The sequence below is a fragment of the Hylobates moloch genome, unplaced genomic scaffold (assembly GCF_009828535.3).
Source record: "Hylobates moloch isolate HMO894 unplaced genomic scaffold, HMol_V3 SCAFFOLD_8, whole genome shotgun sequence".
NCBI classification, from domain to species: Eukaryota; Metazoa; Chordata; class Mammalia; order Primates; family Hylobatidae; genus Hylobates; species Hylobates moloch.
This window is the reverse complement of record NW_026652283.1, coordinates 34,726,989-34,796,543: the sequence shown is the minus strand read 5'-3', so window position 1 is coordinate 34,796,543 and position 69,555 is coordinate 34,726,989. Positions and strand designations below refer to the sequence as shown.

Below are 69,555 nucleotides of genomic sequence, written 5' to 3'. Positions count from 1 at the left end.
AGTTCTGGGATTACAAGCATGAGCCACCGCGCCCAGCCTCATTGAGTGAATATTAAAATATTGTTGTGGAGGAGTTAATATTTACAAACAAAATGTTTGCTAATATTTACAAATAAAATATGTTAATATTTACAAACAAACATTCATCGTGTAAATGAAACACAACACCTTTGTTGCCAATTTGTCGAACATTTGAGTACTTACTGTGTGCTAGTCATTGGGGACATAGGGGTGAATAAGACATGATCCCTATTTTCAAAATTGTTTATCCCTTCTAGTGGAGAGGATAGCACAAAGAGAATGGGCAAAAATGGTTGGGCACAGAAGGGCTGAATGTAAAAGTAGCCAAACTCAGAATACCAAACTGATACAAAGGTTATGATGAGGTCTTTTTATATCCTCTCCCAGGAACATGGTTTGCAGTATCTATTAGGTGTGTTAGGACATATGCCAAGAAAACTACACAAATCAGAGTGTTCATTAGTGCAGGGTGCAGTGTGTCTGGATGGGATGTCAAGTGCATAAGGCTATGCAGCATCCCAAGTATTGTCAGTCATGGAAGCTAGATCAGTTTTGGTGGGTTAGGGAAGACAGAATTCAGCAGAGAAGAATGGAAAAGGAATTTCAAGTCTGGAAGCCTGTCTTTACAACAACAACCAAAAAAGTTAAAGAGCCCAGAGCTCTAATAGTCTGGCCTTGTCCTTTGCTCTCTCTTGTGTAATATATTCATTTCCTGTAAACTCTTCTGTTAATCACTCTTACTGAAAAGAAGGCTGTTGCTGTTATCAAGCCCTCTGATAATACTAACTGTATTTGTAATGTTGACATTAACTTCGGTCTGTTTTCCCTGCAGCCCCTCTGGCTGTACATTCTGGGGCAAGAAGCCATGGAGCCGTAAGAAGAAAATTCTTTGGCAGCTGGGCACGTTGATTGGTGCTCCAGTGGGGATTTCTCTCATTGCTGGCATTGCCATTCCTGCCATGGTCATTGGCATTCCTGTTTATGTTGGAAGAAAGGTAAGAAAGACATGCTGGTTTCTGTGCTTGTTTCAACTTTAGGTTCGTTGGTAAAGGTTTGAGGGAAATGGGAAGGAGCTATGTTTCAGAGCTACCTGAAAACCAGCTGGTTCTTAGATAAAAATAACCTTACTTTCTTAAATGGATTTTCATAAACCCCCATGAGATCTGAAAGTTATTATTAACATCCTGGGCCTGGCTTGTCTCAGTGACTTAAAGGTAGAATGCTGAGCCGGGCATGGTGGTTCACATTTGTAATACGTGGCCTAGCACTTTGGGAAGCCAAGGCAGGTAGATCGGTTGAGCCCAGGTGTTTGAGACCAGCCTGGGCAACATGGCAAAACCCATCTCTACCCAAAAAAATATAAAAATCATCCGGGTATGGTGGCATGTGCCTACAGTCCCAGCTACTAAGGAGGCTGAGGTGGGAGGATTGCTTGAGCCCAGGGACGTAGAGGTTGCAGTGAGCCAAGATCGCACCACTGCACTCCAGCCTGCATGACAGACTCCAAAAAAAAGAAGGTAAAATACTTACTTCATTCTGCTGAGTTATTTTGTCTCTTTTTGGATTAACTTTGTCTGTATTACTTTATATCTTCCAGGTCTGAGTTAGGTTAACATTTGATAAAGATGCCTATTTGGGATGGAGGATATGTTTTAATATAGATAACTTACAAGTGAATATTCACCTGTCCTTTTTTTCTCTGGCAAAAGATTGATGTCCTGACCTGCTGACCTGGATTTTCTTTTTTTATTCTTAGATTCACAGCAGGTATGAGGGAAGGAAAACCTCCAAACACAAGAGGAATTTGGCTATCACTGGAGGAGTGACTTTGTCGGTCATTGCATCCCCAGTTATTGCTGCAGTTAGTGTTGGTAAGCTAGTCAGGACCACACCTCTTCTCAGCTTTCTGACCATAGCAGTTTAGCCAGATGGCCACATGTTTCTCAAAGATTCCTACATTTTATGCCAGCCCGCCTTGATAGTAAATTCTGTTAGGCACCATGATTATGATTCTTTTTAAGTTTTTCAAGCACACCAAATTATCAGAGTGTGCGATCTTTTGTTCTTAAGTTAGTGCCTAGAACTCCATTTGGCACATAGAAAAGGTTGAATTAAAGAAACTTATTTTAAGCCCTAGTTTTCACCTTTCATCTTCCTTCTCTACTTGCCATGAAATCCACAAAACAAAATTACTTTTGTTTTGATTTGTTTAATGCTTCACATTACTTTGGGAGGCATAAGAGTTTGTTTTAGAATAATAATAGTGTAACTAACATTTAATGTGGCTCTTCTTGTGCCAGGAGTGGTTCTGAGACTTTTGCATATATTAATTTATTTAATCCTCACAATCCTCACAAAAGGAAGCACAATTTTAATAGAAAGGTGCAGTAATTGGCCGGGCGTGGTGGCTCATGCCCGTAATCCCAGCACTTTGGGAGGCTGAGGCGGGCAGATCAGGAGGTCAGGAGATCGAGAACATCCTGGCTAACATGGTGAAACTCCGTCTCTACTAAAAATACAAAAAATTAGCCGGGCATGGTGGCGGGCGCCTGTAGTCCCAGCTACTCAGGAGGCTGAGGCAGGAGAATGGCGTGAACCTGGGAGGCGGAGCTTGCAGTGAGCCGAGATCGTGCCACTGCACTCCAGCCTGGGCAACAGAGTGAGACTCTGTCTCAAAAAAAAGAGAAAGGTGCAGTAATTTTCCCCAGGTCACTTAGCTGGGGCATGAATCAAGTTAATCTGCCTTCAGATCCTGTGCTCTTAACAGCTAAGCCATTCTACCTCACACAGTAGTAAGATTTTGGAATTAACATCCTGAGGAGATCCTAAACTCCAAGCAGTAGTCACTTATTTAATATTTGATTCTTGATTGGCTCTTGATTAGGTTAGCATTTCAGCAGTGATTAAAAGAGGGGAAAATGAAAGCAACATATATTTACTCTGCAAAGCACAGTATATAACATTCTCATTTGATTATTGACAACCGTGGGAAGATAGGTCCAAGATTATACAGCTAGTAAACGGAGCCAAGAATCTAATCCAGACCTTTCTGATTTCTAGCCTGGTCATCATTCTGTTACACCAGGCCACCCTTTTGGGATAGCTACTTTCTGTCTTTCTTTCTTTATAAAGTGGTTTGTCCATGCCCAGACTGGGAAGAATTATTCAGGGCACTTGCAACCTAATAGCCAGCTGACGTGTTTCCTTCTCTTCCCCCAGGTATTGGTGTCCCCATTATGCTGGCATATGTCTATGGGGTTGTGCCCATTTCTCTTTGTCGTGGAGGCGGCTGTGGAGTTAGCACAGCCAACGGAAAAGGAGTGAAAATTGAATTTGACGAAGATGATGGTCCAATCACAGGTAAAAAGCAGGATGTTTATTTCCATTTGAATTTATGATATACAAGATAAAAATCAGTAAAATTCAGCACATTTTACAGGGAGATTGTCATTGGATTACTTTGGATAATGAGCTTTGTAGGGGGTAAAGTATTTTTAGCTTTTCATTTCTTTGTTCCAAAGTTATTAGGTTAATTCCCCTGGTACTTGCCTCTGTGTGACAGGTACAAACTAGTAGGATTCCAAGTAACTCCAAGTATGTTGGTAGTAGTAGTGATTATAATAACATCTTTATATCTGCACAGTACTTGATAATTTTCAGAGTATTTTACACAATTATCTCACTTGGTTTTTACAACAAACAGCTCTCTGACGAGGGAGGATGGAGCTGTTGTCCCCATTTAAATGGGAATTTCTTTTTTTTTTTTTTTTTTTTTGAGACAGAGTCTCTGTCACCTAGGCTGGAGTATGGTGTTGCGATCTCGGTTCACTGCAACCTCCGCCTCCCAGGTTCAAGCGATTCTCCTGCCCCAGCCTCCCGAGTAGCTGGGACTACAGCCATGTGCCACCACGCCTGGCTAATTTTTTTTTTTTAGTATAGACGGGGTTTGGGGTTTCATCGTGTTAGCCAGGAAGATCTCGATCTCCTGACCCCATGATCCGCCCACCTTGGCCTCCAAAAGTGCTGGGATTACAGGTGTGAGCCACCACACCCGGCCTAAATGGGAATTTCTTTAAGCTTTCATCTCACTATTACGAGCTTCACAGAGCTGAGACTAGGGCAAGTCTTCTGACTTTTACTTTAATGTGGGTTCTACTTTACCGTAGTAACTAACGTAGGGCACAGAGATCCCCAAAGGTTTTTCTAGCTTTCTTTTTTCTTTTCTTTTTTTTTTTTTTTGCGACAGAGTCTCGCTCTGTTGCCCAGGCTGGAGTGCAGTGGTGTGATCCTGGCTCACTGCAGGCTCCGCCTCCTGGGTTCATGCCATTCTCCTGCCTCAGCCTCCTGAGTAGCTGGGACTACGGGTGCCCGCCACCACGCCTGGCTAAATTTTTTGTATTTTTAGTAGAGATGGGGTTTCACCATGTTAGCCAGGATGGTCTCGATCTCCTGACCTCGTGATCCGCCCGCCTCGGACTCCCAAAGTGCCGGAATTACAGGCGTGAGCCACTGCGCCCGGCCGGTTTTTCTAGCTTTCTACTAGAAGCTTCCTATTAAAATCGGCACATGACCCAAACATATTTTTTAAATCTTCATGTTTGGTTACATGGAAGCAACAGTGTAGTGGAAAGAATAGTGGACTTGGAATCAGAGTTAGAGTTTCGTGTAACTACCATGGCCTTGGACAAGTCATTTAGTTTTAAATTTTAGTTTTCTCATCTAAAATTGAGGCTATTAATGCCTAGTTATTTGGAGGATTAAATATGAACATATGTTAAAACACTTGATGTGTGGCGACTGCACACAGTACCTGTTCGTTAAGTAAATATGTTAGTACTCTGAAAAGTCATTGCAGGAAAATGCCTACTGACCGTTTTGGTGTTCTGCTGTCTTGAATTGGATGTTTGGTTCTATCCCCAGTGGCAGATGCCTGGCGAGCCCTCAAGAATCCCAGCATTGGGGAAAGCAGCATTGAAGGCCTGACTAGTGTATTGAGCACTAGTGGAAGCCCTACAGATGGACTTAGTGTTATGCAAGGTCCTTACAGCGAAACAGCCAGCTTTGCAGCCCTCTCAGGGGGCACGCTGAGTGGCGGCATTCTCTCCAGTGGCAAGGGAAAATATAGCAGGTAAACAAATAGATAATTTCTGGCAGAAATGGTTAGAATTATAAGAAGTAACACATTGAGCCATTTCTCTGTGCCAGGCTTGTGCCATATATCATCTTATTTTGAGTTAATTGTCAATGGTTTTGTTTTGTTTTTACTTTTTTTTTTTTTTTTTTTTTTAAATGGAGTCTCACTCTGTCGTCCAGGCTGGAGTGCCTTGGCGCGATCTCGGCTCACTGCAAGCTCCGCCTCCTGGGTTCAAGCAATTCTCCTGCCTCAGCCTCCTGAGTAGCTGGGATTACAGGCACCTGCCACCACGCCCAGCTAATTTTTTGTATTTTTAGTAGAGATGGGGTTTCACCATGTTAGCCAGGATGGTCTCAATCTCCTGACCTCGTGATCCGCCCGCCTTGGCCTCCCAAACCACTGAGATTACAGGCGTGAGTCACCGCGCCAGGCCTTTTTTTTTACTTTTACAAATAGGAAACCCCTTGACTGCCTGAGGCTGCCTGCTTCAGGAAGGGAGAGTAGGCATTTTTATAGAATTCCTAAAGCTATGCTCTCCATTAGGCTTGTCACTGGCTTTCAGTAGCATTTATGCTGTATCGTGGCTTATTTATTTTATTTTATTTTTTTGAGATGGAGTCTTGCTCTGTCGCCCAGGCTGGAGTGCAATGGCACGATCTTGGCTCACTGCAGCCTCCACCTCCTGGGTTCAAGTGATTGTACTGCCCCAGCCTCCTGGGACTATAGGCATGCGCCACCATGCCTGGCTAATTTTTGTATTTTCAGTAGAGACAGGGTTTCACCATGTTGGCCAGGCTGGTCTCAAGCTCCTGACCTTGTGATCCACCCGCCTCAGCCTCCCAAAGTGCTGGGATTACAAGCGTGAGCCACCACGCCCAGCCCATGATGGTTTATTGATAGTGGGCTTTGGGGGTGTTTTTTTTGTTTTTTTTTTCTCACTCTGTCATCCAGGCTGGAGTGCAGTGGCAGAATCATGGCTCACTGCAGCCTCAACCTCCTGGATTCAAGCAATCCTACCACCTCAGCCTCCTGAGTAGCTAGGACTACAAGTGCACACACCACACCCAGCTAACGTTTTCAATTTTTTGTAGAGATGGGGTCTTGCTCTGTTGCCCAGGCTGGTCTTAAACTCCTGGCCTCAAGCCATCCTCCCAACTCAGCCTCCCAAAGTGCTAGGATTATAGGCATGAACCATTGCCCCCAGCTGGTTTATTGATACTGCAATCCTTATTACCTTTCTATTTCCATTTGCTAGATAAGGAAAATCAATTCCATGTACTTGTGTTGAAAATACATAAAGCTTTGTAATTAAAAAGATTGTGACTTGCTTGGTCATTTCACTAGTTAGGTAGACCAGAGTGTATATTTTCAGAGGAGCATAACATGTTGCCTGAGAAGCAGTTAGTTGAATGCAATGGAGAAGAAAGGCCTAGGGAGGGATAAAGGTAGAACAAAGCAGGACAGGAAGGTAGTTGCCTTCGGCTATCCGAAGGACCTTCAGCTGTGAAAAGGATTAGACTTCTATGCCTCATACCAAAAGGTAGATTAAGATGACTTGGCAGAAGCTAAAGGGAAACTAATTTTGGTTCAGTATAGAGAATATAGGGAAAAGCAACATGAAAGCCCAAAGAGGAAAAAGGCTACTTTATTAGATACTGAGCTGCCTATCCCTGGAAATGTTTACAGTGAGACCAGATGGCTATTTGGCTATAAGAAGGATTCAAGCAACAGATGGCAGGTGGACTGGATCTCACACCTGAGTGCCTGTCAATCACCTGGGAGCCTCTTAAAAATAGACTTCAGGGACCCAGCGCAGAACGAATAGCAGAATTTCCTGGAGTGGCACCTAGGGGGTGATCTGTGTTTTGAAAAAGCTCCCCAGGTAATTCTAGTACAGCCGTTGCATGAACCAGCATCTGAGAACCACCTAAGTAGGAGGCCTTTCTGAAAGACTCTTCCAACTCAGAGTGATTCTGTGGCAGACCTGAAACTAGAACCCAGGTCTCTGACACTATGCACTTTCCATTGCATGCCCTCATTTCCCTGGGCCTTGGCACATTTTTGAAGGGCACCTGAGGCTGGAGCAGCAAACAAAGGCTCAGGCAGTAGGATGGAAGCTGCTTGAATGTGCAGCTGCAGGCTGCGGCTGACCCGTCTGTGCATCTCATGACTCTGGTTGTCTCTTGTCAGGGGATCCCGCCCCCACATGCTGGCGTATTCACTGCTGTGCTTTCTTAAAACCAACACCCCTGTAAATAAGCAGACAGACATAATTGGAGACTGACTTGCTGAAACTGCAGCTTAGCCAGTCCAGCTGTTGTAGTTCTGTGAAAGCCTTTATTTTATAGGAAGAGAATGAGTCAGACCGGTTTGACTGTGAAACCCATTATGAGGAAATACTTAAGTGTGCAGCAAAGTGGTGTTGGAGCCAAGAAAGGAAATAGTTATGGGCTCTGAGACACTATTGGGAGTTTGCTGCTCCAAGAGGAGGGAAGAGGTTGGCTCCTATATGTCCTTCAGTCTCATTCCCTGGAGGTAATTTGATGTTAAATGTTTGATTTCCTATTATGTGCAAGGCAAGGAAGGTAAAGTGTGAACGAGTTGTGGTCTCTCCTTTTGTGGGGTTAACAGACAAGTGACAGATGCATCATAATAAGTAGGCAGGGCCTGCGCACGCCTGTAATCCCGGCACCTTTTTTAGGTGGGAGATCACCTGAGGTTAGGAGTTCAAGACAGCCTGGCCAACATGGTAAAACCCCATCTCTACTAAAAATACAAAAATTAGCTGGGTGTGGTGGTGGGAACCCATAATCCCAGCTACTTGGGAGGCTGAGGCAGGAGAATCGCTTGAACCTGGGAGGCAGAAGTTGCAGTGAGCCAAGATCGTGCCGCTGCACTCCAGCCTGGGTGACAGAGTGAGACACCCCTCTAAAAAAAAAAGTAATAAATAAGTAGGCAGGTGCTGTGGGAGTACTTAGCAAGAAGTGAATGGTTTGCTGGGATAATGAGGGAAGTGATAGTTCCTTTGTTGTTAAGGACTGAGTATAAGTTTGGTAGAGAAAGGAAATTTCTAGAGAGACAGAATAGCATGTGCAGAGTCATGGAAGTATAAAATGTATAGGTATTTAAAGAAAGAAAAAATTCAGAGTGACTATGATTTCGGATCTATAGGGAGTGATAGAACTGGACAGAGAGCTTCCTGGCAGATCAGGAAGACCTTAAATGCCTGTTGGCAGTAGGGAGCCAAGCGTTAGAGAATTGTTAGAGTGATTCGGTCTTTATTCACACTGGCACTGTTCTAGAGGTTGTTTGACTTGGACTTAAGAGCTACTGGAGAGGGAGCCCAATTGTAGTCATCCAGGCAGGAGATGATGAAAACCTGAAGTTAAGCAGTAGCTGTGGGGATAGAAAGGAGGGGACGATTTCAATAGATATTTAAGAGAAAAAATGTATGGGCATCTATTTGCGCTGTTTGACAATTGGAGAAGATTAGACAGACAAACACAATTTGCAAGAGAGTAATGGAAGAGATGTGTGCCAGGAAGCAGACTGTCTTGGAATACCCAGGTCTCATATTAACTTGAACGTCCCCTCTTTACACAGGTTAGAAGTTCAAGCCGATGTCCAAAAGGAAATTTTCCCCAAAGACACAGCCAGTCTTGGTGCAATTAGTGACAACGCAAGCACTCGTGCTATGGCCGGTTCCATAATCAGTTCCTACAACCCACAGGACAGGTATGTGAACAGTGAACAGTCAGATGTCCAGGAGAGGTTGCATTTTTTGGTTGGGTACTAGGTCTTCAGAAGTTCAATGCCTCATGTTAGGGCTGTATGTACCATTTCGTGGGATATATAGTGTAACCTGTGGATTCATTTGAGCAAGTTCTTGGTACTTGAGTGTTTGGCATCTCTTGATTCTTCTTGTTAGCACTTGATTTTTAGAGATTTATTTTCTTTCTTCCTTTTATATACTTTTTTCTTTTCTTTTTTTTTCTTTTTTTTTTTTTTTTTTGTCTTTCTTGGCTATTCCAACAGTGTATAATTACATGGAACTTAAAGAGCTACATTGATGTTCATTGATGTCTTCGAGTTTAGGGTTTCTGCTTGCCCTTTGCTTGATAGCGTTCCCATAGCTTCTTTCTCTTTTATTTTGAGAAACTAGTATATCTGGGATGGTGTGATTGTGGTACTCCCACTGGTAGGTATTCTGGCTTCTTCTGCTTGTGGCATGGTAGTAAAAAGCTGTTAGTGTTCTATTTTGAGTAAGCTAGCGTGAGGCTCTGACCCTTAGCTGAATTTTGGAAGCTCTTTCTATATGTTTAAAGAGATTAGCTGAGATATACGTGTGTGTGCATCTGAGCACACGTGTGCATGTATAGTTAAATCAGCAAAAAGGATCTAATTACTCTTCTCCATCTCATTTATTTTTATTTTTGTTTTTTTAGAGACAGGGTCTTGCTCTTGTCAACCAGGCTGGAGTACAGTGACACAATCATAACTCACTGCAGCCTTGAACTCCTGGGTTCAAGTGATCTTCCCATCTCAGCCTCCCGAGTAGCTGGGACTACAGGCACATGCCTCCATGCCCAGCTAATTTTTTTTATTTTAGAAACAGGGTCTGACTTTGTTGCCCCGGCTGGTCTCAAACTCCTGGACTCAGGCGATCCACACACCTCGACCTCCTAAAGCACTGGGGTTATAGGCATGAGCCACCGTGTCCAGCCTCCATCTCATTTGAGTGTTAGATTAAAAATGTTATTTTTGTTAAAAATGAGCTCTAGTTCACTGTTTACCTAACTTTTTGAAATTCCTAATCCTGAACCCACGGACTGCTCTTACCAACAGGTTTAGCATGACCCATGCATGACTCAGCAAAGTGGATTTTGTCTCCACAGAGAATGCAACAATATGGAAATCCAAGTGGACATTGAAGCCAAACCAAGCCACTATCAGCTGGTGAGTGGAAGCAGCACGGAGGATTCGCTCCATGTTCATGCTCAGATGGCAGGGAATGAAGAAGAAGGTAGTGGTGGCGGAGGCAGTGAAGAGGATCCCCCCTGCAGACACCAAAGCTGTGAACAGAAAGACTGCCTGGCCAGCAAACCTTGGGACATCAGCCTGGCCCAGCCTGAAAGCATCCGCAGTGACCTAGAGAGCTCTGATACACAGTCAGATGATGTGCCAGACATCACCTCAGATGAGTGTGGCTCCCCCCGCTCCCATACTGCAGCCTGCCCCTCGACCCCCAGAGCCCAAGGTGCACCGAGCCCAAGTGCCCATATGAACCTCTCTGCCCTAGCCGAGGGACAAACTGTCTTGAAGCCAGAAGGTGGAGAAGCCAGAGTATGAAGTGGAATGAATGCTCCTGTTCTGAGAAGCACACTTGTAACTGCATCTTTTGGAATTTTTTTTTTTTCCAAGGGGTAGAGATTTATGTATTTTATTTGAAAGATTCTCCGGTCACAGGTTTTCACCCAGGGAAATTCTGAGAAATTCACAATTTCTTACCAGATAAAACATAAAAAGTTTGCCGTTAGTTCCCCTCCCCTCCCCTCCCTCTTTTTAGTTTTAATTTATTGGTTAAACTGATGGCAGCAATCTGTGAGGTGTGTCAAAGAGTGTACATATGTATGTGTGTATATTGAATGCTAAACATATTATTGAAAGACATTTTAATAAAGATTTCTGTCATAATTCAACTTACCTCATTTTCCTTGGCTTGGATAGTCCCACAGAGCCAAGTGTTTGATTGAAACAAAGCACCATCTTTGACAGTCTCTAGAGCTGAATTTTTCTAATCCCAGGGAAGAAGGATTGTATTCAAATCTAACCGCAGTAGTCATCTATAAACCTATGACTCCTAGCATGATAGGAAGCAAAGCTAGGCTTGTTTTGGACTTTGTAGTCAGGCTGAAGAATTATTAGCTGAGTCAGCTGAATAGGGAAGCAGTAGATTAAAACTAACCTTGTTTGCCCTCTAGAAGCAACTGTGCAATTTACTCTTAAAACTTTACCCTTTTCTGCATTATAGTCACTAGTAGTCATATGCTTCAGAGGAGGGAAGGAGTGGCAGTCTTAGGTAGCTCTTAAGAGAATTTTCAGTGGCCAGGCACGGTGGCTCACACCTGTAATCCCAGCACTTTGGGAGGCCGAGGCAGGTGCATCATTTGAGGTCAGGTGTTTGAGACCCGCCTGGCCAACATGGTGAAACCACGCCTCTACTAAAAGTACAAAAATCAGCCAGGCGGTAGTTGCGCACGCCTGTAATCCCAGCTACTCAGGAGGCTGTGGCAGGAGAAGGGCTTGAGCCTGGGGAGGCAGAGGTTGCAGGGAGCCGAGATCACTGCAACTCCAGACTGGGTGGCAGAGACCCTATCTCAAAAAAAAAAAAGAGCGTTCTCAGTGAATGTTGCATGGTTACAAGTTGGAGAACAGAATATTCTGTTATTGGAGGAAGAAATACACTGATACGCATAATCACAAAGCAATGACATAGGTGTTTGCTGTGTTCTCAGGTATACCACTCCATGTTCTAAAAAACTTTCTCAGTTTTGCTAATCTGGTTTAAATAAAAGGGACTAAAATCTGAGATTTGTAATGAAAGGAGGGGGTATGCCCTCAAAATCTCTAAGCATATTTATCTGATCTTACAAATTTGTCAAAATTGAGCTAAGTTTGTACTACTTGGAGTTTTGCCTCTGTGTAAAGTAATGTCCTGGCCGGGCACAGTGGCTCACGCCTGTAATCCCAGCACTTTGGGAGGCCGAGGCAGGTGGATCACCTGAGGTCAGGAGTTTGAGACCAGCCTGGCCAACATGGTGAAACCCCCGTTTCTACTAAAAATACAAAAGTTAGCCAGGCCTGGTGGCATGTGTCTGTAATTCCAGCTACTCAGGAGGCTGAGGTAGGAGAATCGCTTGAACCTGGGAGGTGCTGGTTGCAGTGAGCTGAGATCGCCCACTGCATTGCAGCCTGGGAGGCAGAGGGAGACTCCATCTCAAAAATAAAAATAAAATAATGGGCCGGGCGCAGTGGCTTACGCCTGCAATCCTAGCACTTTGGGAGGCCAAGGCGGGTGAATCACAAGGTCAGGAGATCGAGACCATCCTGGCCAACATGGTGAAACCCCGTCTCTACTAAAAATATAAAAATTAGCTGGGCGTGGTGGCGCACACCTGTAGTCCAGCTACTCGGGAGGCTGAGGCAGGAGAATCACTTGAACTCGGGAGGCGGAGGTTGCAGTGAGCTGAGATCGCGCTATTGCTCTCCAGCCTGGGTGACAGAGTGAGACTGCATCTGAAAAAATAAAATAATGTCCTTAGAAGTGAAAGCTTATATACAGTATAGCAAGAAAATTAGAAGACTTGTGAAACCTGATGTCAGATTCCAAATCTTGCAGTGACTTACTTTGTCTGTATGAGTCAGTTTCATGCCCCTAACTTCCCCAACTTTCAGATCTTATTTATGTATTTAGAGACGGCTCTGTCCCCCAGACAGGAGTGCAGTGGCATGATTTTGGCACACTGCAGCCTCAGCCTCCCGGGTTCAAGTGATTCTCAAGTCTCAGACTCCCAAGTAGCTGGGATTACAGGTGCGTGCCACCACACCCGGCTAATTTTTGTATTTTTAGTAGAGATGGGGTTTTGCCATTTTGGCCAGGCTGGTCTAGAACTCCTGACCTCAAGTGATTCCCCAACCTCGGCCTCCTAAAGTGCTGGGATTACAGGCATAAGCCACCTCACCCGGCCCTCAGATTGCATTTAAAGAGCTTCCAGTGTGAGACCTCTCTCACCTTAGCCCTGGGCCCAGAGGAAAAATTGAAATCCTCCTTTCCCTGAAGACCAGATGGCTTTCTGTTTCCTTTCACAGATGCACTTTTGTCTTCCTGGCCAGTGTTTTACTACAATGAGGATGGCAAGTCTGGACAACAGCCAGCTTGGAAGATTCTTATCTCTTGGGCACTGCAGCCAGACTTCACACATTTCCCTGCACCTAGGACAGGAAATGCTGTTAGTGGACTTTGGATTTCTGGAAGAATGTTCCCTGAAGGGGGCGTGTACTTGTGTGAAAAAGAGGCAGACAGCCTGGAGATCTCTGAAACGCAAATTATCAACTCAAAACTTGGAATTCCCTTGAAGCCTGAAGAGAACAAGTCACTTCTTAAAGAAGTCTGTTGGAGGGGCAGTAGTTTATGGCTAAACCTATACTTCTTATCTGGGTTCCACTTACTACGGCTGTGAGATTTGGGCAGTTTACTCTCTGAGTCTGTTTTCACTTAGCCAAAATGGAGATGATGACCCTGGTTAAGGGGTTGTGAGGACTGAGATGGTATACTGAAAATATTTTTGGTAAAGGCCCATGTTTTTTCCTCCTGCAGGAATAAGAAGAAATGAGTTAAAGGAGATTTTAGATATCATGTGAGAAAGGAAGCCTAGACCTCTAGGCCAGAGGCTATGAAAAATTTAAATTTATTCTAATCCTTAGCCACACTTTGGCAGATGAAAAGGCCCATCATCACCACCTAGAGGCGAACACAAGTAATGCATTAGAAAAGTTACAATAGCTTGGCCAGGCGCGGTGGCTCACGCCTGTAGTCCCAGCACTTTGGGAGGCCGAGGCGGGCGGATCACGAGGTCAGGAGATCGAGACCATCCTGGCTAACACGGGTGAAACCCCGTTTCTACTAAAAATACAAAAAATTAGACGGGCGTAGTGGCGGGCGCCTGTAGTCCCAGCTACTCGAGAGGCTGAGGCAGGAGAATGGCGTGAACCCGGGAGGCGGAGCTTTCAGTGAGCCGAGATTGCACCACTGCACTCCAGCCTGGGCGACAGAGCGAGACTCCATCTCAAAAAAAAAAAGTTATAATAGCTTAGAAAATGGGGAAAGTTTAATTTCCTCTTCATACAGCCTTCATTCATTCTGAAATACCTACCGCATTTCAGGTATAAGATGTAGCAATGACTAAAATACAAAGTTCCTGTCCCCATGGAACTTAGACTCTAGTGGGGGAAGGCAATCAGGTATATAACCTGGATTGAGTGTAAGTACTCTGTGAAGAAAAACATGGAAGACAGAGTGGTAGATAGTGCTACTTGACATGACCAGGTTGGGCCTCCTTGATAAGGTTCCATTTTATTAGAGACTTTAATGGAGCAAGGAAGAGAACGATATGAATATCTAGGGGAAGCACACACCAGACGTGAGGAATAAAGTGCAAAGGCCCTTTGGTAGAGCATCCTTAGTCTGTTTCCAAAAAAGCACAGTATAGAGGCCTATATGGCTGGAAGAAAGTGGACCAAGGTGGGAAGAGTAGTGCATTAGGTCAAAGACATAGCTGGGGCAAGATTGTGTAGATTAGCCAAACAACTCTGAAGACAAGGACATTTTAGATTTCTTGGGGCCAGGAAGAGGTAATCTTCAACACCAGACAGATGCAGTGCTTGCAGCCAGCTTTCAAAGGGGCTGAAACTGGGAGGGGACATGTCTGATCACTAGTACTACTTGGACAGGCCAATGTGAAGAAGCTTGTGGATATGGTAAATTAATACTCATTTATTCTCACCTAATGTACCTTCTTATGCTGCAGAGGCTGGAAAACGAAAAACTTCATGTCTTAGATTTCCTTGAAACCAAGGTTCTGAACGTAACCTAAGGTTAAGTTTTGCCAATTAGATGCACAAACAAGATGTGGAGGGACGAGTGATTCAGGAGTTATCTTTAGCTACTTTGGCTATTTCTCCTGCAAGATGTAGAGACCTTATTTTTCTTTTTTTTTTTTTTTTTTTTTGAGATGGAGTCTGGCTGTCGCCCAGGCTGGAGTGCAGTGGCGCGTTCTCCTCTCACTGCAGGCTCCGCCCCCAGGGTTCACGCCATTCTCCTGCCTCAGCCTCCTGAGTAGCTGGGACTACAGGCGCCCGCCACCTCACCCAGCTAGTTTTTTGTATTTTTAGTAGAGACGGGGTCTCACTGTGTTAGCCAGGATGGTCTCGATCTCCTGACCTGGTGATCTGCCCACCTCGGCCTCCCAAAGTGCTGGGATTACAGGTGTGAGCCACTGTGCCCGTCTGATTTCTCTTTAACTGCATTCTAATAGCCATCAGTAGCTTTGTGGGTGTTGAAGGGTGTCTGGATCCATAGATAGCAGTTCGTGATATGTTTTCTTGTAGTCAACCTATAGTGGCCTCCTAATTCCTCATTTCCCCTATGGTGGCAGAGGTAGCAGCTCACATGGAAGGCTAATTCCGGGTCTAGGAATCTCCTGGAGGCCCAGCCTTTGGCCATGTTCCCCAGGCTTTCCAGTGCTTTTGTAAGCACCTAATTTACCTGTGTTGAATCCTTTTCTACTTAAAAGGGGTAGAGGAGCATTGTTCCCTGCAGTTTCTGAATCCTGGCTAATATAGTATTTGGTTACTGAATCCTGGCTAATATAGTATTTGGTTCCAAAAGTGGTTACTAGCAACAGGCCCTCAAAGATGGGCCTCTTAGATTAGTTATGACTAAGCTGTATTTGAATGAAATGTAGATCTAGTCACCATTGGAAAATGATAAACCGGCAGGCAAATTGCTTACACCTGTGGTCACCTGAAATGAAATGTCTTTTGGAGAAAAGACGTTGGCACCTCAAAGGGCTGCCATGATAGATCATCATGTAAGAAATGGGGACAAATGATGGTGACTACACTAGAGGGGTTAAAGGAAAAAGACAAAAAGCTCAAAAGTTTGACATTTTCAGCTCAAGGCATAGTATAGGAGAGACCCAAAATAATTTTATCTTCTGTAGCCGCAAGACTCATGTACATCAAAATCAAAGGGAGATTCTGGATCATTGAATTACATACAACATAAGTTGAATTCGTAGCTTTACCAGGCCTCTTATGTGAAAATGGGGCTCTGAAATGAGCAATGGGGACCCTTGAGTGGATTTGGGTAAATCCTAGTGCTGTCAACTCACAGACTCTACTTCTCTTCACCAGCAGAAGCAGCCGTTCTTCCCCTCATAGATATGGCTGGTTCTGCTGCTTGAAGACCGTGGGGTTGTTGTCTTAAAGGGGAATACTAATACTTCTCGTGTCCCACCCCCTACCCCTCCTTGCTACCAGCTCTAACTAGAGTCAGATCCCAGTATGCTTCTGGAAGGCAAACGCAAAGTCTGATCTGAGAGACTTACAGAAGAATTGTAAAACTTTGCTAATTTGTATCAGCAGAAACAAGGGGAAAATGTGTAGCGTGTATTCCAAAGATGTTGGACCAGGAAGATAGGAATATACATTTATTTTCATTTGAGTTGAATTTATCAGTATGGGGATACTAGAGGTTCTGGACTCAGCATATTGGCTTTAGCAGCTAAGAATTTTTTTTTTTTGGAGACAGAGTCTTGCTTGCTCTCTCGCCCACGCTGGAGTGCAGAGGTGCAATCTCGACTCACTGCAACCTCTGCTTCCCAGGTTCAAGCAATCCTCCCACCTCAGCCTCCCAAGTAGCTGGAATTACAGGCTCATGCCCGCACACCTGGCTACTTTTTGTATTTTTACTACAGGTGGGGTTTCACCAGGTTGGCCAGGCTGGTCTTGAACTCCCGACCTCAAGTGATCTGCCCACCTTGGCCTCCCAAAGTGTTGGGATTACAGGCATGAGCCACTGCAACCGGCCAAGAATGGCTCTTAACGGGTTGTTGGATGAAACCTGGACTTACAAGTGGCCTGTACAGAGATGGCAAAAATTCCTCAGTGTAGAATTAGAAGAAGAATCAAGGCCAGGCGTTGTGGCTCATGCTTGTAATCCCAGCACTCTGGGAGGCTGAGGTGGGAGGACTGCTTGAGGCCAAGAGTTTGAAACTAGCCTGGGCAATATAGCAAGACCCCCTCTCTACAAAAAGTTAAAAAATTAGCTGGGCATGGTGGTGTGTGCCTGTATAGTTTCAGCTACTCAGGAGGCTGAAGTGGGAGGATTCCTTGAACTCAGGGATTTGAGGCTGCAGTGGACTATGATCGTGCCACTGCACTCCAGCCTGGGCAACAGAGCTAGACTCCATCTCAAAAAAAAGAATCAGCTGGGCTTGGTGGCTCATACCTGTAATCCCAGAACACTGGGAGGCCGAGGCGGATGGGTCACTTGAGGCCAGGAGTTCCAGACCAGCCTGGCCAATATGGTGAAGCCCTGTCTCTACTAAAAGTACAAAAACTAGCTGGGCATGGTGGTACGCATCTGTAGTCCCAGCCACTCAGAAGGCTGAGGCATGAGAATCTCTTGAACCCAGGAGGCAGAGGTTGCAGTGAGCTGAGATCGTGCCACTGCACTCCAGCCTGGGTGATAGCAAGACTCTGTCTCAAATAATAACAAAAACATGATACTAAAAACATTGATTTGTAGATTTATCATATGTGTGACCTACTTACCTCCTAATTTTGCCCTTCAAAATTGCCAAGAGGTTATTCCTTTCAGCAAGGAATTGAAAAGTACATTAAACAAGGGAAACACCTTATCTTGAAAAGCTTGTAGTGTGCACCTTCCCTAGGCTGGAAATGAAGCTAAGAGATGTTACCATTATAAAGAAATCCCTGGCCGGGCGCGGTGGCTCACGCCTGTAATCCCAGCACTTTGGGAGGCCAAGGCGGGTGGATCACGAGGTCAGGAGATCGAGACCATCCTGGCTAACACGGTGAAACCCCGTCTCTACTAAAAATACAAAAAATTAGCCGGGCACGGTGGCGGGCACCTGTAGTCCCAGCTACTCGGAGAGGCTGAGGCAGGAGAATGGCGTGAACCCGGGAGGCGGAGCTGGCAGTGAGCCGAGATCACGCCACTGCGCTCCAGCCTGGGCGACAGAGCAAGACTCTGTCTCAAAAAAAAAAAAAAAAGAAATCCCTGATATCAGTAGGGATGATGGGATCCTGCAGTGCCAGCGGCCAAGCGGTAGTACCAAGGCAACAGAGCTGGAGTGATGAAATATATGGGTTACCTACCAAGGTTCTATTTGGCTTATAGAACACAAAACAAAGCTTCAGGTCTGGCAAATAGAGGCCTGTTTTGAGTCACCAAAATGGAGATTTACAGACAATTCTCAGAGCTGAAGCCCTTGAAAAAGGGGGTGCAGGGTACTCTGGAGGAAGCACCCAGCAATACCACCATAACTATATCATAAATCTTCTAGTTTTCCCCAAAGGGATCTTAAGCCATTTAACTATGCACGTGTGCTCAGGGAAATGGGAATACCCAGGCCTTTAGGGATTACCTGGAAATTGGCCCTAAGCCAGCACAAATGCTGAGACCTAAAAAGCCTTTGTGGTCCACTAGTTAGAATAGAGGCTTCTGTGGTGTTATGGGTCGAATTGTGTCCCTTCCACCAAAAATCACATGTTGAAGTCCTGGCCCCTAGTACCTCAAAATGTGCCCTATTTGGAAAATGAGGTTGTTGCAGATATAATTAAGATGAGGTCATATTGGAGTAGGGTGGCCCCCAATCCGATTGTTGTACATATAAAAAGGGGAAATCTGAACACAAAGACATGCACACGGCCAGGCGCGGTGGCTCACGCCTGTAATCCCAGCACTTTGGGAGGCCGAGGCGGGCGGATCACGAGGTCAGGAGATCGAGACCATCCTGGCTAACACAGTGAAACCCCGTCTCTACTAAAAATACAAAAAAATTAGCCGGGCGAGGTGGCAGGCGCCTGTAGTCCCAGCTACGCGGGAGGCTGAGGCAGGAGAATGGCGTGAACCCCGGGGGGCGGAGCCTGCAGTGAGCCGAGATTGCGCCACTGCACTCCAGCCTGGGGGACAGAGCAAGACTCCGTCTCAAAAAAAAAAAAAAAAAAAAAAAGACATGCACATAGGCTAAGTACCACGTGAAGATGAAGGCAGAGACTGGGGTGATGCAGCAGAGGCCAAGGGGCACCAAGGATTGCCAACAAACCATCAGAAGCTGGGAGCGGCAAGGAACAGATCCTCCCCCACAGCCCGCGGAAGGAACCAATTCTGCCAAAATCTAGGACTTCTAGCTTCCTGAACTGTGAGACAATGAATTTCTGTTACTTAAGTCACCCAGTTTATGGTACTTTGTTATGCAAACTAATATATGGGGGTTAGGTGATCAAAAGGAGTTCTGGCCGCATCGATCTCACATACTCATCCCCAATTCCTTTAGGCACAGTTGTAGTAGACGCACTTGGTGACTGGTAGAATCTGCACAGGGAGTGACTCATGGAGTGAAAGCTATTGTGGTAAGAAGAGCAAAGGGAACCCTTGGAATTGCCCTTCCCCACCAAAAACATAAACCAAAAGCGATAGGGCATCCCTAAGGGAATGATGGATATTAGTGTCCGCATCAAAGACAGAAATTTCAGGAATGATGGCTCCTATCATATCCACATTTAATTTACTTGTTTGGCCTATGCAGGACTTGATTTGCAGCTGTTATTTTAGATATAATCTCTTTACGAAGCAAATCAACACCTGCCCCTGGCCCCTACAGTCATGCAACTGAATATGAGTACTGACCTGGAATACGCTTTTTTCTCTAGCCCAAATAGCAGAAAACATCAAAAACAGATTACTTTCACCTGTCAGGGTCAATGGTACATTACACTGTCCTGCATCTGGGTTATATCACCCTTGCAGCTCTGTTGCAATCTAATCTGCAGGCACTTTAATCACCTCACATCTCCGAGAACACTGTTCTACATGTCTGGAACCGTGTAAGCAAGAAGTAGCAGGTATCCAAATGCCCTGGTAAAACATGTGTTCTAAGGATAGGAGATAATCCCTGTGGAAATTCAGAGAATGTCTACCTCCGTGATTTGGGTCACCCCACCAGATAAAGAGCTTAATCCAGTTCATATATTGGCTGAGGAAGAAGGATCATGGACTGGATGGTGGAGAAATAAATATATATAAATATAAACAACTAACTCATGAAAAGCTGAGAAATGGGCACTATATTAGCAATTCATATTTTCTTCCTTGCTCTATTGTGTTAATTTATAGATATTAACTCATTTTCCCTTCCCATATTTTCCCTAGTATAATGAAATGTATTATTGTTGGTAACTTGTTAATTTAGTGTTTAGATTATATGCTGTTAAGGTAGAATTGTAACTGAACTAGAATGATAATCACCCAGGGTGGATCAGCTGTGTGACTGATGGGATTTGGGGTCTCTTATTTTAAGGAGCAGATTTAGGTCCCTAAAAGTCTAGAAAGATAGACTGGTGTAGACATGGTGAACTGACTTTCAGCATCCATTCCAAAAACTTCTGCATATTGCAGAGGCTGCAAAGATAAAAACCATTTCCCAGACTCCCATGCAGCTAACATTCCGCATACAAGTTGGAGTCTACCCCATCAACGGATGTAAAAAGAAAGAAAATGTATCTATAAACAATGGAATACTATTCAGCCTTGAAAAATAAAGAAATTCGGTTATCTGCAACAACATGGATGGAGCTGGAGAACATTATGCTAAGAGTGAAATAAGCCAGGCACAGACAAATACCACATGTTACCACTTGCATGTAGAATCTAAAACAATTGGGCCGGGCGTGGTGGCTCATACCTGTAATCCCAGCACTTTGGGAGGCTGAGGCGGGCGGATCACCTGAGGTCAGGAGTTTGAGACCAGCCTCAACATGGAGAAACCCCATCTCTACTAAAAATACAAAATTAGTCAGGCGTGGTGGTGCATGCCTGTAATCCCAGCTACTTGAGAGGCTGAGGCAGGAGAATTGCTTGAACCTGGGAGGTGGAGGTTGCGGTGAGCCGAGATCACGCCATTGCACTCCAGCCTGGGCAACAAGAGTGAAACTCTGTCTCAAAAAAAAAAAAAAAAGAAGTAGAATGGTGGTTACCAGAGGCTGAGGGCTGAGGGGAATAGGGAAAATAATGGTCAAAGGGTACAAGGCCTCAGGAGGAATATGTTTGTTTGTTTGTTTTGAGATCTAGTGCACGGCATGGTGAATATAGTTAATAATAGTTGATAGAGTTTGGATATTTGTCCCCGTATAAATCTCAGGTTGAATTGTAATCCCCAGTGCTGGAGATGGGGCCTGGTGGGAAGTGATTGGATCATGGAGTGGATCTTTGCTGTCCTCACAATAGTGAGTCTGGAGATCTGGTTGATTGAAAGTGTGTGGCACCTCCCCCACCTCTCTATTTCTCTGGCTTTCACCAGTATTAAGTGCTCTGCCTTCCACCATGAATAAAAGCTTCCTGAGGACTCCCCAGAAGCCGAGCAGATGTCAGGTACCATGCTTGCACAGCCTAGAGAACCATGAGCCAATCAAACCTGTTTTCTTTATAAATTATCCAGTCTCAGGTATTCCTTTATAGCAATTCGAGAATGGCCTAATACAATAGTATATGATTGTACATTTCAAAATCACTGAGAGTAAATTTCAAATGTTCTTGTGGTACCCTAACTAGTATTAACTTGATTGACTCTCAGTCAGCTGAGAAAGCCAGATGGACTCCATTTGGCTCCTTCATTTGCAAGACATCAAGGGCTCCTTACCCACCCCCTTCCTCAAGGACTTAACTTCTGCAAGCTGACTCTCAGCATATCAAAGAGTGCAATTAACTGATAAGGTACTGTGGTGAGCAATGTCCGCAATTCCCAGGAATTTGCCCAGGGAATTTCCCCACTTTTTTGTTTTGTTTTGTTTTTGTTTTTGTTTTGAGACAGAGTCTCGCTCTGTCACCCAGGATGGAGTGCAGTGGCGCAATCTTGGCTCACTGCAAGCTCTGCCTCCTGGGTTCACACCATTCTCCTGCCTCAGCCTCCCAAGTAGCTGGGACTACAGGCGCCCGCCACCACCCCCGGCTAATTTTTTGTATTTTTAGTAGAGACGGGGTTTCACTGTGTTAGCCAGGATGGTCTCGATCTCCTGACCCTGTGATCCGCCTGCCTCAGCCTCCCAAAGTGTTGGGATTACAGGCGTGAGTCACCGTGCCCGGCCACCTTTCCCCACTTTTTAACTGGGTTATTTGTCTTTGTTGTTGTGTTGTAAGATTTTATATATTCTGGATGTAAGTCCCTGAACAGATACATAATTTGCAAATATTTTCTCCCATCTGTGGGCAGTCTTTTCACCTGGTGTGTTCTTCAGTGCAACAATTCTCGTAGTCACTTCCTGACTCATCACCTTCCCAACTGTGCCAGAGTTAGTAGCTATTCTGGGGCCCAATTTGCAGAGTCTGATCCTGGTTGTTATTCCTGAAAACGTCCTAGAGCCCACTCCTCCAGTCCTTCCAACTATTTTTTTTTTTTTGAGATGGAGTCTTGCTGGACTGCCGTGGTGCATTCTCAGCTCACTACAACCTCCACCACCCAGGTTCAAGCGATTCTCCTGCCTCAGCCTCCCAAGTAGCTCAGACTACAGGCGCCCACCACCACACCCAGCTAATTTTTGTATTTTTAGTAGAGACAGGGTTTCACCATGTTGGCCAGGCTGGTCTCAAACTCATGACCTCAAGTGATCTGCCCGCCTCAGCCTCCCAAAGTGCTGGGATTACAGCTGTGAGCCACAACGCCCAGCCCAACTATTCTTTTTACTTGCCGCGCCCCCAACCTTTTTTTTTTTTTTTTTTTTAGACAGAGTCTTGCTCTGTCACCCAGGCTGGAGTGCAATGGCGCGATCTCGGCTCAGTGCAACCTCCACCTCCCAGGCTCAAGTGATTCTCCTGCCTCAGCCTCCTGAGCAGCTGGGATTACAGGCACCCACCATCATGCCCAGATAATTTTTGTATTTTTGTAGGGATGGGTTTTCACCATGTTGGCCAGGCTGGTCTTGAACTCCTGACCTCAGGTGATCTGCCCGCCTCAGCCTCCCAAAGTGTTGGGGATTACAGGCATGAGCCACCGCGCCTGGCCCCATTTTTTAAAGCATCTAGTTCCCTGTATTAAATCCCTTTCTGCTCGATTAGAGCGACTTCTGTTTCCTGTGACTGATCCCCGATGATAAACAGCACCATGTGATACAATGTCCTCAAAGAGAGGCTATGGCATGTCATTTTGCTAGAGTTGACGTGCAGCCAAACTATAATAATAATATACTCCTAGGAAGCCAGAATTGAAAGCACCTTTGAGATCGACCAGTCCAACGCCTTCATTCGACAAAGAAGGAAACGAAGGCCCAAGGAGGAAGACATAAAAACCGTGAGGCCGAGTGCCTGCAGCTCCCTCAGCCGCCTCCTGAGGCCAGTGGACCTGAGCTGACCTTGCTTCATGAAATCACTGTGATCTGGGTCACGTAAGTCCAATGAGGCCAGCCCTGCCAACCTCACTGTAGCTGACTGGACACAGGATTTGGGCCCGAGCCATTTGCTGCCGTGGACAAGCTGGATGTGATGGAGGCCAGTGCCAGTGTGAGACTGTCTGGTATGGGAGACATGGATGCTGGGTACATGCCCAGAGGGCACGGAGCCAGAGCACAAGCCTATCCCAGTTCCTGTTCTCCAGGGACCTGCTGGACGCTGCTGAGAGGGCTTCCCCAATAACCTCACTTCCTCTGTGTCCTTATTGTAGCCCCCATTACTGAAAGTCCTCCGAGCCTGGCTCTTCCTTGCATACCTAAAGGAGCTTGAGAACATACCCAAACATGGCCCTTGATTTTTCTGGGAATCACATAGCTAGATCCAAAAAAGAAGTAGCCGGCACAGTGGCTCATGCCTGTAATCCCAGTGTTTTGGGAGGCTGAGGCAGGCCTCGGAGATCAGGAGTTCAAGACCAGCCTGGCCAACATGGTGAAACCCTGCCTCTACTAAAAATACAAAAATTAGCCAGGTTTGGTGGTGCATGCCTGTAATCCCGGCTACTCGGGAGGCTGAGGCAGAAGAATCGCTTGAACCCGGAGGTTGCAGTGAGCTGAGATTGAGGCACAGTACTCCAACCTGGGCAACAGAGTGAGACCCTGTCTCAAACAAACAAACAAAAAGAATGAGTTTCCTTCTCAAAAGGGATGGTCTTCAGAATGAGAAGATATAAAATGCCTGTTCCAACACAGATGGCTGATAAACATCAGTCTTCTCCTCCCCTTCCTTGCTGTGTGGTTTCAGTCCTCTGAGACCACATGTGACATCACTCTGAGATGTTACAAGGCTAAAGAACACAACCAAAGCAAACCTGAATTGCCTGGAATTCCAAATGAGTAGAGGCTGCTTTCTCCTGGGGTTCCTAAGCTGAGAAGATGTAAGCATGGATCTTCCAGAGAACCTAATATTGCACCTCACAGAGGAATGTGGAGCTGAGAAATTGAAAAAGAAAGAGAAAGAAACACCATTTGATTACACTAGATGACATCATTTTAATGCCAGGATCTAACCGTGCCTAAAGCCCCTGAACTCTTCAGTAACATAATCCAACAAATGTCTTTCCCCTTATCCAAAGCCCATTTCAGTTAGGATTGTGTCATCTGTAACTAAAGAAGTTCTGACTAATACGGGAAGTGGGATACTCCTAGTGCTGGCCCCTCACACTTGGAGTCAGCTGAGTTGAGGTGGGTTATAGAATGGTGAGGATTTCCCAGTCCCAGGCTGGGAGGCGGGTGTACCCTGGGATGCAGCTGCACAGCCAGAGTGTCCTGAAACTCAGATCACGCACCCAGCAGAGGTGGGAACTTTAGAGGGCTTCATAGAAATATGTCAATGTGCTGGCTATTTTCCCAAATCTTCAATTCAGAGTCCAGAAATAGACAAATTTTGCAGAGAAAATAATAATAAAAGCTAACATTTGGCCGGGCGCGGTGGCTCACACCTGTAATCCCAGCACTTTGGGAGGTGAGGCGGGCGGATCACGAGGTCAGGAGATCAAGACCATCCTGGCCAACATGGTGAAACCCCGTCTCTACTAAAAATACAAAAAATTAGCTGGGCGTGGTGGCATGTGCCTGTAGTCCCAGCTACTCAGGAGGCTGAGGCAGGAGAATCGCTTGAACTAGGGAGTCAGAGGTTGCAGTGAGCCAAGATCTCGCCACTGCACTCCAGCAGCCTGGCGACAGAGCAAGACTCCATCTAAAAAAAAAAAAGCTAACATTTATGAGACACTCACTATGTGCCAGACACTATATTAAGAGCTTTACACATATTCGTTTATTATTTTTCTTTTCTTTTTAAATAAAATGAGATGGGAGTCTCGGTATGTTGGCCAGGCTGGTCTCAAACTCCTGAGCTCAAGTGATCCCCCGACCTTGGCCTCCCAAAGTGCTGTGATTACAGGCGTGAGCCACCATACCCGGCCCATTTAATCTTTAAAATAACATAAATAAGTGGGTACTATTTTATTTCCCATTTTACCTTTGAGGAACTGAAGCACAGAATAATTGCCCAAAGTCTTACAGCTAGATGGCAGTTGAGCTATGAACTTGAATCCAGGCAGCCTGACCCCTGAGCTTATGCTCCCACAGCTCTGCTCAGAGAGGCTGCCCATAGCCAACAATCCAAGCTGATTCAGTGTCAGATGATCGTGTGCTCTGTAGGATTAAAAATGCTCATCTTGGCCAGGCACGGTGGTTCATGCCTGTAATCTCAGTACTTTGGGAGGCCAAGGTGGGCAGATCACAAGGTCAGGATTTTGAGACCAACCTGGCCAACATGGTGAAACCCAATCTCTACTAGAAATACAAAAATTAGCCGGGCATGATGGCAGTTGCCTGCAATCCCAGCTACTGGAGAGGCTGAGGCAGGGGAATTGCTTGAGCCTGAGAGGTGGAGGTTGTAGTGAGCCCAAGATCGTGCCACTGCACTCCAGCCTGGGCGACAGAGGGAGACTCTGTCTCAAAAAAAAAAATTGCTCGTCTCTTTACGTCAAAGTTAAAGTGAATGGGAGCAAAGGCAGGGAGGCAGGAAACACACCCCTCCCAAGCCCTTCTGACCTGTCCCACTAAGAGGACAATGACCCTTATGAGCAGGCCAGCTGCGCCCCCACCCCCATGCCTGGTGTTCACATTGCTCCAAGGCAGAGATGAAGACAGAGGCCTTAGGGATCTGAGTACTGGGAGGTTTCCGTTGCTAAGAGAGACGTCCTCCCTCTCCCTAGCAAATCAAGATCAAAGTCTAGATTCAGGGACCATAATTTACAATTCTTCTGACTCAGTTATTAGCCCACGGTCTTACCCAAATGCAAATTAAGTCAGAAACCTTACATGTCTTTTTATTTTATTATTATTTTTATTTAAAAAATTTTTTTAGAGACAGGGTCTCACTCTACCACCCAGGCTGGGTGCAGTGGTACAATCACAGCTCACTGCGGCCTTGACCTCTAGGTTTAAGCAATCTTCCTGCCTTGACCTCCTGAGTATCTAGGACTACAGGTGTGTGCCACCATGCCAGATTTTTTTACTTTTTGTAGACACAGGGTCTCACTACATTGCCCAGGCTGGTCTTGAACTCCTGGCCTCAAGCGATCTTCCTGCCTCAGCCTCCTAAAGTGTTGGGATTACAGGTGTGATCCACTGCGCCCGCCTAAACTTACACATCTTTTAATAGAGTGATCTTGCCAGAGAAACCCCAATCCTGGCAAGTGGAAGCCTGTGACTGCTGATCAACCGCTAAGGCAATGTCTTGGCCCCAAAGAGTACCCACAGGAAATCCTCAAAACCCCTCTAAGGTGTGGCCACAGAATTACAACGGGTAGGGGAGTCCCTCCACCAAGGTAGAGCAGCCAGACTGGCCCTGCTCTGTTGAGGCAGGAAATACTTGCTGTTCTTCATGTAATGCACACCGTGGACCACTGAGTGTTCTCCTCCCGTTTTCCAAATGGGGTTGCTTATTTGTAATTATCTTGTTATCCCTCCACCAATGCACCAAGGTATTTTAAGCTGATTAGTATTTATCTAGAGCAGTGTCTCCCAAACTTCTTGATCTCAGGACTCTATTATGCTGTTAAAAATTATTGAAAGCCAGGCACAGTGGCTCACGCCCGTAATCCCAACACTTTGGGAGGCCGAGGTGGACAGAAAACTTGAGGTCAGGAGTTCAAGACCAGCCTGGCTAACATGGTGAAACCCCATTTCTACTAAAAATATAAAAAATTAGCCGGGCGTGATGGGCGGGCACCTGTAAGCCCAGCTACTCAGGAGGCTGAGGCAGGAGAATTGCTTTAACCCGGGAGGCGGAGGTTGCAGTGAGCTGAGATCATGCCATTGCACTCCAGCCTGGGCAACAAGAGAGAAACTCCGTCTCAAAACAAAATTATTGAAGACTTAAAAGAGTTTTTGTTTATGTGGGTTTTATTATTGATATTTGCCATATTATAAATTAAAATTGGCCGGACATGGTGGCTCACACCTGTAATCCTAGCACTTTGGGAGGCTGAGGTGGGCAGATCACTTGAGCCCAGGAGTTTGAGACCAGCTTGGGCAACATAACGAAACCCTGTCCCTACAAGAAATATAGAAATTAGCAGGCCGTGGTTGTGCACACCTGTAGTCCCAGCTACTCAGGAGGCTGAGGTGGGAGGATCTCTTGAGTCCAGGAGGTCAAGGCTGCAGTGAACCATGATTACACCACTGCATTCCAGCATGGGCAACAGAGTGAAACCCTGTCTTAAAAAGAAAAAAGTTAAAATTAAGAATTTTTAAAATATTTATTTAAAAATAAAAAGACCCATTAATGTTAACATAAATAAAACATTGTTAATTTTTTTTAAAACTACATTTCCAAACAAAATAATTAGTGAGAAAAATGGCATTGTTTTACATTTTTACAAATCTTTTTAATTCTGGGTTAATGAAATGCAGCTAAATTTCCATATCTACTTCTTCATTTGATCTGTTGAAATATGGTGTTTTGGTTGAAGCGTATGAAGAAAATTCAGTCTCACACAGATAACTAGAAAAGGTGGGCATATAGGCACATGCCCTTTTATTGCACGCCACTTTATTTTTTTATTCACGGATATTGCATTTCTTACAAACTGAAGGTTTGTGGCGACTTCATCAAGCCAGTCTAGGGAGCCATGTTTCCCACAGCACATGCTCACTTCATGTCTCTGTGTCACAGTTTGGTAATTCTTACAATATTTCAAATTTTTTCATTATTATTGTATCTGTTATGGTGATCTGTGATCGGGGAGCTTTGATGTCACTATCATGCAGTTACGTGTTGCTTCACAACGGGCATATATTCTGAGAAATGCATCATTAGGCAACTTTGTTGTTGTGCCGACATCATAGAGTATACAAACCTAGGTGGTAGAGCCAATTACACACCTTGGCTATATGGTATGGCCCATTGTGCCTAGGTTACAAACCTGTACATCATGTTACTGTACTGAATACGGTGGACAGTTGTAATACAATGGTAATAATTTGCATGTCTAAACGTAGAAAATGTACAGTAAAAACACAGTATTAGGATCTCACAGGACCACAATGTGGTCCATTGTTCACTGAAACGTCATTACGCAGCACGTAACTGTAACCGTTTTGGGGCACCATGAACCACGCACATGTAAGATGGAGAACTTAATTGATACATATCGTGTGTGTTCTGACTGCTGCACTGACCAGCGTTCCCCCAGCTCTCTTCCTCTCCTTGAGCACCCCTATTCCCTGAGTCAAGACAATATTGAAATTGGGCCAATTAATAACTTTGCACTGGCCTCTAAGTGTTCAAGTGAAAGGAAGAATCACACTTCTCTCACTTTAAATAAAAAACTAGCAATGAGTGGCCAGGCGCGGTGGTTCACGCTTGTAATCCCAGCACTTTGGGGGGCCGAAGCGGGTGGATCACGAGGTCAGGAGATCAAGACCATCCTGGATAACACGGTGAAACCCCATCTCTACTAAAAATACAAAAAATTAGCCAGGCGTGGTGGCGGGCACCTGTAGTCCCAGCTACTGGGGAGGCTGAGGCAGGAGAATGGTGTGAACCTGGGAGGCGGAGCTTGCAGTGAGCCGAGATTGTGACACTGCACTCCAGCCTGGGTGACAGAGCGAGACTCCATCTCTTTAAAAAAAAAAAAAAAAAAAAAGACCAAATAAGGTCTTAGTATTATTATGAAAATAACTGACTTCACAGACCCTCTGAAGGTCCTGGAACCTTCAGGAATTTGCAGATCACATGTGGCGAACTGCTGATGTAATGCTTTATTCATCAGTTAATATTTATCAAGTGTCTACCACATTCCTGACACTGTTCCAGGCTCTGAATATTGGGTGATGCACTGTACACAAGATCCGTAAGGCCTCTGCTCTCAGAGAACCAAAATTCTTGTAGATAGAAGCAGAAAATCAATAAATAAATGAATAAGATTATTTCACCTACAGAAATGTGCCTCGAAGAAAATAAAACAGGATAATTTAATAGAGAATGGCTTGTGGGCAATTCGATGTTCAATACGACATCCACTCTCCCTTGTGCCTATTTAAATTTAAATTAAATCAAATAATTCAGTTTCTGAGTCACACTAGGCACATTTCAAGTGCCCAATAACCACAAGTGGCTAGTGGCTACCATATTGTACAGTGCAGATAAAGGACACTTCTCTCATTATGGAAAGTTCTGTTGAACAGCACTGATTGAGTCTTGTGAGACAAAAAGCTCAGTGAGGACTGAGGGCAGAGTATTGAAGGCAGAGGGATACAAGGGCAAAGATCCTAAGATGGAAACCACTTGGGTGTGTTGAAAGAAGAAGAGAGACAGCAGTGTGGCCGAAGTGTGGCAATTAAAGAGGGGCCTGGAGGGCTACGATATTAGAGAGGTGGGTGGGAGCCAGGGCATGTTGGGAATTGTGGGCCTTGGTGAAGACTTACAGAGCCCAATAAAAGGAGGCATTGATATGACTTGATTAATGTTTTTGAAAAATCACTCTGGCTGCCACATGGAAAATGAATTGTAGAGGTGGAGGTAGAAGGACCAGTTAGGAGGCTGCTGGATGAAGGGAATGATGACGGAAATGGAGAGAAGCTGTTTGATTTCATAGGTATTTTGGAACTAGAACAGCAGGACTTGCAGGTGGATAGAATGTAAAGAATGAGAAAAAGGGAGGAATCACTAATGGCCTTTAGGCCTTTGGCTTGAGCAACTATATAGATGATAGTGCCAATTACTGAAAAGAGGAAGAATGAATTCAGGGGCATGGAACTGAGAGCTCTTCTTGGGGGTTTTACATTTAGATGGCCATTAGGCATTCAGGTAGAGATGACATGTAGGCAGTTGGGTATACACATTTGGAACATGGAAGTCAGAGCTGGAGATACATACAGTCCGCCCTCCATATCTGTGGATTCAACTAACTGTAGATAAAAAAAAAATCTATCTATCTATCTATCTATCTATCTATCTATCTATCTATCTATACATATATTTTTTAAGACAGAGTCTCAGGCCAGGTGCGGTGGCTCACACCTGTAATCCCAGCATTTTGGGAGGCCAAGGCGGGCAGATCACGAGATCAAGAGATCGAGACCATCTTGGCTAACACAGTGAAACCCCATCTCTACTAAAAATACAAAAAATTAGCCGGGCGTGGTGGCGGGCGCCTGTAGTCCCAGCTACTGGGGAGGCTGAGGCAGGAGAATGGCCTGAACCCGGGAGGCAGAGCTTGCAGTGAGCCGAGACCGTGCCACAGCACTCCAGCCTGGGCGACAGAGTGAGACTCCGACTCACAAAAAAAAAAAAGACAGAATCTCGCTCTGTGGCCCAGGCTGGAGTGCAGTGGCACCACCTCGGCTCAATGCAACCTCCACCTCCCAGATTTAAGTGATTCTCCTGCCTCAGCCTCCTGAGTAGCTGGGATTACAGGTGCATGCCACCAGGCCCAACTAATTTTTGTATTTTTAGTGTAGATGAGGTTTCACCATGTAGACCAGGCTGGTCTTGAACTTCTGACCTTAGGTGATCTGCCCACCTCAGCCTCTCAAAGCGCTGGGATTACAGGCATGAGCCACTGTACCCAGCCCAAAAATACTTTTTGAAATAATAACAATAGAGCAATAAAAAATAATACGAATTTTAATATACAGTATAACAATTAGCATTATGTTGTAATAAGTATTACAAGTAATCTAGAGATGATTTAAAGTATATGGAAGGATGTGCATAGGTTATATGCAAATACTATGGCATTTCCTACAAGGGACTTGAACATCCAAAAATTTTGGCATCTGAGGTTTTCCTGGAAAGAATCCCCTACAGATGCTGAGAGGCGACTGTATATAGGAATCACTGACACGTTGATAGTATAAAAGCCAAGAGTGTGGATGAGATCACTGAGAAAGCAGGCATAGATGAGAAAAGAAGAGGGCTTTGACCAAATTCTCAAGTGTGCCATCATGAAGGGTCAAAGAGTGGAGATCTCAAGAAGCCGAAGAATTGTTAAGATATTAGAGGAAGTGGTCTGGAAGGATAGAAGATGGGTGCTGGGGGAGTAGGGTGCTGAAATGTAAGGTCTTAGAAGCAGTATAGTTATTGATGATAATGAGGTCAAAGATTTGACCTTAGAATGGACCACTGAGGACTGGACTTAGAGGTCCAGGAGGGAGAAATCAACTTAGAGGGACCGAGAACGAATGGTTACAAAGGTAGGAGGAAAACATGACGGGTGTGGGGTCATAGAACCAAAAGAAGCATGTTTTGGTTGGGCGCAGTGGCTCACGCCTGTAATCCCAGCACTTTGGGAGGCTGAGGCGGGCGGATCACGAGGTCAGGAGATCGAGACCATCCTGGCTAACACGGTGAAACCCCGTCTCTACTAAAAATATAAAAAATTAGCCAGGCATGGTGGCGGGCACCTGTAGTCCCAGCTACTCGGGAGGCTGAGGCAGGAGAATGGCGTGAACTCGGGAGGTGGAGCTTGCAGTGAGCCGAGATCACACCACTGCACTCCAGCCCGGGCAACAGAGCGAGACTCAGTCTCAAAAAAAAAAAAAAAAAAAAGCAGCATGTTTTAAGCAGGAGAAAGTGGTCATTTTGGTTGACCATTGCTGACAGGTTAAGGTGACAACAGACTAGTGTGCCCACTGGATTTTGCAGCATGAAAGATGTTGGCATTCTTGATAAGAGCAGTTTCAGTGGAGTGGTGAGGTTGGGAGCCTAAAGAAAGTGGGTTGAAGAGCGATGAGATTTGAGGAAGTAGGAATGAAGGGGGGAAAACCAGTAGTAGCTGGAGGGCAAGTAGAGTCAAGGGAGGTTTTGTTGTTTTGTGTTGTGTTGTTAAGATGTAAATATATAACGTGTTTATGTGTTGATTGGAATGCTCTATTGGAGAGAGAGATTATCTGGTGTTGCGGGAGAAAAAGCGTGTAGTTGCAGAAGCAAAGCCCTTGACAAGGTGAGAGTTAGCCTTAGAAAGTAGAGAGGACTTCATTTATGGTAACAGGGAAGAAGGCAGAGAGTGTGGCTCATGCTTGTAATCCCAGCACTTTGGGAGGCTGAGGCAGGCTGTCTAGTTGTGGTGATACAATTGTAAACAATGCTGCTCTTGTTATACAAATTTTTGTATGAATATGTCTTCAGTTCTCTTGAGAATATACCTAGGAATGAAATTGCTGGGTCATATGATAACTCTATCTTTGTTCGTTTTTTCTTTTTTCTTTCTTTTTTTTTTGGAGACAGGTTGCCTAGGCTGGAGTGCAGTGGTGTGATCACGGCTTACTACAGCCTTGATCTCCTGGGCTCAAGTGATCCTTCCATCTCAGCCTCCCAAGTAGCTGGGACCACAGGTGCATATCACCATGCCTGACCAATTTTTAAATTTTTTTTAGAGATGGGATCTCACTGTGTTGCCCAGGCTTATGTTTAATTTTTTGAGGAAATGCCATATGGTTTTCCAAAGTGCTCGCACCATTTTACATTGTCATCAGTAGTACATGAGGATTCCAGTTTCTCCACATCTTCACCAGCACTTGTTATTGTCTGTCTTTCTGGTTATAGCCATGCTAGTGGATATGAAGTGGTATCTTATTGTAGTTTTTATTCATATTCCCCTATTGACTAATGATGTTGAGCATCTTTTCCTGTACTTCTTAGCCATCTATGTTTCTTGTTTGGATAAATGTTTATTAAAATCTTTTGCCTCTTTTTCAGTTGGGTTATTTGTCCTTTTGTTGTTGAATCGTAAGACTTTTTTATGTATTTGGATACTAGATGTCTATCAGATGTATGACTTGCAAATATTTTTGATGCGTTATCTTTTTACCTTCCTGATAGCGTCCTATGAAGCACAAAAGTTTTTAATTTCGAAGAAATCATAATTACCTATTTTTCTTTGGTTGCTTGTGCTTTTAGTGTCATAAGTAAGAAATCATTGTCTGATCCAAGGTCACAAAGACTTATGTCTATGTTTTCTTAAAAGAGTTTTATAGTTTTAGCTCTGACATTTAGGTCTTTGATTCAGTTTGAGTGTATTTTTGTACATGGTATTAGTTAGGGGTCCAGCTTCATCCTTTAGCATGGGATACCCAATTGTCCCAGCTCCATTTGTTGAAAGACTATTATTTCTCCCTTGAATCATCTTGGCATCCTTGTCAAAACTCAGTTAACCAAGGCCGGGCATGGTGGCTCACACCTGTAATCCCAGCAATTTGAAAGGCCAAGGAAAGAGGATCACTTGAAGCCAGGAGTTTGAGACCAGCTTGGGCAACATAATGAGACTTTGTCTCCATAAAAAAAAAAAAAAAATTGTTTAAATTAGCTGAGCTCAGTAGTATGCACCCAGAGTCTTAGGTACTTGGGAGGTTGAGGCAGGAGGATTGCTTGTGCCCAGGAATTCAAGGCTATAGTGACCTATCATCAAGCCACAGCACTCCAGCCTGGGCAACAGAGCAACCCTGCCTCCAAAAAACAGAAAAGAAAAAGATCAATTGACTATATGTGTATTTTTATTCCTCGTTTTTTTCTGGTTTCTTGATTTTTGGACTCTCAGTTCTATTCCATTGATCCATATGTCCATCCTTATGTCAGTACCACATTGTCTTGATTATTTTAACTTCATTGTAAGTTAGAATTGGGAAGTGTGAGTTCTTCAACTTTTATTTTCTTTCACAGGATTGTTTTGGTTATTCTGTATCTTCTGTATTTCCATATAAATTTAGGATCAGTTTACCAATTTCTGCAAAAAAGGCAGTTTTTATTTTTTTAACTAGTTTATTTTAGATTTAGGGGGTACATGTGCTTGTAGTTACATGGGTATATAGCATACTGATGGGGATCAGGCTTCTATTGTATCCAGTGTCCAAATAGTGAACATTGTACCTGATAGGTAATTTTTCAACTCTCACCCCCCTCTCAACCTCCCTCCAGAGCAGCCTGGATTTTGCTAGGGATTATATTGAATCTGTAGATCGATTTGGGAGAATTGCCGTCTTAATGATATTAAGTCTTCCAATTTATGAACTTAGGATGTCTTTCTATTTACTTCGGTCTTCTTTAATTTCTTTTCTTTTTTTTTTTTTTTAAGAGATAAGATCTCACTCTGTTAGCTCACTGTGAACTCCTGGGCTCAAGCAGTCCTTCCACTTCAGCCTCCCAAGTAGCTAGGACCACAGGTGCCACCACACCCAGCTAACTCGCGGGGGATGGAGGGTAGAGATGGGGGTCTCGCTATGTTGCCCTGGCTGGTCTCAAACTGAACTCAAATGATCCTCCCACCTTGGCCTCCCACAGTGCTGGGATTACACACATGAGGCAGTGTGCCTGGCCTTTCATTTCTTTCATGTTACTGGTTTTAAGAAGAAGAATATCATGATTTGATTTATACTTTAAGAAGATGACTCAGTAGTGGCCGGGCGCGGTGGCTCACGCTTGTAATCCCAGCACTTTGGGAGGCTGAGGCGGGCAGATCATGAGGTCAGCAGTTCGAGACCAGCCTGACCAACATGGTGAAACCCCATCTCTACTAAAATTACAAAAATCAGTTGGGCGTGGTGGCGTGCACCTGTAATCCCAGCTACTCAGGAGGCTGGGGCAGAAGAATCGCTTGAACCCGGGAGGCGGAGGTTGCAGTGAGTCGAGACCACGCCATTGCACTCCAGCCTGGGTGACAGAGTGAGGTTCTGTCTCAAAAAATAAAGGAAGATTACTCAGTAGTGTGGAAAAATAATTGGTGGGCAAAGAGATGCTACATGAACAAGGGCAGAGACAAAGAGGAAGTCACTCATTACATAAATATTTATGGACGGGACTTAGTGATTGACTTTATGTAGAAAGAAAGGGAAGAGTAAAGAACAACTCCCAGGTTTGGGCCGGGCGCGGTGGCTCACGCTTGTAATCCCAGCACTTTGGGAGGCCGAGGCGGGCGGATCACGAGGTCAGGAGATCGAGACCACGGTGAAACCCCATCTCTACTAAAAATACAAAAAAAAATTAGCCGGGCGTGGTGGCAGGCGCCTGTAGTCCCAGCTACTCGGAGAGGCTGAGGCAGAAGAACGGCGTGAACCCAGGAGGCGGAGCTTGCAGTGAGCTGAGATCGCGCCACTGCACTCCAGCCTGGGTGACAGAGTGAGACTCCGTCTCAAAAAAAAAAAAAAAAAAAAGAACAACTCCCAGGTTTGGGCTTGGGTACATCACGACGCCACCAACTGAGATAGGAAAATATAGTTTGGGGGTAAAGATGAAGTGATCAGTTTGTGCCTGCTGAGCTTCAGGTGGTGAAGGGACACCCAGGTGGAAAGGTAAGGTAGTTGGATATCTGAGTCCAATGCTAAGAGGAGAATCTAGGCTGGGAATAGTGATTTGACACTCATCATATAAAAGGAGAGCTGTCAGAGTGCACAAGCCAACTGATGGGAAAAGTAAAGGAAGCAGAAAGGACGCACAGAAAACTAGGAATTCCAAGGCTGAGCTGATGACAAAAAGTCCACAAAAGAAGACCGAGAAGGAACAACCAGAGAGGCAGGAGGAAGCTCCAGAAAGAGATGCAGCAGGGAGAGTGGCTAATAATAACAACTTAAGGACTGAAATGCTTCCATCGGAATTAGCCAAACTAGAAGTCACTGGTGACTCTGGCAACGACTCTTTTGCTGAAGCTGAAGCCACACTGCTGTGAACTGAAGAGGAAGCGGGAGTTGGGAAGGTGGAGACAGCAAATAAAGATAACTCATTCCAGAGGTTTGCAGGGGGAAAGGAAAAGAAGTGAAAAAGCAGTAACTAGGAATGTAAAGAGGGTCAAGAGGAGCTTGTGCTGTTTAGGACAAAATAGACTTGGGTGAGTTTCTAGGCTGAGGAACGAAAGCAGATGAAAGGGAGAGTCCCTGTAGGGCTGGGAGGAGTAAGGAGGGAGAGGATTGATTTTATTTTTCTTTTAACCCAGCTTGATTCTATAGTGATTTTTAAATTTTTTTTTATATGGGCCGTGTGCAGCGGCTCGCACCTATAATCCCAGCACTTGGGGAGGCCGAGGTGGGTGGATCACCTGAGGTCAGGAGTTCAAGACCAGCCTGGCCAACATGGCGAAACCCCATCTCTACTAAAAATACAAAAATTAGCCGGGCGTGGTAGCGCATGCCTGTAATCCCAGCTACTCGGGAGGCTGAGACAGGAGAATCGCTTGAACCCAGGAGGTGGATGTTGCAGTGAGCTGAGATGGTGCCAACTGCACTCCAGCCTGGGTGACAGGGTAAGATGCCATCTCAAAAAAATAAATAAATAAATAAATAAATAAAAATTTTTTTTCTATGGAGGTGAGAGGACTTAGAACAGTGCTTTTCTGATGTTAATGTGCGTATGAGTTATATATCTCAAATCTCCCCCCTCTCTCCATCTTGACAGCTACCATTCTGGTCCAAGTCCAAGTCCCCTTACAGGTCTCATCTCTCACTGGGACAACTGAGCTGGACTTTAGATGCTCAACCCTGTGGTTTAGGCTTGGTGGTGAAGAGGCCAGGACAGGGCTAACTGAATGGAAGAAAATAGAAGGGGCCGGCATGTGCAGTCTGAATACGGGCATGCTGCTGGGGAGGACTTGGTGATGCTTGAGGTTGGGATTTCAGAGAAGGCTGTTCTAGGCGTGGCTCTGGAGAGAATAGCTACAGTCATGTGAAGGCCACTGAGGATGGCAAGGAAGGGCCCTGGGACATTCACACGGATGAGCAGGACATTAGGACAGAAATCCAAGTCCCGGATGGATGAAGGGTGGTGACAGGGAAGATAGAAGACGCAGTGAAGATGAAGGTGATTGGGAGGCACAGCAGAGTAGAGCCAGGCAGCAGAAGTCTCAGAGGAGAAAGAAAAAGGTAACATATGCACACAGAAAACAAAACATAAAGCCAGGCACACGCCTATAATCCCAGCACTTTGGGAGGCTGAGGTGGGAGGATTGCTTGAGGCCAGGAGTTCGAGACCAGCCTGGGCAATATAGTAAGATCTTGTCTCTACGGAAAAAAAAAAAAAAAAAAATTAGCCTGGTGTGGTGGCGTGTGCCTGTGGTCCCAGCTACTTGGGAGTCTGAGGTGGGAGGACTGCTTGAGTCTGGGAGGTAGAGGTTGCAGTGAGTCGACATTGAGCCATTGAACTCCAGCCTGGGCGACAGAGTGAGACTCTGTCTCAAAAAAGAAGGGAGGGGGTGGGGGTCATGGTGGCTCACTCCTGTAATCCCAGCACTTTAGGGGGCCAAGGCGGGCAGATCACCCTGAGGTCAGGAGCTCAAGACCAGCCTGGCCAACGAGGTGAAACCCCGTCTCTACTAGAAAATACAAAAAGTAGCTGGGCATGGTGGCTTGTGCCTGTAGTCCCAGCTATTTGGGAGGCTGAGGCAGGAGAATCTCTTGAATCCAGGAGGCAGAGGTTGCAGTGAGCCGAGATGGCACCTGCACTCCAGCCTGGGTGATAGAGCAAGACTCCGTCTGGGAAGAAAGAAAGAAAGGAAAGAAAGAAAGAAAGGAAGGAAGGAAAGGAAGGAAGGAAGGAAGGAAGGAAGGAAGGAAGGAAGGAAGGAAGGAAAGAAAGAAAGAAAGAAAGGAAGGAAGGAAGGAAGGAAGGAAAAAGGAAAGGAAAGGGAAGTAAAAGCAAGGAAGGAAAGGAGGAAGGGAGGAACGGAGGGAGGGAGGGGGAAAAGAAAGAAAGAAAGGCACAAAAAACTTCTAAAATGTGAATGGAGGTACAGAGTCTTGCTCTGATACCTAGGCTGGAGTGCAATAGCACGATCTCGGCTCACTGCAACCTCTGCCTCCCAGGTTCAAGCGATTCTCCTGCCTCGGCCTCCCAAGTAGCTGGGACTACAGGCACGTGCAACCACGTTGGCTAATTTTAGTATTTTTAGTAGAGATGGAGTTTCACCTTGTTGGCCAGGCTGGTCTCAAACTCCTGACCTCAGGTGATCCACCTGCTTTGGCCTCCCAAAGTGCTGGGATTACAGGCATCAGCCACCGCGCTCCACCTGATTTCTGCTTTATACTTTTCTGTTTTTCTTTCCATTTTTCCACGATGAGTTTTTCTTTCCAAACATGTAAAAGAATACAAAAATTAATGTAACAAACACTCCTGTTCACACCGTCTAGAATCCATAATTGTAAACATGTCATATTTGCTTTAAAAAAAAAACTTTAGAGCTACAGTGAAAGTCTCCTTTAACTGCCTCTTCTTCTCTCAGACAAGCATGGTCAGTTGGTTTTTAGTTTTATATACAGGTATATACATACATAAACTAGAATCTGGTACAGTTGTGTATGATGGCTTTACTTACATGGAGGAACAGTTCTTAAAATCGGGGAGGGATGGCAACCTTCTTTAAATTGAGGAGGGGATGCACAAGTACTGGCAGCCTGAACTCACCTCCCCAGCTAAGCAGCCCCGTGGGAGCCCCTGCCCTGGGGAGATCCAGCTCCCAGCTAAGTGCATGGGCCACACCTGGTTGTTAAATGTACCAGGAAGATAATTGCTATTTGTATTTCTCTGGCTAGCTTCCAATGAACTTTCATATCTTGCAAGTCATTTATGGCTCAAAAAATCTGGGAAGCCTGGAAAGAAAATCATTATCCCCATTTGACAGATAGGGAAACTGAGGCCCAGGAAATGGCAGTGAGCTGCCAGGATATCACAGTGAGTTGATGGAGGATAAAGAACTAGAGCTCAGATCTGGAGTTCTTTCCAGAACCTCAGGCCAGCGTGCAGAGGGGTGGAGCAGAGGCCAAGGCTTGTCAGGTAGCTGGCACTGATGGACTTTGGCCACATGGCAATAAGGAAAAGAAATGGCAATAACTTCAGACCGCTGAGGTTGGCTGATGGCTGGGAAATTATGGTCTGGAGAGAAGCAGGTGGAAAGTTTTCCTTCCTCAGAGGTCCCAGAGGGCAGGCACACTCCTGGGGACTATGGCTCTCCCCACCCCCAACACACACACACTCAGAAGTCAGGAGCAGCCTCACAGTCAAACAGGTCCAGGTTCAAGTCTCAGCTTTACCACCAATATATGTTGTAGGGTCTTTAAAAAGTCCTTTACCTCTCTGGGCCTCAATTTTCTCATCTGTAAAATGGAGTGATTATCTTTAATTCTGTGTTATTCCAAGGATAAAAGAGAATCATCATCTATGCATCTGGAAACACAAGCATTTAAAAGGTCCCCAACCTAATTCCAGAAGGCTCCAGCAGGGGTTAGAGTCAAGAGGACTGCCTGACACTGACTGATAGAGAAGCCACATCCATGCACACACATGAGGTTTGACATTGGCTTTGCAGTGACCACCTGGGCTCTCCGGGGCAGCCCCTGGGAGATGGGCATTGGCATCACAAGCTGTTGGTGGAATGAGGGCAGGGCAAGTGGTGATGAAGGGGCCCTTCCTTTCTTTTTCTTTTTTCTTTTTTTTTTTTTTTTTGAGACAGAGTCTCACTCCGTTGCCCAGGCTGGAGTGCAGTGGCACAATCTCGGCTCACTGCAACCCCCTCCTTCCGGGTTCAAGGGATTCTCCTCCCTCAGCCTCCCGAGTAGCTGGGATTACAGGCGCCTGCCACCATGCCCAGCTAATTTTTGTATTTTTAGTAGAGATGGTGGTTTTGCCATGTTGGCCAGGCGGATCTCGAACTCCTGGCCTCAAGTGATCCACCTGCCTTGGCCTCCCAAAGTGCTGGGATTACATGCATGAGCCACTGTGCCAGGCCGGCCCTTCCTTTCTTTTCAACAAAACCAAGGCATGAATTCATTCTAAGACTCCAACTTCAACCATACAGCCATCTGTAAAACAAAAAGCAGAAGCCTTCCCCTCACTCTCCTGCATCACTCTTGGTTATCACGCTGGTGCCATTGCTTGCTATTAGGAACAGTTTGTCCACAAACACCATTAAATGCATGCATATCTTTGCACTCTGGTGCATAGGATAAAGATCTACAAATGGAATTTCTGGGCCACAGTTACAAGTGTCTGAACATTTTTTTTTTTTTTTTTAAGACGGAGTCTCACTCTGACACCCAGGCTGGAGTGTAGTGGCCCGATCTCGGCTCACTGCAAGCTCTGCCTCCCGGGTTCACGTCATTCTCCTGCCTCAGCCTCCTGAGCAGCTGGGACTACAGGCGCCCGCCACCACGCCGGCTAATTTTTTTTTTGTATTTTTAGTAGAGACAGGGTTTCACCGTGTTAGCCAGGATGGTCTCGATCTCCTGACCTCGTGATCTGCCCGCTTTGGCCTCCCAAAGTGCTGGGATTACATGCGTGAGCCACCGCACCCGGCCACAAGTGTCTGAACATTTATAATATGAGTAAGTACTACCCAATTGCCCTACTAAAAGATTGTCTGAGGACATCAACATTCCGATGCCAGCCCGATGTCTTCATAAACTGCCCCCATCTTCCCTTCCACCAGACAAATCTGTCTCCCCACCTGGAATTCCCTGCACATTATCCCCCTTCAGACAGCAGGTGACAGGGAAGCTGCTCTGCTGGGGGGTTACCAGATGGGATGCCCTGGGGGGCTTCCTAGGAGAAATGGCTCCACTCCCTCCCATGGTGTTAATACATTCTCCAAACTCCAGAGGCTGTACATCTGACCCAACTGCCCAACACGCACAGCGCCGCAGGTGTCAGCACAGGTGTGCAGAAAGACACACAGACAGTGGACAGCACCCAGGACAGGCTCCAACCAAGCACCCAGAGACAGCCAGCCAGCCCCTGGCCTCTGGGACACTGCCCAGTGGGGTAAGTGGGGCAAGCTGTGAACAGATGTTGCCCAGTTCCCACAGTAAGTACCTCCAAGGACCGAGAGAGCCCAGGGAGGTGGCCACAGTGTGGCCACTCTACAGAACTTGGGCACAGAGACCCAGGGGGATTCCAGGCTCCTGCCTACTCCACCACTTCCAGCTGGTGGTCTTGGGTGAGTGGTCTGTGGTCTCTGAACCCAAAGGTGCAGGAATGGTACCTCCGCCAAAGGGATGCTGAGACTAACAAGGGACCTCACTGGGGTCCATCCTGACACATTAAAGGGCTCAGCAACCCAGAGCAGTACTAATAAAGCTCCTACTATGTGCTCTTGCTAGGTCTACACTTTGTCCGTAAAGACAGTCTGGAGAGTTTCCAAAGCGTGTTGTTTTTGTTTTGTTGTTTTGAGATGGAGTGGCGCAACGTGGCGCGATCTCAGCTCATTGTAACCTCTGCCTCCCGGGTTCAAGCGATTCTCCTGCCTCAGCCTCCAGAGTAGCTGGGATTACAGGCTTGCCCCACCACATCCGGCTAACTTTTGTATTTTTAGTAGAGACGGGGCGGGGGGGGGGGGTGGTTTTTCACAATGATGGCCAGGTAGGTCTCGAACTCCTGACCTCAGGTGATCCGCCTGCCTAGGCCTTCCAAAGTGCTGAGATTACAGGCATGAGCCGCCGCGCTTTCTTACCTAATTTTTGTATCCTATTTTGTCTCACCACGACCTTAGGGGACAGGAATTATCCCTGATTTTCCAAGGACGGAACTGAGGCCCTCCCGACCAAGAAGGAGACGTAAAGCGCCTTTTTCGGCGTGGAAGACAAGACTCGCGGGCGGTAAAGGTAAGCGCAGAGAGGGGAGGCGATTTGCCTGAGGTCACACAGCAGGCAGGGGCAGACCCCAGTCCCCAGCAGCTCTCTCACCGCCCCTGCGGCCCCTCTCCGTCCCAGCCCAAGCACCACACCCAGGTCACGGTGACCACAGCTACGCGTGCAGCCCCCAGCTTGCCCGCGGGCCCGCGCGGGGCGGCTCCTCAGAGCCTCAGTTTCCCTTTGTAGAGCGGGCCCGCCGCCGCGGGTGGGCTGAGGGCGGGCGGCTCGGCGCCGGGGCGGGGCGGCGCCTGACTCAGCGGGCGGGCCACGGGCTGCTCAGCCGGTCCGACCGGCCGGGAGGCGCACGAGCCGCGGGGGCGCTGCGGGGCCGGGCGGCCCGGGGGGTGACGGGAAGGGAGGCCGGCCCGGCACCGCCCAGCCCCGGGCTCCGGGCGGGAAGTGGGCGAGCGCGGCGGTGCGGGGCGCGCGGGCGACGGGCCAGCGGGATGGGAGCAGGGTCCCCCGGCGGCCCGCAGCCTCGGGAGCCACGCTGAAGCCGGGGGCGGGACCAGCGCGGAGCCGACATGTGTCTGCGCCTCGGTGAGCGACGGGGGGCGCGCGGGAGGCCCCGAACCACCCCAACCCTCCCACGGGAGCGGAGCACTGAGCCCGGAGCCCGAGCCCCCAGGGGGCCAGGCCGCCCGCTCTGCCTCTAACTTACTACGAGGCCGGGGGTGGGTCACTTTCCTCTCTGGGCCTCAGTTTCCCCAGCAGTGAAATGGAGGGAGGAGCACTGCGGGTGTCTTCTCGATGTGGCTGTAGCGTCTCTTACCCTCGCCCTCTCTTGCCTTTCCTGCCGAGGCGCACGACTGCCCTCGGGGACCCCCGGGTGGGCGGCAGAGGGGACGCTGGAGACAGCGGCCCCATCTTACCCAGAAGGGACCCCGGGGCCAGGCCTCAGCTTCCCCAGCCTTACAAGGGGCTCCCACTTAAGTACTCTTCACTCTCCCGAGGCCAGGAAGGAAAGCCGTGAGCAAAAAGGATCAGCATCGGGGGAGAGGGACTAATGTGCCCCCTCCCTCCACTGCCTGGGCACGGTGATGCTGCTTGTGGGCAGCAGAGTCCTGGGGCATCCCCGCTGTCTAGCCGAGAGACCTTGTGAGCCTCAGTTTCTTGGTCTGTAAGAGGGGGACAGTAGTTCCCACCTCCTAGGACTACTATGAGGATGAGGGCAGCTTCTAAGAGTAAAGCGCGTAGCACCTTGCCGGCTGCGCTGCTATGCGCTCCCACAGCGGTAAGATAGAAATGAAGCCAGCTGGGCTTCATCTGGGAGGCAGCACTTTGGGAGGCCGAGGCAGGTGGATCGCTTGAGTCCAGGAGAGACTAGCCTGGCCAACATGGTGAAATCCGTCTCTACAAAAAATTTAAAAAAAGAAAAAAAAAATTTAGTCCAGCTACTCAGGAGGCTGAGGTGGGAGGATCACCTGAGCCCAGGCGGCAGAGGTTTCAGGGAGCCGCGATCAGGCCAGTGCACTCCAGCCTGGGCTACAGAGTGAGACCCTGTCTCAATTAATTTAATTTAAAAAGTCAAGGACTGCTCCAGACTCAGTCCAGTGCTCCAGGCACAGCCCCATGCGGGCACCGTGCCTCCTCTTTGACCAAAGTCTCGGTCCTGGGATGCTGTTGTTATTGAACCCAGCCCTGAGCTGGAAGGTAGACACCGAGCTCCCAGGTAGGTGGGTGGATGGGGTGAGGTGGGTCAGGCTCCTGTGCTGAAGCTGCCATGCCCCTTCCTGCTTGGCTGGCAGTGCATCTTCACAATGCTATTCCAGTCTCATGGTGCCTGTCCAGCCGATCGTCTGCCCTCTGTTTCTCCTAGACCTGGTTCAGCTCCAGAGGGTCCTGCAGGCTCCAGGGGTCTCAGAGACTGGCTGGGCCAATGCCTCCCCATTTTATAGCTGTGGAACTTGGGGCCCAGAGAGGGGAGGGGCTGGTGCATGGTCACACAGCAAGTCTGTGACTGAATGGCCCCATCCCTTCCTGCTCCCTGGGGACTGTCTCTTGGCACAGCTTGGGACAGATGTCCCAGAGCGTCCAGTGTAGAGATTTCATTTTTTTTAGACGGGGTCTCTGGCTCTGTAGCCCAGGCTGGAGTGCAATGGCACGATTACAGCTCAGTGTGGCCTCCACCTCCTGGGCTCAGAAGATCCTTCTGCCACAGCCTCCTGAATAACTGAGACTAGAGGCATGCACCACCATGCCGGCCTAATTTTTTATTTTTATCTTTTTGGTAGAGATGGGATCTTGCTATGTTGATCAGGCTGGTCTTGAACTCCTGGCTTTAAGTGATTCTCCCACCTTGCCCTCCCAAAGTGCTGGGATTAGAGGCATGACCACTGTGCCCAGCCTCTTCTTTTTTTTTTTTTTTTTTTCAGCTGCAGAGCTACCATATATTAAATATGACCAAACCGCTCTACCACAGATGAGGAGACAGAGGTCTAGGAAGGGACTCAGAGTCACATCCCATCAGAAGCAGCTAAAGAAGGGGATGTTTAGTTCTAGGGCCTGACCACAGTCTTCAAGCCTCAGAGCTGGCTCTAGTGAGGGGCTGGCAGGGCCAGGGGGTGTGGTGTGTCTCCTTGAAGGCAGAGCTAGGACTTATGGGCAAATTTCAGAGAGCAGGTCGGGAGCCGGCATGTGCAGGTGGGGCTGGGCAGCCACTTGGCGACTGACAGCATCTGAATGAGTCCAGTGTTCTTTTGATCCCAGCTTCCCCGACTCACTCCATCCTGCCAGGTCTCCCCTGCGCTGAGAGCTTGCTTTTCCCAGTACTCTCAGGGTACGCCACACTTTCCCATCCACTTCCTCATGGACCCACTGAGAGGCAAGGTTCTTCTTCCCATTTTACAGATGGGGACATGGAGACTCAGAGCCTTGAGTTACCTCCCCAAGTCACCTGGCTCTGGGCAGTTCAGTTCAGCAGCAGTGTCAGCATCTGCTGTGTACCAGGCCCTATCCACGAATCTGAGTACCGAGCAGGGCCCAATTCCTGCCCAATGAACTCTGGCTCCTTGTGGCCTGGAGAGAGACTGTGGAGCTCACCGTGGTACCCCAGGGCCTGGCACAGAGCAGACACTCTGTGAACATGTGTAATGAACACACGAATCAGTGAATGGGGAGCTTAGTGGAAGGATCTCGAAGTCTAGAGCTAGAGACCTGAGCTAGCGCCCCCCACTCATGACCATGAACACTAACAAGCGCTACTGCTAAGAGCCACCTGTATGCTTGCCCAGCCTTAGAGTCCCAAGGATTCTCACAAAGGCATCCCGAACCCCTTTTATGGATGAGGAGACCAAGGCTCAGAGAAGACAAGTTACTGGCTCCAAGTCATCCAGAAATACATTTAGAACCCAATGTCCATCACTAGGGCCAGGGCCTCAGCTTCCCCTTCTGCCCAGCAGGATAAGCCCCACGCACAGCCCTGACATAGCTGTCCCCCACAGGAGGCCTGAGTGTGGGCGACTTCCGGAAGGTGCTGATGAAGACAGGCCTGGTGCTGGTGGTGCTGGGCCATGTGAGCTTCATCACAGCTGCCCTGTTCCATGGCACAGTGCTGCGCTACGTGGGCACCCCCCAAGATGCGGTGGCTCTGCAGTACTGCGTGGTCAACATCCTCTCTGTCACTTCCGCCATCGTGGTATGGCCAGGCTGGGAGGGTGGTTGGTGGGAGGAGGCTGGAGGGGGCTTAAAGGGTCTTCAACAGGTCCCCACCCGGAGCCTGTGGTGGTAAGCTGAGAGCCTCAAGGACTAACCCTTTGTCTGCCACTTACCAACTGCCCAAGTCACTCAACTTCTTCATCTATAAAATGGAGATGGTAACAGTGTTTACCTCTGAGGGTCCTGATGGGTACTGATGAGATCATCCACACAAAGTGCTTAGCACAGTGTCTGGCACGTTGTTAGCGCCACTACTGTGAGCTAAGATGAGTATTACATCGAGGAATAGCCACAGCACCACTGGACAGAAGAAAGGAGCAGGAGGTGAGCTTGGGAGGGTGCCGGAGGGTTTCACAGAGTGCAGGCCTTTGATCTGGGTATTGATGGATGAGCAGGAGTTCACAGATAGGCTGCCATGACCAGAACCTACGTATTGGCATGCTGAGGCTAGTGTAGGCAGGACAGGAAGCTGGGATGGCATTCCGAGTACAGAGAACGAGAACGAGAGACGGGAATGTTGGAGGTGGAAATGGCTAAGCTCTGTTCTGGAGATTCTGAGAAAACCAATTTGGCAGGAGCTTAGCATCAGGCCTGGTCTGTAGCAACTGCTCCATGAATGGTAGCCATGGCTGTGACCGGATATCAGTACCTGTTTGACTAGCGCATGAATGGAGGGGTCTGGTAGTCTCAAGTTTCTAAAGCTCTTTCCTGCCGGTCAGCGCAAGTGGCCACAGCCTCAGAGGAAGATCCTCCCGCACATCAGTGTCTCAGTTCCATCCCTGCCTCCTCCTGGCTGAGGGACTTATTTCTCTCTCTAGGCCTGTTCCTCCCTTGCAAAATAAAGCTCAGACAGCCTGCTGGCCTCAAGGCTTGGGAGAATGGGGGTCACAGGTCCCAGCAAGGAGAGGCTCTGTTGGTGGGACAGGGCTGGGCTGGGCGGATGTGTGCAGGGTCCTTGGATTTCCTCTAATACTGTTGCGAGGAAGGCAGGGAAGGCAGTGAGCTCAGGGTGAGGAGGCCCACCAGGATGGGCTTTGAGCTGGACCACTTCAGCCTTCCCCTCACTCAGTTAATCCTCGCTGCTCCCAGCAACTGGGGGCCGTTATTATCCCTGTTTCACAAAAGAGGAAACCAAGACTCAGGGATTCACCCAACCTCCTGCTGATACACAGAAGCCAAACCGGATTGGAACCTATTTGTGTCTGACACCAAAACCAGTGTCCTTTCTGTCAGCTCATCCTGCAGAGCGGGGCTAAGCCCACAGAGATTGAGGCACTCTGTTGTGGCTCTCATGTGAACTAAAGACGTGCTGGGCCTGGAACCCAGGACCCCGTCAGACCACCTGCCTCAGATGGGTCCGGCCCAAGCCTGGTCCAGTGAGGAACATCAGGAGGAAGGCTGGCTGGGTGGACCCCAGAGATCCAGAGGGCAGCTGTTGGGCTGAACTGTGGGGTAGCCCCACCCCTTGGGCTCGAGGCTGGTTAGGGAAACATGTGCAAACCTGAGCAGGGCTTGCAGGATCCGCACGGGCAGAGGAGCAGGAAGGGTGTTCCTGGTGAGAGGGTGCGTGGGCAGCGTCCTGAGCAGGCTGTGTATGGGCATCCACATCCAGAGCAGTGAGGGAGGAAGGTAGCCCAGGTAGGGCTGAGAAGCCAACAGGGTTGGGGCTGGGGTCTGGTCACTGAGAGCCTGGAATCATTGAAAATACTCTTGAGATTTAAAATTCTACTCCATAACATGTCTTGGTTTGTTTCAATGTAACAATTTTGATTTTAGTTCCTTGCTAACTGGGTTAGTTTCTTCCACAATCTTTTTCATTCAGAAAGGGGTGTCCCATGCATACCCTGGCATGCCCGGTGGCCCCAGGATACACGAACCTGCTTGAGACACAGCCTTAGGCAGTGGGGACTCATGGAAGGTTGTAGAGAGGGAGTGACTGTTTTAGAAACATCATGTCAGGCTGGACTATGAGGAGGCAGATGGAGATGTGAGGCCCAGGCTAAGCAGCGGGTGAGGGGTGGGGGAGTCTGGAGGGCAATGGTTGGCGCGGTGAGATCATTATCCCAGAGTGGCCCTAATTCCCCTGCCCCTGCGCCTCCAGACACAGAGTCAGGGCTGACTTGAGCCTTCCCTACAGGTCATCACCTCAGGCATCGCAGCCATCGTGTTGTCACGCTACCTCCCCAGCACCCCCCTGGTACGTGGTGCCTCCTGGGATGGGGCTGTGAGGGAAAGGTAGGGGCAGCAGCCACCCACCAAGGGCCTGGCCTCCTTGGAGGGGGTAAGGCTGACCCTCAGGGAGGTCAGAGCTGCCCACTGGGGCCAAGCACGACGCCCATTGACCAGTGGCCTCCCCTGTCCAGCGCTGGACAGTGTTTAGCTCGAGCGTGGCCTGTGCTCTCCTCTCTCTGACCTGTGCCCTCGGCCTCTTGGCCTCCATCGCTGTGACCTTTGCCACCCAGGGCAAGGCACTGCTGGCTGCCTGCACTTTTGGGAGCTCTGAACTACTGGCCCTCGCACCTGACTGTCCCTTCGACCCCACACGCATTTATGTGAGTACCTAGGCCTGGGGTAGGGGCACCAGGCCCTCGCACGGGTGGGAAGGGCTCTTGGAGTCCACCCTCCATTCCCAACTCCAGCCAGCCATCTCTGCCCCATGCCCCGCAGAGCTCCAGCCTGTCCCTCTGGGGCATCGCCCTAGTGCTGTGCGTGGCGGAGAACGTGTTTGCCATGCGCTGCGCTCAGCTCACCCACCAGCTGCTGGAGCTGAGGCCCTGGTGGGGGAAAAGCAGCCACCACATGGTAAGTTCCCTCCACAGCCCTGACTCCCTGGATTTCCTGGGAGCCCCTGCCAGGGTGCCCAAGCTGCTCTGCCCCACCCCTATGTATGGGCCCCCACTTGAGAAATGGGGCAAAAGTTTTCTCCCCAGGAGCAAAGGGAGAGGCCTGGAGGCTCGGAGAGGTGAGATCTCCCAGCAGAGTCACACAGCTGACACCTGGCTCTCCTAGGGCCCAGGATGAGTCTTGAGGGAGGAGCAGGGGTGTCTGGGCTCGCACTGGGGGCATTCCAAAGGTCAGGCCTGGCTCTTGCAGTGGAGTGGGTAGTGATGCCCCTTTGCCCCCAGAGATCCTTCCAGCCCTCCCCTCCTTCCATTTCCCGGATGTCCTGGAGGAGGAGACCCAGGCTGAGAACCAGTGGGTCTGGCAGTCTCCTGTGTCTCTGCAGATGCGGGAGAACCCAGAGCTGGTGGAGGGCCGTGACCTGCTGAGCTGCACCAGCTCTGAGCCTCTGACCCTCTGAGAGATGATTTCCTGCCCAGGCCCCATGGCCACTAGGACCCTGCAAGCAACTCTGCTCGGTGACCAGGCCAAGATTCCTGGAGCTGGCCTGAGAGGGCTCAATGGACCCTTGGGGACCCAAGTGGGGCTTTCAAACCTCTCCCCCACCACCCAGCCCACTGCACTGAAATGAGACTTTATTCTGAAATTATTAAAAAGAACAGAGATGCTCCATTTGGCTGCATGCAGGGGGGGCGGTTGGGGGGACAGAGGGGAGGACAGGGGCTCAGCCGGGGGGGCCGTGTCTTTCCCACGCAGGACGCTGTGCATGGGGCTCTGGGTGCATCTGCCCATCTGTCTATGGGCCTGTGTGTGTGTGAGAGGCCAAACAGAGAGCTCCGTGGGTCTGTGTGTATCTAAGTGCTAAAAGGCAGGCGGGCTTTCTGGGACCCACAGCTGGCGGGCTAGTATCCTGGAAGGTTTCACTTGGTGGCTTGGCCTAGGGACCACAAGGGCTAGGGTGGGAAGGGTGGCTCAAGGAAGCCTCTTTCTCCAACTCCACACCCCTAGAATCCTTCTCTCCCCTCCAGATAAAAAGGCTCCTCCCCTGGGCATGACTCCCCCCCACCCCCCAAGCTGAGACCTGCAAGACGGGGACTGCCCCTTTGGGAGAGGGGTCTGGCCTCGGAGCTGGTGGGTGGGTAAGGGGGCCTGACTGAGGGGCAGACCAACCCAGCCTGTGTCTCTGTTGTTGCCTCTGGGATTGGGGGGTGCTAACCGCTTACTTGCTTTGGCCTGGGGGTACCGCAGGGTTCCCTTTACCGGAAGCCCCCCACAGGGCAGACCCGGGGAGAAGGGCTTCCCCAATCTGGCCCCCAGCCAGAATACACACAAGGGAGAGGAAGCTAAGAGCCGGGAGGGGGCCAGTGAAGGGAGGGAGGAAGGGGGACCTGGCTCCTCTCAGAACTGGGAGGCGCTGCTGGGGTCGCACTGCAGCAGACGCACGATGGACGGGTCGCTCTTGGCCCCGCGGATGAACTCCTCCAGGGACAGCTTGCCTGCAGGGCGAGAGGGGCGGTGATGGGGGAGGAGGCGGCAGCCAAACGAGGGGAGGCGGAGCGGGAAAGGGAGGGAGGGAGGGAAAGGCGCCCGCCCCGTCCACCGCGTCCCGCCCCGTCCACCCCGTCCCGCCCCTGCCCCTCACCGTCGTTGTTTGTGTCCATTTGGCGGAAGATTTTCTCAGTCCTCTTTTCCGGGGTCGACTCGTCCTCCGGCATCTTCATCACGGACGAAACCATCTTGTAAATGGCCTGGGGGCGGGAGGGGAGGCGGGGAGTGAGAGGCGCCTGCCCGAGCCCCCACCCGCAAGATTCAGAGGCGCCCCCGGGCTCGCTGACGTTTGCTGCCCCCGCCTGGGCAAGGTGGAGTGGGGAATCACGGAGGCGTGGGGAGCCGAGGCCTTCGGGAAGGCGTGTCCGGGAAGGCTTCCCAGAAGAGGGGGCTATCGGGCGGGCCCTGCCGCGCTCCCTTGGAGGGCTGGGTGGGAAAGGAGTAAAGGCGCCGCAGGCGAAAGCTCCGAGCGGGCGCCGGGAATTTGGGGGCGCAGGGGGGTCAGGAGAGATATTGGAGGACACCGGGGCCCGACAGTGGAGGTCCTGGAGCGGCGGGCTCAGGAGCGCGTGCCCGGGACGCGGGTCGGGGGTAAGTACCGGGCTGGCACCCGGGCCCAGGGCGGCCCGCGCTCGGTGGTCGAAAGGGGGAGCCGGGCCAAGGGGGCGGCACTGCGCTGCGGGGCCGTCTGCGGCCGGCAGGGGGCGCGGCGCGGGCTGGAGGGCCAGAAGCAGCTGGGCCCAGAGGGGCGGGGAACAGTATGCAAATGAATGCAAATGAGCATCTGCAGCGGCCAGGGACCGCCAGGCTTGGCTAGGCTGGGCTGGGCAGAGGGCGGCAGCCGCCACGTGCAGTAGCTCCCGAGGCGACGTGAAAGAGCGTTCTTGCGCTAAATGTACAGAGCACGTAGGGCTTGGCCTGTCGCCTGGGTCGCAGTGCCCTGGAGCTCAAGGACCTAACCTGTCTCCTCAGTCTTCCAGCTTTACCCGACCGACACTTCCTCCAAGAAGCCTCCCTTCTCCCATCCCATACACTTCTGCCTCAGATCCAGCTTCAGCCTCCACACTGGTCTCTTCCAGCCTCTGTCCCTCGGGTCTGTCCCCCATGCTGCCTCTGAAAGCTCTTTTCAAACACAGATCTCCACTGTTACGTCCCCAGCCCGCACACCACCCCCTCACTCCCGTCACACACAGGCTTCCCCTTAGGCCCGCCTTGCCCCCAGCTCCTTCTGCTGCCTCCCACTCCTCCTTGGGGCTCAGTTTACAAGCTGTTTTCTCAGCGAGGTCTTCTGCAACCCAGGCTAGGTCAGGGTGCATATGGGCCCAGAGCCTGGCGGACTTCTCCTTTGCAGACATCTCTCCAGAAGTAATTATGTCTTTGCAGGGTTGTTCCTGCAAACATGGACGTCTAGCTAATGCCCATATCCCCAGAACCTGGCACCAGGCAGGGACTTCCCTATTTAAAAGCCATTGGCACTTCCCACTGCCCTCTGTACCAAGTTCAAACCATTCAGCCCTTGAGATTTAAGCTGCCGTATAATCTGTCCACTGCTGACCCTCCTCCATCAGGTCTCCCCTGGCTGGGTGATTCTGCCAACAGCCAAACACCCCTGGCCCTTCAGATTCTCCAGCATTTGCAGTCTTTGCCTGGAATAACAATACTAACTACCACTTATCAGGGGCCCGCTCTGTGCCAGGTACTTTACATGCACTATTTCTAAACCTCACACAAGCCCTGAAAAACAGGTATCATGACCCCCATTTTCCAGATAAGAAACTGAGGCTCAGAAGGAAATTGATGGCAGAGACTCGATTTGTACCTGTTCCCTCTTAGCTGCTGGAGGGATGCTTGGGCAGTGTGGGGTGGTGACGATCAGCAGGGCCTTTAGCATTAGACCCGGCCTGTAGTAACTGCCCAATGAATGGTAGCCACCATTGTGACCGGATATCAGTACCTGTCTGACCAGCCCATGAATAGAGGGGTCTGGTAGTCTCAAGTTTCTAAAGTTAGATGGACCTGGAGTGGCGTCCTGGTTGAACTACTCACTAACTGTGTAGCCTTGGACACATGTGTATCTGTGAGCCTCAGTTTCCTCAGATTAAATGAGATTATGTGTGAGGAATCGTGGCTGGCTAGAGCGGGTGGTCAGTAAACAGCAGCTCATATTACAGTCATTATTCATCCTCCACATCCTCAAGTCTTCCCTGCCACTCAGTCCCCTGGTTCCTAGAGGACACCTTTACGCCCCTGTCACTGAGCTTGTCAGTGTGACCTACACATCTGTCTCCCCAACCAGAGTGGGAGCCCCAAGAGGTGCAGTCTCTTCCTCTCCAGTGTGTCAACTACCTGGCACAGGGCTGGGTCTTGAGAAGAACTGGGCCAGTGACCAGTAACCCTGTGATAGCCTTCTCCTGGGCCTCCTAACTAATTGTCTAGAATTGCTGCTTACTCGTGGTTTCACGGGAGCCGACTTGTCCTTAATCAGGCACTGGGGCTTGCAGAGCTCTGTGTGCACCAGCTGTCTGGGGCCCCAGGCGCCATAAAAGAAGCCAGGGCCTGGATACAGAGGCCACCAGAAAGGGGTCCTGAGGATGCCCAGGGAATGGGTCTAGCTTGACTGATGCCCTGGGTGCGGTGGCTCCAGCAGGACTAGGGTTTACCAGTACACACCAGTGCAAAACACTTAAGTGGTAAAATGCCAATATCCCTTCAGATTGGTCAGTACCCAGCTGCTGTCCATGTCTGGGTGATCCTCCACCATTCTGGCCACCTGGCCCTACCATCAGGACCTCCAGATCCCCCTACCATCAAGCAACTAAGAGTCAAATGTCTGGCTCACAGGAGTCCGTGGCAAACATTAGGGCTTTCCCCCCTCTAGCCATAGGTATGGGGAGGGCATCACATCTCCACCTGGAGAGCAGGCCCAGACCTTAGCAAGAGGAGAAGCCAAAGTCAAGAGTCCAGCAGTGGCTGGGGCAGCAGTCTGTAGAGCTGAGGGACCAGAAGGGAAAGGATTCAGAGATGCAGAAGGAAAGGGGGCAAGAGCTTGTGCAAAGCTGCGTGACAGGATTAGTCAGGGCACATTTCAAAGATGCTGAAAAGGCCCTTCTGGCTAGAGCAGAGGATGTGCAGAGGAGAAAATAATAACAGACAATTGCTAATGTCTACCAAGTACCAATTATATGCCAAGCCTTCCGCTCAAGTCCTTATCTCACTCTATCCCTGCAATAGCCTTGTGAGGCAGGGGCTTAACACCCCCACTTTACAGGTGAAAAAACCTGTAAAGGCTTAGGAAAAAGGCAGGCAAAATAGAACCAGAGCCCTGGCCATCTTCAAGGCTGGGCTGAGGGGATGGGTGCCCTGGGAGGTTTCTGAAATCAAGCTAACATGCAGCACACTTAAACTTGTACTAACAAAAGGCATTTATATCCGGTCCTTAAATCTCCTTGTGAAGTCAGTATCACCGTACAGATGAGCAACCTAAGAGTGAAGGCCACCTCCAGAACTGGAAGCCAGACCTCCTGGCTATGAGTCCAGAGCCCTCTCAGTAGACAGCTCTGAGTAGTAGCCAGCCAGAGCTTTTCTCCACTTATGTGCTGTGTGACTTTGGGCATATAACTTCACCTCTCTGAGCTTCATGGGGTTGTTGTAAGCACGCACTGAGCTCATGAACACCTCACTCCATGCTAGGCTCATAGTGGGCCCTCAGTCAATTAGTTAGAAGATGGCTGGGTATCCAGATGGAATGTGGACAGTGGTGCCAGATGGCCCGCTCACACAGGCTGTGTGGCCTCAAGCAAGTGCCTTTATCTCTCTGAGCATCCGTTTCCTCTGGTGTAAATGAGGATCAATTAGACATAACTAGACTGTGCTCTGCAGAAATGTCAATTCATAAAAGATAAAGAAAGGATGAGGAGCTATTCCAGATTAAAGAGGGCTAAAGAGACATGAGAACTAGATGCAATGCATGACCCCAGGTCAGGGCCAAAAATGCTATAAAGAACATTATGGAGACAGTTGGCAAAATTGGAATATGGTTGGTAGATTAGATAATAGCATTGTTTCTATGTTAAATATCCTGGCTTTGGTAATCATATTATGGGTTATGTAAGAGAATGTCCTTATTTTTAGGAAATATATCCTAATGTATCCAGGGGTAAAGGGCCAATGTTCAGAACAACAAGAAAATGTTACACACTGGTGTGCACACACGCACACGCACACTGATAATGATGAAGCAACTGTGGGAAAATGTTAATTGGCGAATCTGGATAGAGGGTATAGGGGAGTTTTCTCAACTTTTCTTTAAATGGGAAATATTTCCTAAAAACAATTTTTAAAATGGGATTGCAAGAATAGCCCCTGCCACCACTTGCCTACGAGGTCTGCTGAGAGGATCAAAAGGGGTGGTGGGTGCATGCGGCCAGGCCCTGTGCCTGGCATTCTGAGGGGCCCAGGGGCCCACCTGCACGATCTCCAGCATCTCCTCCCGGCTGATGTAGCCGTTGCCGTCCAGGTCATACATGCTGAAGGCCCACATGAGCTTCTGCTCCAGGCGGCCGCGCGAGGTCACGCTCAGCGCAATGATGAACTCCCGAAAGTCTATGGTGCCATCGCTGTTGGTGTCAAAGGTGCGGAAGACGTGCTCGGCGAACTTGGAGGCGTCACCGTAGGGAAAGAAGTTGGCGTAGATCTTCTTGAACTCGTCCACGTTGAGGATTCCTGTGGGGCAGTCCTTGAGGAAGCCCTTGTACCACTCCTGCAGCTCCAGCTCTGAGAACTCCGTGTTCTCTCGCAGGTCCTGCAGCATCTCGGGCCGCAGCTTGCTGTTCTGCTTGCCCATGGCCGCCCAGCCAAGTCCCACCTGGGTCCCCAAGGGGGTCAAGGGCAGAGAGGATTGATCAGGCCCTCCTGGCTACTAGACACTGCTCCAGATGGGCCCCCCTGCCAACAGCCATCCCCGCCTCTTGTTTGGCCCAGTGAGAGGAACTGGCCCGAGGTCACACAGCCTAGACCCAGGCATCCTGTATCTATGCCATGCTCCACACCATCTCCCCAGACCGTACACTTTCCTGGGAGAGGGAGGAAAGGAAGGAGGGGTTCACATTTACTGAGGCCCTTCTCGGTGCCGGCCACTAAGCCTTCGCAGATGCACACCAATTCACCCTCACAACAGGTTGTATGCGGACTTGCCCCATTTTACAGATGAGAAGGCAGGCTTACAGATGTGAGGTGGCTGCCTCAGGTCACACAGCCACGGCATTATGAGGCTGACTCCTAGAGTTGCCCACAGAGGTGCAGAAAAACCTTCTGATCCTCCTCCGTCCTGCCCACTGTCTTCTCATTGTCTCACATGTGCCTGCTCAGCACTGAATATACCCGCAGCCCAGACACTGCCCTGTTCTGCCTCTGACAGGTGTGCCCAACAAGAGGCAGCAGAGGGAGGTGTTACTGTGGGCTCCAGAGTCAGGTCACCTAGGTTTGAATCCCAGCTCCCCCTCTTACCAGCTACGTGACCTTGGGCAATTCCTTAAACTCTCTCTGCCTTATCTTTAAAGTGAGGTAATAACACTACTTACTTAAGAGGATTGTTGTGGGGATTAAATTAGTTAATATGTGTGAAGCACTTAGAACCATGGCTGCATAGATAAGTGCTACATAAGTGTTAAATAAATAAAAATGACTTACATATACCCAGGTGCCACAAAACTCATGCAAAAACTGTGCAAACGAATGTATACCGATAACTGTATGCTTCATAGCTCACCAGATCCACACCCTGGATCCCCTGCCACTCACGTACCAGCCCACGCCCACCCATGGGTCAGCATGCCTCCACACATGACGACATTCCCTCTGCTCCACAACTCACACGAATCGACACATGGCACCACGCACAACTCCCATACTCTGTGCATCAAGACACACCAGCCCACGACCCCACATGTCTCACACATGCCATCACACGCCAACTCACATGCCGACACCTCTCACATGGCCAGCTGCACGTGGGACCTTCAGGCACCCTTGCCATTTTTCTTTGTTTTCCTTCCGTTTTCCCAGGGGTGCTGCCAGGTCCCAGGAGGGGGAGCTGCAAACCTTCCCAGACCTGCTGGGGGCCCCTTTTCCAAGGAAACCCCCCCAAGCCCATCCAAGCCTCCCCAACACTTACCTTTCATCTAGTCCTGAAAGGTCCCCTGAGTGCAGGTTAGATTGTGGAGGCTGAGTAGAAGGCAATGAAGAGGAAACAGCCAGCCAGTTCTGCACAGGGATGTAGGGGTGTGTGCAGATGACCCCCACCCACTTGGGGCAAGGAGGGGGTTCCTTGTGCATACATGTGCATGAAGCTCTGCACACATGTGAATGGGTGTGTTGTGAGTACATGTGCTCATGCATGATGTGTACCGCTGGTTTTTGCATTGCATTTGCCTGCCGTGTCTTTCCCTCTATGTCCCTGCATGTGCCTCAGATGTGCATGTGATCAGGTATGCACCCATCACAGCGTGAGGGAATGAGCCCGTGTGGCTATTTGGAGGACCCGTGTGTGTCCTCGGCGGTGTGTCACATGCATGTTTCTTTAAGTTGGTGCCCCTCGTTTCTAGACCAGCCTCTTATGGCCCAGGCTAAGGACCCACCGGAGAAGTGAGTGGGAAAGGGCTAAGGAAATGAGAAGGGCTGGGGCATGTCCCTCACTGCCCTCCTCAAGGTCCAAGGAACTGGGTCACCGGGGTCAGGGCAGAGAGATGCGCGGAGCAGGAGAGCTCCTCCAGTGCCCCCCTCCGCCCTGCCACCCTTGGAGTTGCCCCTCCCGGTTGGAAGAAGATTCAGCTGCCCGCAAAGACCTCAAGTCCCCCATATGGGAAGAACCCCCTCAGCTCGACCTGAGAAGCCAGCCCCGGGGACCCGCTCCAAACCTCCCTCAGCTCTGTCCCCCAGCCCACGCCTCCATCCGCTCAGCACTAGGACAGCGCCCGGCTCGTGGCCCCTCCTGGAGGGGGCGCTCCAGGGCGGTCGAACGCGGCTCCCAGGGGCCGGCCACTCGGCGGTCAGGACCCTGGAGAGCACCGCGCGCTCCCGGGTCCCCAGCGCCCCCGCCACCCCGGGGCAAGGATTCCCGGGAAGCCCGGGAGCGGCGGTGTTGGGAAGCCCTGGACGTGGGCCCCCGGCTCCGGGAACCCCCTGCCCTCATCCCCCGGCCCCGGCTGGAGCTGCCCCCACTCACCCAGCGACGCGGAGACACCGACTGCGCAGGGAAGGCGGCGCTGCTGCGGCGCGCGCGGCAGGGGCGGCAGGAGGGGCGGGCGGGACTGCGAGGGAGACGCCCCGCAGCGCTCACCCGGAGCCCCTCCCCTGGGGGGGTCCCCGCCAGCCCTGGGGGTTGGGGAGCGGCGCGCTGGGCTCCGCCCCCCATCCCCGCCCCGGAGAGAGAAGGGGACGCCCTCAGTTCCCCGGCCCCCCTCGAGGGAGCACCCTGCCCGGGGAGGAGGACCGCGGCGCCCCTCTCCTCCGCACCTCCGCTCTGGTGGCCGGAATGGAGGGACAGGGTAGTACCAAGAGGTCCCTATCCTGAGCCGGGGGCGATCCCAGGCCACTCCGCCCCGCTTCCTTCCCCATACCCACCTGGGCTCTGAGCCGCACGTCGCTTCGAGGGCCGAATCGGCACCCTGGGCACCCTCCCTGCTCCTGCGCCTCAACTCCCAACTAACGGAGCTGGGAGCGTGGAGCGCCCATTCCTCCAGCTACTGAGGTCTTCGGGGTAGGGGGCCAGACACGCCCCCTTCCCCACCTACCCCTTGGCGAGCCGGCCCCCATCTCAAACCCACCACTCCAGACCTCACCCCGACCCCCCTCTCAGAATTAATCCCACCTCCCAACTTTGGTGTCAGCTGCTCCTCCCACTGCCCTCTCCAATCAAGGAAACCCCCTCCCTTCCTCCCTCCCCAGCCTCTGATTGTGCAGGCCATGACAGGAGGGCAGAACATCTGCCTGGGGATCCTGTGGTACCTACCCACTGCCTGCCGACCGACCGCACAGCTCCTCTCCAGAGTCGATGACCCCTAGCCCAGCTCCTCCTGCGCCCAGCCTCAGCCACATTCTCCGCATGCTGGGCTGAGATTTTGTCCTTTTTCCATTTGTAGGGGTTGGTCCTTATTGTCCCCATGAAGAAATGGGCTCAAAGGGGTTAAGTGATTTTTCCAATGTGTGCCCAATGTGTGTTCCTCATCCATTCATTCCACAAATACGTATAAAACACTAGTTCTGCGGCCAGCATTGTCCTGTCTAGGTAGTGGGACTACAGGCATAGACAATAAACAACGGACACAATATGCATGTCTATATTAGACATGTGTTTTTAAACGTTGGGATTCGGGTGTGGCAGTTAGAATGGTAACTGCCACTGGGGCCATCCAGAGCCTTGGGGCCTATGACAATGACTTTAGGCTTTTTATTCCAGATGAGATGAGAAGTCCTGGGGGGCTTTGAGCAGAGTGAGAGGGTGTGACCTCCATGTGGACAGCTTCCTTGGGTTATGATGTCAAGAAGAGACTTTGAGGAGTGGGGGGCAAGGTGGGAGAAGGGGCCATTTCAGGCTGAGAGATGGCCGGGCTGGGTCTGGTTTCTGGATTTACTTCGCAGGTAAAGCCGGCAGCATTTGCCGTCTGCCCGGAGGGCCCTTCCTAGCCCAGAGTTTCTTCAGCATTGGCAGCCCAGCCCCTCCTGGCACCCCAGGGCTCCGCCTCCAGGCTCCCAGACTGAGCCTCTCAAGTCCTCAGAGTCTAGCCTTAGTCCCTCCTGCTTGGAGGCAGGCAGGGAGGTCTCGGCTGGAGGAACTGAGGAGCCAGGCTGGGGTGGGGTGGGGACAGCTGGGCTCTCCGGAACACCGGCTCCACTGTGTGCCTTGGCTCTGATGTTGGGACCCCCAGTGGAGGCGTGAGAGACGCCAGATGAGCGTGGGTGGTTCCCAGCTGCCTCCTGCATGAGGACCTGGGGGCTGGGAGAGATTCGCCGCTCAGCCCCCACCCCAGGGCCCTCCAGTGGCAAGCTCCCTCCCATTTCCCCACCAGGCCTGGGGGGCCAGCTGTGCTGGGGTCAGGGAGACGGTCCTGCCCTCCCTCACCCCCTCAGCCGCCTCCCCCATCACCCCTTCCTCTCTCTCCTGAGTGGTCTGGATCCTCCTCTTTATCCTTGGGGGACTCGGTTTATCCCCATCTTGGGCTGCTCAGCTCCCTCTCTGCCTTCTCCCCACTTCCCCAGCTCAGCCTCCTGCAGGCTCACCCCCTCAGGGGCTGACTTCTCCCCACCCACCGCCCCCACCAACCACCTTTCTTCTTTGAGGGTGACTCTGGTGCCCTGCCTTCGGACCCCCAGTCTGCTTTCTGTCTCCCCAGTAGATAGGGGTTTTGGAAGGCAAGGCCATGTCTCGCCTCCCCATGAGCCCCTCCTGCCTTTGTCTTTCCCTGCACCTAGACTGTGTAGGTGGTTCTGGAGGCAGAGTGTGGGCCCTAGTGGGTTCTGCTGCTACTTCCCATCAGCCACGTGCACCTTCCAGAGGGACTAAGAAGCATTGCAAGCCCACCCCCTAACAGCTAAAGAAGGTTCAGGGCTCCCCACGCTGCACAACACGGCCCTTGGTCCAAGCCCTAGTGCCCTAAGATATGGCCATGAAAAGGGGGGCCGAGGGGCTGCTGGGCCTGGGTCCCTTGCTCTGGACAACCCAGAGCAAGCCTTTTCCCCTTTCTGAGCGGAGAGTTCAGACAGGTGATGTAAGCATGAATGGATGAGGCCTCCTGACCCTGGAAGCCTCGTGTGTGGGGAGGTGTCCTTGCTGGTGATACTTAGTCCCTCCCACCTCAGACTGAGGCGCCCAGGAGGAGGGAGGGGCAGGGGTGGGGTAGAATCGGAGGCAGGTAATTGAGAGAGCCAGGCAGTAGCAGGGTCCATGGAAGGGCGAGCAAGTTCCAGGGGAGGGGAAGTCCCCAGCATCTGAGGAGGGAGGAGAGGGGCACGTAAATCAAGGCCGACTACCCTCCTCTACCACTACCAAGGGAGGGACAGAACTGCTTCTGGGATGCCAGAGAGAGAGACGTGATATCTCAAGCGCCTACAGCGTGTAGAGTGCTCTGCACACGTCACCTCACTGGATTTTCAATGATCCTGAGGAATCAATAATATTAACTGCCATTTTACAGATAGGAAAACTTGGGGCTCAGAGAAGTAAAGTCACCTGTCTGAGGTAACACAGCAAGAAAGCAACGGTGTCAGAATTTGAACCCAGTTCTGGCCAAGTGTGGCGGTTCACATCTGTACCCCCAGCACTTTGGGAGGCTGAGGAGGATCACTGAAGGCCAGGAGTTCGAGGTCAGCGTGGGCAACGAAGTGAGACCCCGTCTCTACAAAAAAATGCAAAAATTGGCCGGGCGCAATGGTTCACACCGGTAATCCCAGCACTTTGGGAGGCCGAGGCGGGTGGATCACGAGGTCAGGAGATCAAGACCATCCTGGCTAACACGGTGAAACCTCATCTCTACTAAAAATACAAAAAAATTAGCCGGGCATGGTGGTGGGCGCCTGTAGTCCCAGCTACTCAGGAGGCTGAGGCAGGAGAATGGCGTGAACCTGGGAGGCGGAGCTTGCAGTGAGCCGAGATCATGCCACTGCACTCCAGCCTGGGCCACAGAGCGTGACTCCGTCTCAAAAAAAAAAAAAAAGCAAAAATTAGTTGGGCGTGGTGGCAGGCGCCTGTAGTCTGAGCTACTTGGGAGGCTGAGGTGGGAGGATTGCTTGAGTCCAGGAATTTTGAGGAATTTGAGCTGTGATTGCACCACTGCACTCCAGCCTGGGCAACAAAGCAAGACCCTGTCTCTAAAAAAAGAAAAATTGAACCCAGTTCTGTGTGACTCAGGAGCCCAGGCCCTCTCTGGAAACCTCTCAGTGAAGTGGGTGAAGGTGGCCCCTCCCCAGCCCCCTCAGAGGCCGAGCCACCCTACCCCCCACCCCCCACCTTGTTGCCTCTTTGGTCCCAAACGGTTTGGAAAATCCTGACGGGAGCAGATGGTGGGACAGATGGAGGGAAAAGCATTTCGGGGCTGAATTACACAAACAAACATTGAAAAAGTGATTAAAACCCCAAGCCACCCCTTTCCAAAAGGCCCTGCCCACCCCAGCCTAGAGCACAGTGGGCTCTGAGGTGGGGTCCTGGGGGTCTCCGAATACCCCGCATCTCATCCCCAGCATCCCATCTTCTGCCCCGCCCCCTCTCTGCCAGGGACCACCCCCGGACCAGAGCCTAGGGCGGCAGAGCTGCCAGGAGCACAGCCCGGGAGGGGGAGGGGATGGGCCTGGCTGTTCCCAAGGGAGCTGGGCCCTAAGAAACAGCACGCTGGGGCGGGAGGTGGGAAAGTCCTGGGAGCTGGAACTGCAGACCCAAATCAGGGATGGAGTGTGAGGTGCTGGGGGCCCTCAAGCAAAGTCCCTCACTTTATATGCGGAGCCCAGGTCACGCAGCAGCGTTACCCACCCCACAGTGGAGCGGGACAAGGCCCTTGACCTCTGGAAGCTTCGGTTGGTTCCCTGGTCTGTAAATGGAAACAATAATAATAGCACTGGAAGGGCTGCTGTGAGGATTAAGAGGGAGGGAGGCTGCGAGGTGCCTGGCATAGCGCCTGCGCCCAGTCAGTGCCCAGCTAATGTTGGCTGTCAGTACTCACAGGGCTCCACGTGGCTCCTGGGCAACCCCTGGTGTTGGGAGATCCGGAAGGCTGGGGCTGCTTGAGATGGTCCTTCTCCAAACAGAAGTCTGGGCTTGAAGATCCTACTGGGAGAGCCCCTGAGACTGCTGAGCTCTGCAAGATGGAGATGGCTCCAATGGGTCCCCAAGAAGAGCCCTGACTCCTGGATAAAAGCACCGAGCTCCATGTCAAGTGCACTGTCAGGGAGCCCAAGAGATAGAGAACGTGCTGCATCTTAGCTGGTTCCTCAATGTGAGAGTACAGATTTCCCGGGATGACAGATCCAGGTTCAAATCCTGGCATGGCCTTTTGTCTTTTGGGGAAAGTTGGCAAAAACCACCCCTCTGGTCCATTTTCTGTAAAACCTGCCTTTCCAGCCACCTCCGGGACTTGCTGCCAGAAGCCCGCACACACCCTGACATAAGCCTGCCAATGGTCACCCCATCACCTTCTCCCACAGCCTGTCCTGCCCTTGGGCCCCCTCCATCCACCAAAGGAGGCTGAGGCCCCACCCCATCTAGGACCCCTCCCTCTTCCTCACTCCCACACCTGCCTTCTTCCCAAGTGCGACCCATTGTAGCAGAGATCTCAGACCTGCCCTCTTCTCCCCAGTGCCACTCACTTCCTGGTCATATCTGCCCGGTATTACGGCTCTGGCCTTCCCACAGCTCCCCTGCTCTGATCAGTTTCTCTAAATCTGATTACCTTCCTCCCTGTTTAATAACCTTCCATGGCTCCCGCTGCCTACCAGAGGCTCTCTGAGACATGCCTGAACCCTCACCTTCCACCCCAGCTCTTCTCTCTCCACCTTCCGTTCCCCTAATAATGTCCCACCAGCCCAGCAACCCCTGCCCCGGATGACCAGGATCTTCCCCACACCAGATGGCTCCCTGACCCTCTCCCAGCCCTAATCTCTCCTATATGGGAATTGGCCTTGGTGGGATGGGTGAAGTAATGCCAGCATCTGGGGTCACATCCAGGCCACACTTGCCCAGCAGAGTAATCGCTTTTCCTTTTGCTGGTGAAAGCAACTCATAGCTGGAAGGGCCTCAGGAGTTGACCAGAGAGGGACAGTGACTTGCCTGAGATCACCCAGCCAGGCCTGCCCTGTTTCTGCTCCCCTCAATTAGAAGTGGCCCCTTCACAGCCTCTGTAATCAAAACATTGAGATCTTTCTTCCATAATTCCATCGCTGGGGAGCTCAATCCTGCCACTTCTCTTGGTCTATCTTGGACGGGACCGCTTGAAAATCATTCCCGGGTTATGGCAAAGGGACCAGTCACTTCTTGGAAGTGGAGTGGAGGGCAGGAGGCTGAGTCTTCTCTTCAAGCCTCAGTTTCCTCATCTGTAAAATGGGTATAATTCCAACTCCTCTGAGGATTCAAAGAGGCTTCCCTATGTCCTCTAACAGAACCCTCTCCTTCCTGCTGGTTCCTGTGATGGAGGCCTGAAGATGACGTGATGTTGGCTCACTGCAACCTCTGCCTCCCAGGTTCAAGTGATTCTCCTGCCTCAGCCTCCCGAGTAGCTGGGATTACAGGCATGCGCCACCATGCCCAGCTAATTTTGTACTTTGAGTAGAGACAGGGTTTCTCCATGTTGGCAGGCTGGTCTCGAACTCCTGACCTCAGGTGATCCGCCCACCTCGGCCTCCCAAAGTGCTGGGATTACAGGTGTGAGCCACCATGCCTGGCCTAATTTTTTGTATTTTTAGTAGAGACAGGGTTTCACTATGATAGCCAGGCTGTTCTCAAACGCCTGACCTTGTGATCCACCCGACTTGGCCTCCCAAAGTGTTGGGATTACAGGTGTGAGCCACCAAGCCCAGCCCCAAATTAAGATTTTAAAAGAAACTTCCTCTGGCCAGGCGCGGTGGCTTACCCCTGTAATCCCAGCACTTTGGGAGGCCAAGGCTGGAGGGTCACGAGGTCAGGAGATCGAGACCATCCTGGCTAACACAGTGAAACCCCATCTCTACTAAAAATACAAAAAATTAGCCGGGCCTGGTGGCGGGCGCCTGTAGTCCCAGCTACTCGGGAGGCTGAGGCAGGAAAATGGCATGAACCAGGGAGACGGAGCTTGCAGTGAGCGGAGATTGCGCCACTGCACTCCAGCCTGGTCGACAGAGCGAGACTCCATCTCAAAAAAAGAAAAGAAAGAAACTTGGGGAAGCCGAGGCAGGAGGATTGCTGGAGGCCAGGAGTTTGAGACCAGCCTGGGCAACATGGTGAGATCCCCATCTCTACAAAAAAAATTTTTTTAATTAGCTGGGAGTGTAATCAGGAGGCTGAGTCAGGAGGATTGTTGAGCCCAGGAAGTGGAGGCTGCAGTGAGTGAGACCCTGTCTCTAAATAAATAAGTGAAATAAAAATAAAAAAGTGCCCCCTAAACCGGGATTTGCCTCCCGGAAGCCTTCCAGCAGCCCAGCTCTGCTGGGGTTGTCCAGGCTGAATGCTGCATCCACTGCCCATAGCCCTGGGGGATTCTCCTCCCAGCCTGCTCCTCATAACCCAGAAAAGTGGTTGGAATTCCCAGCCACCTGTGTGGTGTGGCTCTGGGGGCAGAGGGACTGTGCATGTAGCTGAGCCCTGCCTCCCTTGCAGAGCTGCTGTGGGGAACCTACAAGACACTGTGGAGGGTAGTGCACGGGAAGGAGGCTGCTCCATGACACTTCAGGGCTCCAGGATACACATTCACACAGCCTTGCCGCAGGTGCCCTAGTGAGAGGAAAGGTCACACCCCAGCTCTAGACTGCTGCTGGCACCCCAGTTCCCTCCCTGAGACTATGCATGGGGTTAGAGCCAGAGGCAAGCTAGAACCCAGCTCTGTCTCTGAGCTCTTTCCAGTGGGCCGGGCTTCCTTGGAGGAGTGAGAAGACTTCCCAGAGGGCCCAGGGGTACCCAGAGTTCCAGAACCCCACCCCGGAGTCCGAGGTTGCCCTATCCCAGGAACCCTGTGCTCCCAATTTGTCTGCCTCCCTGGGAAGACCAGGCCAGCTCTCATTCCTGGCACCTTAGGATTTCCCGGAGGCTGAGGATTGCCTCATTGTTTCCATAGTAACAGTGAACAGCAGGGCCTCCTGAATCACCGCTGGGAGACTGCACTGGTACCTGCAAGTATGCATTTGCCCCAGAACGCCTGGGATGGGGCAGCCTTTGGTGCATGCACACAAGCATATGCACACCTTTGCACACATGCACACCCAATGCACACCCCTTCCTCCTCCCAAACACACACGCACACCCTTGCAAATGCAGGCACGGGCACAGCGCTTCAAGCCCTGGCCCGCTGACCCAGAAGTGGGTCAGAACGTCATCCTGCCTGACATAACCCACTCCCACAGCCACCCTGGCCCACTCAGATGCAGAGAGCATCTCCGGGAAATGAGGGACTTGCGCTTTATAATAATACCCACTGCAACATTTATAGATACTTAGCACGTGCCAGGTCCTGCGCTCTCCTCTTCACATGTAACATCTCCTGTGTTCCCCACAACACCACTCTGGGATGGATGCCAGGAGAGTGATTTGCCAGAGGTCACACTGTAGTGCGGGGCTGAGCCAATGTGTGAGCCCAAACTGTTTGGCTCTAAGCCTTGGACTCCTGCGTTCCTCACCAGACCCCTTGATGCCAGACCCACAGCACTCATCCCAGGACGCACAAACACAGATGGGCGTGTCTGGCAGCAGGTGGGATCAGAGCCAACTAGAATGCCAGGATTCCTGGGCTTGTCACTCTGGGCCATCATATTCCCTCTTCAGCCTCCAGCCATTCCTGGGTCAGAGGTATGAGGTGAGGTTTAGACAACATAGGGATTTTTTCTTTCACTTATTTCTTCCCAGTGTGCAGAAAAGGAACTTTGAGCAGCAAGAACAAGACCCACTGAGAATCTCCTGCCTGGGAAGCCACCCGGGTTCCCTTCCCTTCCAGCAAAGGGATGAGTCCAGCTGCTGGATCTGTCCTCCAGCCTTCTCTGAGACCTCTCATGCAGACTTTTAACAAAGGGGCCTGAGGCCAGAGGCTGGGCCAGTTGCGTCATCCTGAGCGGGGAGTTGGGTGGGCCAGGTGGGGGGATGGCTTCCAGGAGGCAGTTTTCAGCAAAAGGATGGTCTGGCAGTGTTGCCAGGAAGGCAGCAATGCCCCTCACTAGAGGCATCCCAGTTTGGCAGGCACTGGATACACCCTGGTGAGGAAATTTGAGACAAGCAATGACCGAGTCCCTGCAACATCATCGTCGTCATCTTTGTCATCATCGTAGCTACCACTGATTGGACACGCTTTTTGTCAGGCACTTTAAGATATGATACAACTGCCACTACTGCTAATAAAAATGGCAGCTGCTAGGAACTGAGCCCTTATGTGGCTGATCTTCAATGACTCCTCACAGAACCCTATGAGGCAGGCACTATTGTTAGGCCCATTTATAGATGGGGAAACTGAGGCTCAGAGAGGTTCAGAGACATATTTACAGGGAGAGGCAGCAAGATGCAGGCTCTACCTGGCTGCTGCATCTGTGGTCGGCTCACCTGGGAATTGGCCTCCTGAGAGCTAAGCAGCAGGCAAGGCAGCCTCTGCCAGCTGGGGCCTCCTCCTGGTACCGTTCCTGCGCTGGGGCAACGCGGGCTTCACTGTGGCTGAGGTGACGCCCTCTGCTGGCTGTGCCCAGGCTGTGCAGAGCCACGAGGGAGGTCCTCTGTGGACTTGGGTTGTGGGAGGTGGACCGACCCTGGAGCCTCAGGGTCAGACCTCCACTGCGGATGGCTGCCGTTCGCCAGCGAGAACAGATGCCAAGGTCACTCCGGCCGTCCGGGGCTGAGCTGAGGAGTGAACATAAAGGCAGCCTTCACTCCCAGGCTTTTGTCCTTCTATCCATCCCTCGTCTTCCCCTGGCTGCCTCCACCTCCTCCACTGCCTTCCACTCTGAGCCTCTAAAATAGGGCCTCTGGCCCCACTGTTTTTGAGGAATCTGGGTGACTGGTGTGCAGCTGAGAATCTGTCTCCAAAGGCAAAGCCAGAGTCCAGGGTTTGAGGCCTGGAGCTGCCACTGACTGGCTTTAAATGATAGTGGGTGAGATTCTCAGCCTCCCTGCGTGCTGTTGGATGGGAGCCTTCCTGTGTAGACTCTGAAGAACTGAAGAGATTTGAGGAGGTGTCCTTTACCCGATTAGAAGGCTCTATTCCGCCGCTCCTCCTCCTCCTCCCTCCCCCTCCCCCATCCTCTTCCCCACCCCCGCCCCGCCGTCCTCCTCTCTCTCTCTTCCTCTTCTCCACCCCTGACCAGAGGAGGCATTTTAGGCTTGGAAAGCTAGAGTTACTTGGCCCTATGTCACCCAGCCAGGGGTTTCTGGCTTCAGAATCTGGACTTTGGAGGGCTGACCTCTGCCCTGCTTCCTTTTCATTTCCTCCTATATGTCTGATCCATCAGCTCCTCCTAAAAAAAAAAAAACCATCCCAAATCCTCCATCGACTTCTCACTCTGTCCCCTGCCACCACCCAGGCCAACACCGCATCCTTTCTGGCCATGAGACCACAGCACCCTCCTTGCCTCCTCACAGGGCACCTGGCCCCCCACTCCTTTTCTCTGCCATCCAGCCTGCACACTGGAGCGGGCAAAGTGAGCCTTTTAAAATGCAAATCACATCCCATCTCATCTCCCCTCGAAGCTTCCCATTGTGCGTGGGATCCACCTAACCTCCCTTCCACACCTGGAGGCCATGTGCTATCCAATCCCACCTGCCCTCACTGCCTCCTTCTTGCTTATAAAGCTCCAGGCTCACTGGCTTCTTTCTGTTTCCCCAACATGCCAAGCTTGCTCCTGCCCCAGGGCCTTGGCACTTGCTGTTCTGGGGCCGGAGCTCCCTTCCTGTGCTGTGTGCTGCTGCCTCCTTTGCCTTCGGGTGTCAGTTCAGATGACTCCCCCTCAGCCCACACCACGTAACGTCGCCCCACCCAGCCACTCTCCACCACATGACTACATTGTTTTCATAGCCACTCTCGGTCTCTGAAGATATTTCATTTGGTCATCAGCTCACTTGTTTATTGCTTTTCTCTCCCCCTGGAATATGAGATTCACATGGGGCAGGGACCCTGTTATCTTGGTCACAGCTGTGATGCTGCTGGCACTTAGTGGCGCTCAATAAATGTTTGTTGAATAAATAAAGCCCTTCCTAGCCCCAGCTTCTCTTGCAAGCTTGGAACAATCTTTCCAATCTAGTTCTACTTTTCCTGCTCCCAATGTCACAGCTCAGAGCCTATAGCAAACGCCCACATAAACATTCTGCCTCTCCTGCTTTCCCTCCACAGAAACACTCTGCTTTTCCAGACCTCAGGGCTAATGGTTCCTCTTTCCCTCTGCCTCTTTCCTCTCACCTGGCTAATTTCCACCTGACTGTCAGTACTGATTAAGCTCAAGCATCACCTCTTCCCAGAAGCCCTTCCTGCTTTCCTCTTAAGTTAATTACCTTTTCAGGCCCTGTAGGCCCCAGGTGCCTCCTATTCCAGAAGGCAGTCCCCTCTTTGTATTTTAAGAGCATCTCTCTCCTCTTCCCCGGCCATAAGACCTCCTTAAGGACTAGGACCAGTCTGGTTCATCACTATGTCCTCAGCACCAGCAGCACTCAGGAAATACTAAACTGGCCTGACTTCATCATTGCCATGATGGGGATTTTGAGGATTAGAGAGGCTAGATCAGTGTCTCCCAGCTGTATGACCCATGGCAAGCCCCTTCTTCTCTTCAAGCCTCAGTTTCCTCATCAATCCTCTGAGTTCAAAGAGGTTCCTTTTTTTTTTTTTTTTTTTTTTTTTTTTTTTTTTTTTTGAGGAGGAGTGCAGTGGCGCGATCTCGGCTCACTACAACCTCTGCCTCCCGGGTTCACGCCATTCTCCTGCCTCAGCCTCCCGAGTAGCTGGGACTGCAGGCACCCGCCAACACGCCCAGCTAATTTTTTGTATTTTTAGTAGAGACAGGGTTTCACCGTGTTAGCTAGGATGGTCTCGATCTCCTGACCTCGTGATCCACCCTCCTCGGCCTCCCAAAGTGCTGGGATTACAGGCTTGAGCCACCGCGCCCGGCAAGGCTTCCCTTATGTACATGATGTGTTAGCACGGGAAAAGTGTTGGGTGAGTGGGGGGGCCCTTGTCTCAGCCCTGGGATTAGCAACTGCCTCTGTGAGCAATAAGTCCCCTTGAGCCCTTCGGGGAAGGAGATTGATGTGATGTCCTCTGGTGAGCCCTGAGCCCTGGACCCTTGTCCTCAGAGGTCCTTAGAGGTGAGGGGAGGTGGTAGGCAGACTGGATCAAGCCCTCAACTTGCAGCCACATATTTGAGACATATCTCTATAGTTCACTGGCTGTGTGACACAGGGCACGTCCCCTTACCTCTCTGATCCTCAGCTTCCTGATGTGGAATGGAAGCTAATGACACATACCAGCCTAAGACTCAAAATAACATGGATAAAGGCCGGGCACGGTGGCTCACACCTGTAATCCCAGCCCTTTAGGAGGCTGAGGTGGGTGGATCACCTGAGATCAGGAGTTCGAGACCAGCCTGGCCAACAGGATGAACTCCCATCTCTACTAAAAATACAAAAATTAGCCGGGCGTGGTGGTGGGCACCTGTAGTCCCAGCTACTCGGGAGACGGAGGCAGGACAATCGCTTGAACCTGGGAAGCGGAGATTGCAGTGAGCCAAGATCATGCCACTGC

General features: G+C 50.1%; 3 protein-coding genes across 9 annotated transcripts in view; 2 read left to right on the top strand and 1 right to left on the bottom strand.

Moving 5' to 3' along the window:
* Positions 1-10,854, top strand: part of RNF19B (ring finger protein 19B) — a 30,913-nt gene extending 20,059 nt beyond the window's left edge. For 2 of the 3 annotated variants that reach the window (XM_032160127.2, XM_032160129.2), the window contains exons 4-9: positions 854-1,016; positions 1,778-1,892; positions 3,241-3,381; positions 4,942-5,149; positions 8,759-8,890; positions 10,051-10,854. In XM_032160127.2, the coding sequence (XP_032016018.1) occupies positions 854-1,016; positions 1,778-1,892; positions 3,241-3,381; positions 4,942-5,149; positions 8,759-8,890; positions 10,051-10,504 (1,213 nt within the window). In that variant the 3' untranslated portion in view covers positions 10,505-10,854. The remainder of the gene's footprint in view (positions 1-853; positions 1,017-1,777; positions 1,893-3,240; positions 3,382-4,941; positions 5,150-8,758; positions 8,891-10,050) is intronic. The other variant, XM_032160130.2, reaches the window with a different exon arrangement.
* A 31,523-nt stretch (positions 10,855-42,377) lies between these two features.
* On the top strand, positions 42,378-49,239 carry TMEM54 (transmembrane protein 54). 2 transcript variants are annotated; one of them, XM_032160126.2, is made up of 6 exons: positions 42,378-42,616; positions 45,520-45,713; positions 47,871-47,930; positions 48,196-48,285; positions 48,401-48,535; positions 48,960-49,239. In XM_032160126.2, exons 1-6 carry the CDS (start codon positions 42,601-42,603, stop codon positions 49,032-49,034), a joined length of 570 nt encoding a protein of 189 aa, XP_032016017.1. In that variant the 5' UTR covers positions 42,378-42,600; the 3' UTR covers positions 49,035-49,239. The 2 variants fall into 2 exon arrangements, with proteins under 2 accessions (XP_032016017.1, XP_032016014.1); XM_032160123.2 differs by having other exon boundaries at positions 42,388-42,616; positions 48,097-48,285.
* HPCA (hippocalcin) lies at positions 49,193-57,806 on the bottom strand. Of its 4 annotated transcripts, none has more exons than XM_032160120.3 (5): positions 57,743-57,806; positions 57,345-57,429; positions 54,588-54,986; positions 50,217-50,322; positions 49,193-50,070 (listed from the first exon to the last, which is right to left on the bottom strand). In XM_032160120.3, the coding sequence occupies exons 3-5, from the start codon at positions 54,963-54,965 to the stop codon at positions 49,973-49,975; spliced, it is 582 nt and encodes a 193-aa protein (XP_032016011.1). In that variant the 5' UTR covers positions 54,966-54,986; positions 57,345-57,429; positions 57,743-57,806; the 3' UTR covers positions 49,193-49,972. The 4 variants fall into 4 exon arrangements, with proteins under 4 accessions (XP_032016011.1, XP_058299418.1, XP_032016013.1 ...); XM_058443435.1 differs by lacking the exon at positions 57,743-57,806 and adding an exon at positions 56,295-56,383 and having other exon boundaries at positions 57,345-57,360; XM_032160122.2 differs by lacking the exon at positions 57,345-57,429 and having other exon boundaries at positions 57,743-57,803.
* Positions 57,807-69,555: the final 11,749 nt, after the last annotated feature.

Excerpts from the sequence above, each read along its gene's own strand:
- TMEM54 (XM_032160123.2), top strand. Across the intron at positions 47,931-48,096 it reads ACCTCCCCAGCACCCCCCTG|CGCTGGACAGTGTTTAGCTC; the intron begins GTACGTGGTGCC and ends TCCCCTGTCCAG. Across the intron at positions 48,286-48,400 it reads TCGACCCCACACGCATTTAT|AGCTCCAGCCTGTCCCTCTG; the intron begins GTGAGTACCTAG and ends CATGCCCCGCAG.
- HPCA (XM_032160119.2), bottom strand. The coding sequence starts at position 57,533 with ATGGGGGGCGGAGCCCAGCGCGCCGCTCCCCAACCCCCAGGGCTGGCG. Across the intron at positions 50,323-54,587 it reads AGATGCTGGAGATCGTGCAG|GCCATTTACAAGATGGTTTC; the intron begins GTGGGCCCCTGG and ends TCCCGCCCCCAG. Across the intron at positions 50,071-50,216 it reads AATGGACACAAACAACGACG|GCAAGCTGTCCCTGGAGGAG; the intron begins GTGAGGGGCAGG and ends CTCGCCCTGCAG.